The sequence below is a fragment of the Bufo bufo genome, chromosome 9 (genome assembly GCF_905171765.1).
Source record: "Bufo bufo chromosome 9, aBufBuf1.1, whole genome shotgun sequence".
NCBI lineage: Eukaryota > Metazoa > Chordata > Amphibia > Anura > Bufonidae > Bufo > Bufo bufo.
The window spans coordinates 154,988,228-155,060,316 of record NC_053397.1 but is presented as its reverse complement, the minus strand read 5'-3'; the positions used below and the strand labels follow the sequence as shown (position 1 = coordinate 155,060,316).

The following is a 72,089-nucleotide window of genomic DNA, read 5'->3' as shown; positions in this document are numbered from 1 at the left end:
GGGGGTGATCAGGGAGTCTATATGGGGTGATCACCACAGTCATTGATCATGCCCCTGTAAGGCTCCATTCAGACGTCCTTGTGCGTTTTGCGGATCCGATCCATCTATCAGTGGATCCGTAAAAATCATGCGGACGTCTGAATGGAGCTTTACAGGGGGGTGATCAATGACAGGGGTGTAATCAATGACAGGGGGGTGATCAGGGAGTCTATATGGGGTGATCACCACAGTCATTGATCATGCCCCTGTAAGGCTCCATTCAGACGTCCGTGTGCGTTTTGCGGATCCGATCCATCTATCAGTGGATCTGTAAAAATCATTCGGACGTCTGAATGGAGCTTTACAGGGGGGTGATCAATGACAGGGGTGTAATCAATGACAGGGGGGTGATCAGGGAGTCTATATGGGGTGATCACCACAGTCATTGATCATGCCCCTGTAAGGCTCCATTCAGACGTCCGTGTGCGTTTTGCGGATCCGATCCATCTATCAGTGGATCCGTAAAAATCATGCGGACGTCTGAATGGAGCTTTACAGGGGGGTGATCAATGACAGGGGTGTAATCAATGACAGGGGGGTGATCAGGGAGTCTATATGGGGTGATCACCACAGTCATTGATCATGCCCCTGTAAGGCTCCATTTAGACGTCCGTGTGCGTTTTGCGGATCCGATCCATCTATCAGTGGATCCGTAAAAATCATGCGGACGTCTGAATGGAGCTTTACAGGGGTGTGATCAATGACAGGGGGGTAATCAATGACAGGGGGGTGATCAGGGAGTCTATATGGGGTGATCAAGGGTGAATAAGGGGTTAATAAGTGACGGGGGGGGTGTAGTGTAGTGTGGTGCTTGGTGCAACATATTACTGAGCTACCTGTGTCCTCTGGTGGTCGATCCAAACAAAGGGGACCACCAGAGGACCAGGTAGCAGGTATATTAGACGCTGTTATCATAACAGCGTCTAATATACCTGTTAGGGGTTAAAAAAATCACATCTCCAGCCTACCAGCGAACGATCGCCGCTGGCAGGCTTGAGATCCACTTTCTTACCTTCCGTTCCTGTGAGCGCACGCGCCTGTGTGCGCGCGTTCACAGGAAATCTCGGCCATCGCGAGAGGACGCGCCGGCGCGTCCACTCGGAATGAATCAACCACCTCCAGGACGCGTCTGTGCGCACAGCGGTCCGGAGGTGGCTAAAGGGCTTCTGTCACCCCACTAAAGTCATTTTTTTTTTTTTTGGGCTAGTTAAATTACTTATCCTGCGAGATATGAAAATATAATGGTGTTACTTACTTTGATTCAGCAGTTTCTTCTAAAAACGAACTTTTATAATATGTAAATTAGGTCTCTACCAGCAAGTAGGGCGGCTACTTGCTGGTAGCAGCTGCAGAAAACCGCCCCCTCGTCGCGTTGATTGACAGGGCCAGCCGGGATCTCCTCCTCCGGCCAGCCCTGTCGGCATTTTAAAAATCGCGCGCCTCTGTTCATTCTGCGCAGGCGCTCTGAGATGAGGAGGCTCGCCTCCTCAGAACTCCCTCAGTGCGCCTGCGCCGATGACATCTTCTATTTCGGTGATGTCATCGGCCCAGGCGCACTGAGGGAGTTCTGAGGAGGCGAGCCTCCTCATCTAAGAGCCCCTGCGCAGAATGAACACAGGCGCGCGATTTTTAAAATGCTGACAGGGCTGGCTGGAGGAGGAGATCCCGGCTGGCCCTGTCAATCAACACAACGAGGGGGCGGTTTTCTGCAGCTGCTACTTATAAAAGTTCATTTTTAGAAGAAACTTCTGAATCAAAGTAAGTAACACCATTATATTTTCATATATATCGCAGGATAAGTAATTTAGCCCCAAAAAAAAAAAAAAAGACTTTAGTGGGGTGACAGAAGCCCTTTAAAAGGATAGCTGGATGCACCTTAGACTCATATTATATACACTATACATTAGACAACCACACAAAGGCTATATGCCAAAAGCAAGATATGTGATCAATCTATCCATGAGACAAATAACAACAAACATACCTTACATTGACAGGCTTGTACACTATAAGATATTCAAAACTATCTCTCATCTGACCCACAAGCCATAATCCTCAAAGTTATTTTGCATCTGTTGGATGGCTTGGGTGGACCTGCACACCTAGATCAATATCATTAGGGCGACAAAAAGTTTTCTGATTGTCCTAACATAATATTTAATAACCTTTCTATACAGTTTTGGCATGTAAAAACTCATTTGCATAAACATGGACATATGGGAAAGACATGCAAATGAGTAGAATCTCTCATGAACAGCGCCCTCTATTAGTTGCATAGTGTTATGACAAGACTATTCACTCACAACAGCGAATAGTCTTGTCATAACACTATGCAACTAATAGAGGGCGCTGTTCATGAGTCATGAATCATGACTCATGAACAACGCCCTCTATTAGTTGCATAGTGCTATGACAAGACTATTCGCTGAGATCATATTCGCTATATTGCTCTGTATTCATTTTTTTAGAATATTCGTAATATTCTTAAAAACGAATATATAGCAATATAGCGAATATTATGTAATAATTATGTAGTAAGTCAGTGATAATATCTGACACTGAAAAATCTGGGTAATAACTCAGTGTAGATTGCGAGTCATTACCCAGCTTTCCCAGTGTCAGATTTTATCACTGAGTTATTAACCAGCTTTCCGAGTGTCAGATATCATCCTAGTGTAGATTGTGGAAACCCAGCCTTAGGCCTCATTCACACAGGTGTAATGTGTGAAGTGAACGCATTGCACCTTAACTGAATCCTGACCCATTCATTTCTATGGGTCTACGTACATGAGCATTGTTTTTAACGCATCATCTCTGCGTTACGCAAAAATCAGAACATGTTCTATATTCTGCGTTTTTCACGTAGCCCTGGTCCCATAGAAGTGAATGGGGCTTCCGTGAAAAACGCATTGCATCCGGATACAAAGCGTTTTTTACTGATGGTTGCTAGGAGATGCTGTTTGTGATTTTATTTATTTTTTTCACACGCATGAAAAACGCATCAAAACTGATTGCATCTGCGAGAAGAAAAAAAAACACAACGCAATCGCAGACAAAACTGAATGAACTTTCATGCAAAACTATAATTTTTTTTCCTGAACAGATCCGGACACAATCAGTATCGTTCGTGTGAAAGGGGCCTTATTCACACGTCTATGTCCATGATGACATCCGTGATAATATAGTCATTGGCTCATCCATGAAGATGTCCGTGAAGAATCTGTATTTGGTGCTTGTGTCCATTTTTTGTCATCTGTATTCCATGAACAAGGCCCCTTGAAAATTTATTTCCAGAGCTTCTCCTAGCTACAGTCTGTGAAACACGGATGCGATCCATGTCATCTCCGTGTTTTTCACAGACCCATAGACTATAAAGAGCATGATGGATCCATAAACATGGACAAAAATGGGGCTTGCTTCTGTGGTGTAACCTCACACTGTAGTAAATTACGGATGTGTAAATGGGGCGTGCTTCCGTTGTGTAACATCACACCATAGTAAGTCACGGATGTGTGAATACACACACTAAAATCATTGGGTATGTGTGCTGTCCATGGAGAACACAGGCAGCTGACGTCTGTGATTCACTGACATCTGAATAAGGCTGGATTCACACGGGCGAGATTTCCGCATTGCACCCGCACTGACTCCGGACCCATTCACTTCTATGGGGATGTGCACATGAGTGGTGATTTTCATGCATCACTTGTGCGTTGCGTGAAAATCGCAGTATGCTCTATATTGTGCGTTTATCACGCAACGCAGGCCCCATAGAAGTGAATGGGGCTGCGTGAAAATCGCAAGCATCAGCAAGCAAGTGCAGATGCGGTGCGATTTTCACGCATGGTTGCTAGGTGACAGTCTATTCACTGTATTATTTTCCCTTATAACATGGTTATAAGGGAAAATAATAGCATTCTTTAATACAGAATGCTTAGTAGAAGGTCAATTGAGGGTTGAAAAAAAAAAAATAAATTAACTCACCTCCTCCTCTTGATCGCGTAGTTGCCGATCTCTTTTTACTTCTTTAATCATGAGCTGCCGGCTAAAGGACCTGTGGTGACATCACATCACATGGTCCAATCACATCGTGCATCACCGTGGTGATGGACCATGTGATTGGACCATGTGATGAGCTCAGTGACGTCACCACAGGTCCTGAAGAAAGAACAGGAGACCGGCATCTACGCGATCAATTGGAGGAGATGAGTTAATTTATTTTTTTAACCCTCAATTGACCTTGTACTAAGCATTCTGTATTAAAGAATGCTATTATTTTCCCTTATAACCATGTTATAAGGGGAAATAATTACATGATTTTCCTAGTTTATGACGTAAAGTCATGATTTTATAAACGACACGGAGGCGAGTATTGCATTCTCATTCTTTACTGAAATCCACAGCAGCAAAGAAAAATCCATAAAAAATGAACCAACAGACCACCCCTACAAGGGGCAACCCCTCCCACAGTCCAGTCCATAAATAGAACCTCCCACCGGAACTCTTCCTCTTTCTTTGTAACGATGAATCTTCTCAATAACCGGGCTGGAACGACTCTCACCAACATGCTCCAACGGGAGAACACTTAAAGAACACACGAGAACGAAAATTCCCATCAGGAACTTCACCAAACCAATTAACAGCCGGAAGGACGGAACAGCAATCAGTGGCTCAGGGCCTCAGCCAAAAAGGAAGGGAAAAAACAGAGGTACATGGTAATCGACCAGATCCAAATCAAAAGGATAACGGAAGAAGGAATAATGGCAATAAATAACAAAAACATAGCATAAATGCAAGCAAGTTCCGCAATAACAGTGTCTTGGAGAGAAAAGGACATATCAGAGCAACAACCAGGGAGGGTAAAATATTCTTTATTAAATAAATAAACAATCGGGAGGGGCAATACTCGCCTCCGTGTCGTTTATAAAATCATGACTTTACGTCATAAACTAGGAAAATCGTTAATTTCTAACGATAATTTGTTTTCCCTTAGTCCCAACAGCAGCACAGATGGGGTTAACTGCCCCGTGGACTGGTAGGACCGGCGGAATTTTTAATGAGCCCAAAGAATAACCAATAGAAGAACTCCAGCTCCCTTAAAGGGAGGGGTTCGCCCCCCAGCCCAGCGTGTTTATACCAAGAAAAGGTACTTAGGGCGGGAAAATTTGTGTGCTGCTGTTGGGACTAAGGGAAAACAAATTATCGTTAGAAATTAACGATTCCCTTACGTCCCACCAGCAGCACAGATGGGGAGATAGCAAGAAGAATCCCCTAGGGAGGGTCCTCATGCCCGGCAGAAGTAAGAACTGTCTGCCCAAAAGCCGAAAACTCTGCTACCTTAGCATCTATTCTATAATGAGAGATAAAGGTTGATTCAGAGCTCCAGGAAGCCGCCTTACAGATCAACTCTAGGGGGAGAAGACTTCTCTCCGTGACAGAGGTAGCTACGGCCCTAGTAGAATTGGCCCTCACAAACTCCGGAGGATCTAAGGATTGGGAGGTGAAAGCTTCCCTAATGGCTTCCTTGATCCAGCGACTAATAGTAGTTTTAGACGCCTTGCGGCCTTTAGACTTACCGGCAAACAGGATGAAGAGGTTCTCATCTATCCTGAATTCTCTGGATCTATCCACATAGATCTGGAGGCATCTCGATATGTCCAGTGGATGTCGGACTGGAACATCAGAGGAGGAGGCGGAGAATAATACAGGTAGAGAAATTACCTGATTGATATTTTGAAAAGTTGGAACCTTAGGTCTAAAATAAGGTAGAAATTTTAAAAGGACTCTGTCCTGTAAGAAAATGATGTATGGGTGTAAAGCGGAGAAAGCTTGTAGCTCCGAAATTCTTTTGGCTGAGGTAATAGCCAGAAGAAAGACCACCTTGAGTGTTAGAAATTTAAAGCTTGCCTCCTCCAAAGGTTCAAAGGGGGGAGATGCTAACCCCTTGAGAACTACTGATAAGTCCCATTGGGGAACGGGTTTCAGTATCGTAGGCTTCAATCTTTCTGCTCCTGTCACAACCAGACAGCTGAGAAGCTCTGACAGGAGCCGTCCAGATCCTCCTCCTTGAGTTTCTTTGTTTTGGTTTCTGTTCCTCACCTCGTTAGTCTATCTCAGCTGTCATGCAGTCGGACTGATTACTTCCCTTTAAATTCCTACCCATAAGGCAGTAGTGTGCGGCTGATACAACTTCCTGGAGTGTGTGTGCATGCTGTCCCAGTTCCCAGTTCCCTGTCCACAGTCGTCTGCAAGATAAGTTCTGTTTATGTATTTATGATTTTCTGTTTTCTGGATTCAGGTGACCCTGACTCCCTCCGTGTCTGTGTAGGGAGCCGGTGGTCGTGTCCCCTCACTATTGTAGGGCCTTCAGGTCTAAGATAGCCGAGGTACGTGGATATGCGCCCATCCACCTTTGGGGTGGTCGCATAGGCTGAGCAATAAGGGAGAGCGGCAGGTCGATTGCAGGGGTCTCCCTTTTGTTCCTTAGTTGTGGGTCCAGTGAGTCATTGTTTGTATTGTATTATCTTGTTTCCTGTACACCATCCGTGACATTATCAGCCGCCAAAACCGTCTCAAGCATGGATCCGGTTACACTTTTGGCTGAACGCTTTCAGGGTCTTGCTTTGGAGGTAGCTGATCTCCGTAAGACTTTTTCTCAGTTTCAAGTGACCGGTTCAGCTTGCGTTCATGGAGTTTGTGCTGAGCCTAAGATTTCGCTCCCGGATACGTTTTCCGGGGGTAGTGAGAATTTTGTACGCTTTAGAGAGGCTTGCAAACTCCATTTTCGCCTTCTTCCCCATTCTTCTGGTGATGAAGAACGAAGAGTGGGTATCATTATATCGCTGCTCAGGGGTAACGCTCAGTCCTGGGCCTTTTCGCTGCCGGAGGGGGCACGGCCCCTCCGTTCAGTGGATGAATTCTTTTTAGCCCTGGGTCAGATATATGATGATCCGGATCGTATTGCTCTGGCTGAGTCTAAACTACGTCTGTTATGCCAGGGTAAACAATCCGCAGAGATTTACTGCTCAGAATTTCGGAGATGGGCAGCAGATACGGGTTGGAATGATGCTGCACTCCGAAGTCAATTTTGCTATGGTCTTTCAGAGGGATTGAGAGATGCATTTGCCTTTCATGAAAGACCTACCTCCTTGAATTCTGCTATGTCTCAGGCTGTTCGTATTGACAGGCGTCTTAGAGAGAGAGGAGAGATCTCTCCTTCCTGTCATACTCAGTCCCGGGACAGTGCAGCGGTCTCATTCTGTGCACAGGGGTCTCAGTCGCTGTCAGCCCCTTCTGAGCAGGAGCCCATGCAGCTGGGGTTGATTGCCTCTGACAATAGAAGATTCAGCCCGCAGGGGAGGGTTTGCTTTTGTTGTGGAGGTATAAATCATCTGGCAAATGTTTGTCCCTCTAGGAGATTCAGGCAGTTTTCTGGGAGTAATAAAGAGACAAAAAGGAAGAAATCTTTTAAGAATGTTCCGTCTGTTACTATTGGCAGGGTTAAGGCGGAAATTGAAGGTTTTCCTTTTGCTTGTAGTTCCCGTTTTGTCCTGCCTGCTAGGGTGGCGCTAGAGAGCAAGAGCATTTTTTGTGAGATTTTTGTGGATAGTGGAGCAGCTGTCAACCTCATTGATAATCAATTTGCAATAACTCATGGTTTCCAGGTATGCACTTTGGGAAGAGATATTCCTGTTTTTGCTATTGATTCAGCTCCACTTTCTCAGAAATCATTAAAGGGCATAGTTCACAATATCCGTTTAATTGTGAATGATGCTCATGTTGAGGATGTGTCATGTTTCGTCCTTAACGGTTTGCCTACTCCTCTAGTGTTGGGGCTACCCTGGCTCACTAAACATAACCCCACCATTGATTGGCAAGCGAGGCAAATAAATGGTTGGAGTAACTTTTGCAGAGAGAATTGCCTCATAACATCTATTTCTGAGGTTTCTACTAAAACTGTACCACCTTTCCTCTCTGAATTTTTGGATGTCTTCTCTGAGAGTGGAGTTCAGGGTTTACCTCCGCACAGGGAGTATGATTGCCCTATTGATCTCATCCCAGGCGCCAAGCTGCTTAAATCTCGTTTATACAATCTTTCCCAACCTGAGAGGGTCGCTATGCGTGCTTATATCTCTGAGAGTCTGAGAAAAGGACACATACGACCCTCGAAGTCACCTGTTGCCACTGTTTTTTTCTTTGTTAAGAAAAAAGATGGTTCTTTAAGACCTTGTCTGGATTTCAGGGAGCTGAACAGTATCACTATTCGTGATCCTTATCCGCTTCCTCTGATCCCGGACTTGTTTAACCAGGTTGTTGGGGCGAAAGTCTTTTCCAAATTAGACCTAAGAGGGGCATACAACCTGGTTAGGGTCAGAGAAGGAGACGAATGGAAGACGGCTTTCAATACCCCTGAGGGCCATTTTGAGAATTTAGTTATGCCTTTTGGTTTGATGAATGCCCCAGCCGTTTTTCAGCATTTCGTCAACAGCATTTTTTATCATTTAATGGGAAAATTTGTATTAGTGTATTTGGATGACATTTTGATTTTTTCTCCTGATTTCAAGACTCATAAGGAACACTTATGTCAGGTCTTACTCATCCTGCGGGAGAATAAATTATACGCGAAACTGGAAAAATGTGTGTTTGCGGTTCCAGAGATCCAATTTCTGGGGTTTCTTGTCTCCGCTTCTGGTTTTCGCATGGACCCCGAGAAGGTTCGCGCTGTGCTTGAGTGGGAGCTTCCTGAGAATCAGAAGGCGCTGATGCGTTTTTTGGGCTTTGCTAATTATTACAGGAAATTTATTTTGAATTATTCCTCTGTTGTTAAACCACTCACTGATATGACCAGAAAGGGGGCAGATTTTTCTTCCTGGTCGGTAGAGGCGCGTAAGGCCTTTTCTAATATCAAGGAGAGTTTTGCTTCCGCTCCCATCCTAGTACAACCTGATGTTTCGTTACCCTTCATAGTTGAGGTTGATGCTTCTGAGGTAGGGGTGGGTGCGGTCTTGTCTCAGGGTTCCTCTCCTGCCAAATGGCAACCGTGTGCCTTTTTCTCAAAGAAGCTCTCCTCCGCAGAGAGAAATTATGATGTGGGAGATAGGGAATTGTTGGCCATCAAGTTGGCTTTTGAGGAATGGCGCCATTGGCTAGAGGGAGCCAGACACCCTATTACCGTGTTTACTGACCATAAAAATCTGGCCTACTTGGAGTCAGCCAAGCGTCTGAACCCGAGACAGGCCAGATGGTCTTTGTTCTTTTCAAGGTTTAATTTTGTTGTTACGTTCCGCCCTGGGGTTAAGAATGTGAAGGCAGATGCCCTATCACGTTGTTTCCCGGGAGGTGGGAATTTTGAAGACCCGGGTCCCATTTTGGCTGAAGGTGTGGTGGTCTCTGCTCTTTTTCCTGAATTGGAGGCAGAGGTGCAGGCAGCTCAGTCAGAAGCTCCTGATCTTTGTCCTCCTGGGAGGTTGTTTGTGCCTCTCGCTTTGAGACACAAGATTTTTAAAGAACACCACGATACGGTCCTTGCTGGTGATTCTGGTGGCCTGCGCTTCGTAAGTCGGTTGAGGGTTTTGTGGCAGCTTGCGAGACTTGCGCTCGTGCCAAGGTCCCTCATTCACGGCCATCAGGTCCTCTCCTTCCTTTGCCCATTCCTTCCCGTCCTTGGACACATCTGTCCATGGACTTCATAACGGACTTGCCTCGTTCCTCGGGGAAGTCTGTGATTCTGGTGGTGGTGGACCGTTTTAGCAAAATGGTGCATTTTATCCCTTTTCTTGGTTTGCCCAATGCTAAGACGCTGGCGCAGGCATTTGTTGACCACATTGTCAAATTGCATGGGATTCCTTCAGACATAGTCTCTGATAGGGGCACGCAGTTTGTTTCCAGATTCTGGAAGGCCTTCTGTTCTCGCTTGGGGGTTCGCTTGTCATTCTCTTCTGCTTTCCATCCGCAGTCGAATGGCCAGACAGAGCGTGTCAATCAGAATCTGGAGACATATCTGCGCTGTTTTGTGGCGGAGAATCAGGAGGATTGGTGTTCTTTTTTGTCCCTTGCTGAGTTTGCTTTAAATAACCGTCGTCAGGAGTCCTCACCATTTTTTGGTGCATATGGGTTTCATCCGCAGTTTGGGACTTTCTCTGGAGAGGGCTCTTCTGGTTTGCCTGATGAGGACAGATTCTCCTCGTCTTTGTCATCTATTTGGCAAAAGATTCAGGATAATCTAAAGAACATGAGTGAGAGATATAAGCGTGTGGCGGATAGGAGACGTGTGCCTGGTCCGGACCTGAATGTTGGTGATTTGGTGTGGCTGTCTACCAAGAATATCAAATTGAAGGTTCCCTCCTGGAAGTTGGGTCCTAGGTTTATTGGGCCTTACAAGATCCTGTCTGTCATCAATCCTGTTGCCTACCGTCTTGATCTTCCTCAGACTTGGAAGATCCATAATGTTTTCCATAAGTCCTTATTGAAACCTTATGTTCAACCTATTGTACCCTCGCCTTTGCCTCCTCCTCCGATTATTGTTGATGGAAATCTTGAATTTCAGGTCTCTAGGATTGTGGATTCTCGTCTTGTCCGCGGTTCCCTCCAGTACCTCGTTCATTGGGAGGGTTATGGTCCTGAGGAGAGGATGTGGGTCCCAGTGACGGACATTAAGGCCTCTCGTCTCATCAGGGCTTTCCATAGGTCCCATCCTGAGAAGGTGGGCCCTGAGTGTCCGGAGTCCACTCCTAGAGGGAGGGGTACTGTCACAACCAGACAGCTGAGAAGCTCTGACAGGAGCCGTCCAGATCCTCCTCCTTGAGTTTCTTTGTTTTGGTTTCTGTTCCTCACCTCGTTAGTCTATCTCAGCTGTCATGCAGTCGGACTGATTACTTCCCTTAAAATTCCTACCCATAAGGCAGTAGTGTGCGGCTGATACAACTTCCTGGAGTGTGTGTGCATGCTGTCCCAGTTCCCAGTTCCCTGTCCACAGTCGTCTGCAAGATAAGTTCTGTTTATGTATTTATGATTTTCTGTTTTCTGGATCCAGGTGACCCTGACTCCCTCCGTGTCTGTGTAGGGAGCCGGTGGTCGTGTCCCCTCACTATTGTAGGGCCTTCAGGTCTAAGATAGCCGAGGTACGTGGATATGCGCCCATCCACCTTTGGGGTGGTCGCATAGGCTGAGCAATAAGGGAGAGCGGCAGGTCGATTGCAGGGGTCTCCCTTTTGTTCCTTAGTTGTGGGTCCAGTGAGTCATTGTTTGTATTGTATTATCTTGTTTCCTGTACACCATCCGTGACAGCTCCCTTAAGGAAGCGTTTGATGAGCGGGTCCCGAGAATATGGCCTGTTGAGACAGGCCGAGATGGCAAAAACTTGGACCTTCAGGGTAGAAGGGGAGAGACCTCTTTCCAACCCATCCTGGAGGAATTGTAAGATCGCAGAGAGGGGCGGATCTGCAGACGCCACCTGGTTGGAACTACACCATGAGGTGAAGATCCTCATGATCCGGGAGTAGGCCTTTTTGGTAGACTCTGCTCTAGAATGCAACAAAGTTCTCAGGACCGACTCAGAGAGCCCATCCACTCTGGGAAGGGACTGATCAACCTCCAGGCTGTCAGGTTGAATCTGTGCAGATCTGGGCAGAGATGCGTGTCCCACGACACCAGGGTCTGCTCCGGGGGGAGTTTCCAATATTGTCCCCGACTCATCTGAATGAGCTGGGTAAACCAGGATCTCCTGGGCCAAAATGGTATGATGGCTATTACCGAGGCCTGATCCTGACGGATTTTCATCAATACCCTCGGAATCATGGAAAAGGGAGGGAAGATGTAAGCCAGCCTGAACCTCCACGGTATTGTCAGAGCATCTATCGCCAGGGGGTTGTCCTCCCTGTATAGGGAACAGAACCTCTGTACCTTGGCATTGAACCTAGTTGCCATAAGATCCACTTCTGGCATACCCCATTTGAGGACTAGCTGCTTGAAGATCTCCGAGTGCAGTGACCACTCCATGGTCGGTAAGCTGCGACTTAGGCGATCCGCAAAGAAGTTGAGGGAGCCTCGAATATGAGTGGCAGATAGATGGGATAGGTTCAGCTCTGCCCACCGTAGAATTACCCCAATTTCTGAAAGAAGGGGTAAGGATCTTGTGCCTCCCTGCTTGTTTATGTAAAGCACGGCAGTCATGTTGTCTGACTGGACTTTCACAGCTTTGCCCCGAATCTGAGGGGCGAAGTGAAGGAGGGCTAGCCAGATAGCACGCATCTCGCAGAGATTTGCGGAAAGATGCCGCTCCTGAGGAGACCAAGATCCCTGAACTGGGGATCCGTCTAAATGGGCGCCCCAGCCTACAAGAGACGCGTCCGTAGTCAATATGAGCCAAACTGGTTGGGTCATAGACTTCCCTGCTGGTAGATGGAACCACCATCTGAGGGAATTCCGGGTTTGGTTGGATAGGGAGCACAGGGAATCGAGCCCCGCCGGGCTGCCGTTCCATTTGTTTAAGACCTCCGACTGAAGAGGTCGGAGGTGCCATAAAGCCCAAGGGACTAGCCCGTAGCTACTATGCTTTGGACCCAGGGATCTGAGACTTCCTGGGCCCATACGTGTTTTAAAAAGGAAAGACGACCCCCTACAGGGAGGTGAGGGAGGGGTACAGGAAAATCTAGAGGCGTAACAACAGGGGTAGCAGGGTTTATCCAAGAGCCTCTGAGAGGCCCATAGTCAGGAGGGCTTTGCCTCCCTGGTGGGTTTACGGGAGCGTCTAGAGAACTTTCTAGACGGCCCCCCCAGTCTCTACGTCCAACCTGCTGTCCTGGTCGGCCCCCGCGAGCTTGTCTACCCCTGCCCCGAAAGGGCTGTTGGGGAAGACTTTTTCCCTTTTTATCCGAGAGACCCTCCATAATGGAGTCTAATTCTGAACCGAATAAGCGGTTTGGTTCGAAAGGAAGCCCACAGAGGTTATATTTGGAAGCATTGTCGGCATTCCAGGGCTTTAGCCACAGAGGTCTCCTAGCAGCAGACACTAGAACCATTGTTTTGGCTGCCAATTTCAGCTGTAGCTGGGACGTGTCGCACAGGAAATCCATGGCCAGATTGACAGATTTGAAAGCGGCCAGGATGTCGTCTCGGGAGACACTCTGGTCAACATCCATTTGGATTTGGTTCAGCCTGGCTCTAAGGAAAGAAGAGACCTCTGTGGCCGCAATGGAGGTTGAGGCCGAAGCTGCGGCCGCCGAGTAACCCCTTCTTAGGGTGCACTCTGCCCTCCTATCTAGAGGGTCCTGCAGACTAGACCCATCGTCTGCAGGAACCAGAGTGCGCCTGGACAGTTTGGCTATCGCCATGTCCACCTTAGGTATGGAACCCCATGATTCCACTAAGGGTTTAGCCATCGGAAACATTAACTTAAATTTCCGGGTGAGGACTGGGCCTTTTTCTGGCTTTTTCCATTCTGTGCGCATCACAGAAAGAAGGGTCTCATCTGCCTTAAAGACCTGCTGAGTCCGGCAGGCGGGATCGGAAGACTCCCCTATGTCGACATCTTGGTCCCCCGACCTGATGGACTTTAGTAGCTTCTGTGTCTTTTCGGGTGGAAAGAAACATGAAGTTGATTCCTCCTCATCCGAGGAAGATGACCCCACAGAAAGGGGCATAGGTCTGTCAGTGGGGGCAACAACTTCCATTGGAGTCTGAGAGGGAACCGGTAACCTCTCATTTAGAAGGCGTACGACACCCTTGATGGAGTCGTCCACGTACGTCTTAGCCCACTGGTACATATCCTGCATAGACGGTTCTGTAGCGGTGCCAGAACGGCAGCTTTCGCACCTGGAATAGGGGCAACTCTCGTCAAGAGGCGTGTTGCAATCATAACAGGCCAGGTGTTTCCTCTTGGCCGCAGACTTCCGTTGCTGGTCTGACTCTCTAGGAGAAGCCATAGCTGAAACGAAAGAAGAAAATTAAAACATCCCTGAATTAAATAACTAAGGGAGTAAAAGACATTGATTAGCGGCACGAACCAGAGGAGAAAAGTCAAGCACTTTGAAAAATAGAGGCTGAATGGAATTCAGATATTAGACAACTCTCACTGAACACAGGAGACTCTGGAGCTAGCTTGTTAAAGCAGCGCAGCCAGAGACAGACTGAAGCTGTCAGGGAGCTTAAGAAGGGAACAGCTCCACCCAGGGGAGGGGCCCAGCCACTAGCACTCCCCCAGGAGTCAGAGTAACAGCTGTACGTCTTTAAACATTAGTGTGGTAAAGGAATACATCTTAACTGCCTTTACAACACCCATCCCTCCTGAAAAACAACCCCCCGGCTGGCAGGAATTAGTTTGCTTTAAGCAGAAAGAAAAAACGACATCAGCCGAAAGACAGGAAGTGACGCCGCAGCAGGCAGCGCGTCACTTCCGGTCATGGCGGCGCCCATGCCACGCCGAAGTCTGAGCGAGCTGAGGCATCCAGGAGGGGAAAACTCAGTAACACATCGCCCCCAAAAATCGCTAAGTTCAGCAGCTGAATGGGGGAATGAAAGAATAAGCGCAGGTTAGAAAGAGCGCTAGATGTAATGGACAAAAAAAGGAGACCAATCTGGAACATTGGAATAATGGTCTCCAAACTCCCAGAGAGGGAGAGCTTCGCCAGTCCACCTGTCCAAAGGACAGAAAAAAACACGCTGGGCTGGGGGGCGAACCCCTCCCTTTAAGGGAGCTGGAGTTCTTCTATTGGTTATTCTTTGGGCTCATTTAAAATTCCGCCGGTCCTACCAGTCCACGGGGGGCAGTTAACCCCATCTGTGCTGCTGGTGGGACGTAAGGGAATCATGTAATTTTATGTCACGTCACGGAGGCTCATATTGCAAGTTTAAAGCGTAGAAATCACTGAAGCAAAGGCATGCGGAGGAGGCCTAAAATAAAATTCTCTGAATGTAGACGCCCTGGACCAATCCGCCAACCTCAGAATATCCTCCAGGCGAGCACCCGCGACAGCCATGGAAGTCGCAGAGGCTCCTCTGACCGAATGGGCTGTGAACACAAAAGTGTCAATACCCTACAAGGAAAGGATCCATTTCACCCAACGGGACAAGGTGACACTAGTGACCGGACGAAACGGCCTGCGAAAGGAAATAAATAACTGAGGTGAAGAAGTAGAACGTAGAGTGGATGTACGAGACAAGTATTCCCTCAGACACCCCACCGGGCAAAGAGCCGGAGAGTTGGGAAACGCCGGATAAGAAACGGATTTAATGCCGGTCTTGGTGCGGCTGGAGATATTGAAGGAAACCCCCTCCGGGGAAAAAGAAAGAGCATCAAAGTCCAGAGCCCTAACATCCGAAACTCTTTTACAAGAGACAAGACAGAGCAAGGACACCAATTTAGCTGATTATTGGCGAAGAGAAAGATCCGAATTGGGAGACCACCGTGAAAAGAAGTCCAGGACCAAACGAACGTCCCAAGAAGTGGAGAAACGAGGTCAAGGAGGGCGAGAAAGGCGAGAGCCCTTGAGGAGACGGCAAACCAAAGGATGCTGACCAGCCAGGCAACCAGCGAAACCCTGGTGGCGAGAGGATATTGCTGACCTGAAAACATTCAACGTCCTATACGCCTTACCTTCGTCAAATAGAGAGGATAAAAACTGTAGTACATCCGTCACAGGGGCCGAAAGGGGATCCAGACTCCGGCCCACGCACCAGCGAGACCAAATGCCCCAAGCTGATCGATACGCCCGTCTAGTACCGGGGGCCCAAGCGTTCTCCAAGAGGAATCTAGTCGTCCCCGATATTCCAGCGACGTCCCAGCGTTCCCCGACACTCTGCATGCCAGGAGGCGGAGAGATCCGTCCACTAGGAGAGGATGATGCTGGCCTACCGGGCCGAGGAGGAGATCCAGGGAAAACGGGAGGAGACGAGGATCCTCTATCAGGAGCCCCAGGAGCTGAGGAAGCCAAACCTGGGCCTGCCAGAAAGGAACCATCAGGACCAATTCTGCCGACTGGCAGCGAATCTGTGATAGAACGCGAGGAATCAACACGAACGGAGGAAAGGCATACGAGAGCGGTCCCGACCAGTCCTGCAGAAGCGCGTCCACTGCCTCCGAAAGTGGGTCCGGTCTCCAGCTGTAGAACCTGGGCAGTTGGGAATTCCATCGCGAAGCGAAGAGGTCTACAGCAAAAGGGCCCCAAATCGATTCGACGGAGGAGAATATCTCCAGATCCAATCTCCAATCATTGAAGTCCGACGTGTAACGCGAACTCCAATCCGCGAAGGTATTGTGAAGGCCCGGGATGTATTCTGCGATCACCGTGAAACCCTTGTCCAGACAAAACGACCAGAACTCCTTCGCCAGATGAGTCAACATCGCGGAGTGAGTACCTCCTATGGCGTTGACGTACCGAACAGCCGACACGTTGTCCATCCTGAGTCTGATGCACGCCGAGACCGTGCCGCTGGTGAAACTGCGGATGGCGAAGGATCCCGCCAAGAGCTCCAGCGCATTTATGTGGAGCCGGGACTCGTCCGCTGACCAAGGACCTCCGGTGGAAATCCTGTTGCAGTGGGCGCCCCAGCCATGCAGACTGGCGTCCGCCTCTACGATAAGGTCTGGTTGAGGACCCACGATAGCTCTGCCGTTCCACGCTTCGAGATTGAAGATCCACCACGTCAGCTCGTCCCTCGTCTCCTGATCCAGGACTACCATGTCCGCATACGATGCACCTGCCTGTAGGTGGGCAATCTTGAGCCGCTGTAGCGTCTGATAATGGAGCGGAGCTGGGAAGATCACCTGGATGGAAGAGGACAACAGGCCGATAATCCGTGCCAAATGACGTAAGGAGATCCGGGGAAGCCTCAGCGTATGCCGCAATTCCTTACGGATGGCTCTGACTTTCGGTCCTGGAAGACAAAGAGTCTGTGCGGTGGAATCCACCACGAAGCCCAAGAACTCCATGGATCTGGAAGGTCGAAGAGATGACTTCTCGGTGTTGATGATAAAACCTAGGTCGGTGAGCAGGGAAATTGACATCCGCAGATGAGACAGAAGGATGGAGGGGCACTGGGCCAAGATAAGAATATTGTCCAGGTAAATTACCAGGCGAACACCCTGGAGGCGGAGCCACGCCACCACCGGTTTCATCAGTTTGGTGAAACACCAAGGAGCTGAGGAAAGGCCAAACAGGAGGCAAGTGAATCTCCAAACCTGTCCGTTCCACAGGAATTGAAGTAGATCCCTGGAAGGCGGAGCAATCGGGACCGTCAGGTAAGCATCCTTCAGGTCCAACTTCACCATCCAATCGCCCAGGATAAGGAGGTCCCTGAGCAGGTGGATGCCCTCCATTTTGAAATGGCGGTACCGAACAAAACGGTTGAGGTTCTTCAGATTTATCACAGGTCGAAACTGACCCCCTTTCTTCTCTACTAAGATGTCACTGATGACTCCCCCATCGGGGGTTGGGCCACGTTCCACCGCCCCCTTTACTCGGAGAGACTGAAGCTCTGCGTCTAAGCAATGTTGGGCCTGACCCGAAAGAAACCTCGGGTGCGGATTTGGGAGGAACAAAGGAGTGTCTGCAGGGGCAGGGGTAGGCACCAAAGCAGAGGAGACCTGCAAGGGGGGAGGCACAGAGGGGGAGATCTGCACAGGCAAAGACATGGCGAGGAGTTAGTCACTCCAGGAGCTAGAACACTACCGGAATGACCGCAGCGATACTCGGCAACAGGCAGGTAAGATGGCGCCGATGAGGAGACTCCACCCCCAGCGCTCGCGTCGCGGCAAACTCTATGAAGCCGGCGCAGAAGAGAGGACCAAGATGGCACTCGAGAATCCTGGAGCCGCCGAGAGGACAGGAACGGCCGCCGAAATCTCGCAACTCGCGAGATTACGGAAGAGGAGCGCACGCAAGAGATATTAAAAATGGGGTAGAATAAATGATAGGTCTGAGCCATAACGTTATACTTATCTGCCATGGACAGCAGCAAAGAAAGAGGAAGAGTTCCGGTGGGAGGTTCTATTTATGGACTGGACTGTGGGAGGGGTTGCCCCTTGTAGAGGTGGTCTGTTAGTTCATTTTTTATGGATTTTTCTTTGCTGCTGTGGATTTCAGTAAAGAATGAGAATGCAATATGAGCCTACATGTCGTGACATAAAATTACAACTACACAACACCAAACCCAAACTTCAATGAAGAAGTTCGGGTCTGGGTACCAGATTCAGTTTTTTATCACGCGCATGCAAAACGCATTGCACCCACGCGATAGAAACTCAATGGAACGCAATCGCAGTCAAAATTGACTGCTATTAGGTACCTACTCACGCAGGTTTTCCACAATACACCCAGGCCGCATCCTAAGCCAAAATATGACGCCCATGTGAACCCAACCTAAGACCTTATCATGCACCTCTGCAGTTAAGGGGGAAGAGCGATCATCGGACGTCACTGGGCTCGGCGCATGCCCAGTGACGACGATGAAGCTCCTGCCCTCAGTCTCCAGCAAATCGCACTGGCGCAGCCCTCAGTGGGTACTGCATCTGCGCGAGGCTTCGCTCGGCCATCAGGGAGGGGGAGGAGAGGGATGAGACGCTGTGGGCGGTTAGGGATTCTGGAGGAAGGCGTTTTGGGCACTGTAAGAGGGGCGTTACTGGGCACACAAAGGGGAACATAACGCCCCTCTGGGCACCTTCAGGGTTAATTTGCATAATTATAAAAGTCGTTTTTCTGCAAAACTACTGGACGGATTACAATATAGAACAGCACAGCCGATTCAAGGTAAGCTGTGGAGCATGACTGGTTTAAAATCTGAATTTGTGTTATGAGAGGTGACAGAATCCCTTTAAGAGCTGAACATTGACTTATAGGATAGCTGCCTTACATCTGGTGGCATAAGAGGCAGAGCTTATTAAGAGCTCATTTGCATCCCTTCCCTCCCAGAATTCCAGAGGAGCGATGTATGGCCTATAAGTCTCCTCACACTGATTATGGTGCTCTCTCCCTAAGGAAAGTTAGTTCCCCCATTGCTCGGACACAGGCCTCTCACCCAGTTTAGCCAATACTATTTGCTTTGTAGTGTTGAGGGGTAATTGCCTCCTAAAACAGCTGTCTGCAGATGAGGTGCTGGCTTATTTAATATCTAAGTTATGTCTTAAAAAGGACCTTTCACCTTGAAAAACATTGTGAACTAAGTAGGCTGCCATGGAGAGTGGTGCCTAGGGACCTTACTGCACTTACTATTACCCCTGGGTGCTACTCCATTCTCCTGTTATGCTCTCTAGTATCTTTGCTCACTAAGTTATAGTAGGCAGTGTCTGCCCTTGTTCTGTAGGTGTCTCCTTCTCCTAGGCTGTACTGCTGGCCAATTGCAGCTCACAGCTTGGGAGAACAAAAACCTCCCAGGCTGTGAGCTGTGTGCTGCGATTGGCCAGTGCTACAGCCTAGGAGAAGGAGATGCCCACAGAACAAGGGCAGACACCACCCAATATAACTTAGTGAGCGAAGATACTGGAGGGCATAATGGGAGAATGGAGCGGTGCCCAGGGGTAATAGTAAGTGCAGTGAGATCCCTGGGCGCCGCTGTATATGTCAGGATATTTAGTTCACAATGTTTTTCAAGGTGAAAGGTCCTCTTTAACCACTTAAGGACCACAGGTTTATACCCCCCTAAAGACCAGGCCCTTTTTTACAAATCGGCACTACACTACTTTCACCGTTTATTGCTCGGTCATGCAACTTACCACCCAAATGAATTTTACCTCCTTTTCTTCTCACTAATAGAGCTTTCATTTGGTGGTATTTCATTGCTGCTGACATTTTAACTTTTTTTGGTATTAATCGAAATTTAACGATTTTTTTGCATAAAAATGACATTTTTCACTTTCAGTTGTAAAATTTTGCAAAAAAAACAGATCCATATAGAAATTTTGCTCTAAATTTATAGTTCTACATGTCTTTGATAAAAAAAAAATGTTTGGGTAAAAAAAAAATGGTTTGGGTAAAAGTTATAGCGTTTACAAACTATGGTACAAAAATGTGAATTTCCGCTTTTTGAAGCAGCTCTGACTTTCTGAGCACCTGTCATGTTTCCTGAGGTTCTACAATGGCCAGACAGTACAAACACCCCACAAATGACCCCATTTCGGAAAGTACACACCCTAAGGTATTCGCTGATGGGCATAGTGAGTTCATAGAACTTTTTATTTTTTGTCACAAGTTAGCGGAAAATGATGATTTTTTTTTTTTTCTTACAAAGTCTCATATTCCACTAACTTGTGACAAAAAATAAAAACTTCTATGAACTCACTATGCCCATCACGAAATACCTTGGGGTCTCTTCTTTCCAAAATGGGGTCACTTGTGGGGTAGTTATACTGCCCTGGCATTCTAGGGGCCCAAATGTGTGGTAAGGAGTTTGAAATCAAATTCTGTAAAAAATGACCTGTGAAATCCGAAAGGTGCTCTTTGGAATATGGGCCCCTTTGCCCACCTAGGCTGCAAAAAAGTGTCACACATCTGGTATCTCTGTATTCAGGAGAAGTTGAGGAATGTGTTTTGGGGTGTCTTTTTACATATACCCATGCTGGTTGAGATAAATATCTTGGCCAAATGCCAACTTTGTATAAAAAAATGGGAAAAGTTGTCTTTTGCCAAGATATTTCTCTCACCCAGCATGGGTATATGTAAAATGACACCCCAAAACACATTCCCCACCTTCTCCTGAGTACGGCAATACCAGATGTGTGACACTTTTTTGCAGCCTAGGTGGGCAAAGGGGCCCATATTCCAAAGAGCACCTTTCGGATTTCACAGGTCATTTTTTACAGAATTTGATTTCAAACTCCTTACCACACATTCGGGCCCCTAGAATGCCAGGGCAGTATAACTACCCCACAAGTGACCCCATTTTGGAAAGAAGACACCCCAAGGTATTCCGTGAGGGGCATGGCAAGTTCCTAGAATTTTTTATTTTTTGTCACAAGTTAGTGGAAAATGATGATTTATTTTTTTTTTTTTTCATACAAAGTCTCATATTCCACTAACTTGTGACAAAAAATAAAAACTTCCATGAACTCACTATGTCCATCAGCGAATACCTTGGGGTCTCTTCTTTCCAAAATGGGGTCACTTGTGGGGTAGTTATACTGCCCTGGCATTCTAGGGGCCCGAATGTGTGGTAAGGAGTTTGAAATCAAATTCTGTAAAAAATGACCTGTGAAATCCGAAAGGTGCTCTTTGGAATATGGGCCCCTTTGCCCACCTAGGCTGCAAAAAAGTGTCACACATCTGGTATCTCTGTATTCAGGAGAAGTTGAGGAATATGTTTTGGGGTGTCTTTTTACATATACCCATGCTGGGTGAGATAAATATCTTGGTCAAATGCCAACTTTGTATAAAAAAATGGGAAAAGTTGTCTTTTGCCAAGATATTTCTCTCACCCAGCAGGGGTATATGTAAAATGACACCCCAAAACACATTCCCCACCTTCTCCTGAGTACGGGGATACCAGATGTGTGACACTTTTTTGCCGCCTAGGTGGGCAAAGGGGCCCATATTCCAAAGAGCACCTTTCTGATTTCACTCGTCATTTTTTACAGAATTTGATTTCAAACTCCTTACCACACATTTGGGCCCCTAGAATGCCAGGGCAGTATAACTACCCCACAAGTGACCCCATTTTGGAAAGAAGAGACCCCAAGGTATTCGCTGATGGGCATAGTGAGTTCATGGAAGTTTTTATTTTTTGTCACAAGTTAGTGGAATATGAGACTTTGTATGAAAAAAAAATAAAAATCAGCATTTTCCACTAACTTGTAACAAAAAATAAATTCTAGGAACTCGCCATGCCCCTCACGGAATACCTTGGGGTGTCTTCTTTCCAAAATGGGGTCACTTGTGGGGTAGTTATACTGCCCTGGCATTTTCCAGGGGCCCTAATGTGTGGTAAGTAGGTAAATGACCTGTGAAATCCTAAAGGTGCTCTTTGGAATATGGGCCCCTTTGCCCACCTAGGCTGCAAAAAAGTGTCACACATGTGGTATCGCCGTATTCAGGAGAAGTTGGGGAATGTGTTTTGGGGTGTCATTTTACATATACCCTTGCTGGGTGAGAGAAATATCTTGGCAAAAGACAACTTTTCCCATTTTTTTATACAAAGTTGGCATTTGACCAAGATATTTCTCTCACCCAGCATGGGTATATGTAAAATGACACCCCAAAACACATTCCCCAACTTCTCCTGAGTACGGCGATACCAGATGTGTGACACTTTTTTGCAGCCTAGATGCGCAAAGGTGCCCAAATTCCTTTTAGGAGGGCATTTTTAGACATTTGGATACCAGACTTCTTCTCACGCTTTGGGGCCCCTAGAATGCCAGGGCAGTATAAATACCCCACATGTGACCCCATTTTGGAAAGAAGACACCCCAAGGTATTCAATGAGGGGCATGGCGAGTTCATAGAAATTTTTTTTTTTTGGCACAAGTTAGCGGAAATTGATATTTTTAATTTTTTTCTCACAAAGTCTCCCGTTCCGCTAACTTGGGACAAAAATTTCAATCTTTCATGGACTCAATATGCCCCTCACGGAATACCTGGGGGTGTCTTCTTTCCGAAATGGGGTCACATGGGGGGTATTTATACTGCCCTGGCATTCTAGGGGCCCTAAAGCGTGAGAAGAAGTCTGGAATATAAATGTCTAAAAAATTTTACGCTTTTGGTTTCCGTGAGGGGTATGGTGAGTTCATGTGAGATTTTATTTTTTGACACAAGTTAGTGGAATATGAGACTTTGTAAGAAAAAAAAAATAATAATTCCGCTAACTTGGGCCAAAAAAATGTCTGAATGGAGCCTTACAAAGGGGTGATCAATGACAGGGGGGTGATCAATGACAGGGGGGTTGATCAATGACAGGGGGGTGATCAATGACAGGGGGGTGATCAATGACAGGGGGGTTGATCAATGACAGGGGGGTTGATCAATGACAGGGGGGTTGATCAATGACAGGGGGGTGATCAATGACAGGGGGGTGATCAATGACAGGGGGGTGATCAGGGAGTCTATATGGGGTGATAACCACAGTCATTGATCACGCCCCTGTAAGGCTTCATTCAGACGTCCGTATGCGTTTTGCGGATCCGATCCATCTATCAGTGCATCCGTAAAAATCATGCGGACATCTGAATGGGGCTTTAAAGGGGGGTAATCAATGACAGGGGGGTGATCAGGGAGTCTATATGGGGTGATCACCACAGTCATTGATCATGCCCCTGTAAGGCTTCATTCAGACGTCCGGATGCGTTTTGCGGATCCGATCCATCTATCAGTGCATCCGTAAAAATCATGCGGACATCTGAATGGAGCTTTACAGGGGGGTAATCAATGACAGGGGGCTGATCAGGGAGTCTATATGGGGTGATCACCACAGTCATTGATCATGCCCCTGTAAGGCTTCATTCAGACGTCCGGATGCGTTTTGCGGATCCGATCCATCTATCAGTGGATCCGTAAAAATCATGCGGACGTCTGAAAGGAGCTTTACAGGGGGGTAATCAATGACAGGGGGGTAATCAATGACAGGGGGGTGATCAGGGAGTCTATATGGGGTGATCACCACAGTCATTGATCACGCCCCTGTAAGGCTTCATTCAGACGTCCGGATGCGTTTTGCGGATCCGATCCATCTATCAGTGGATCCGTAAAAATCATGCGGACGTCTGAATGGAGCTTTACATGGGGGTAATCAATGACAGGGGGGTGATCAGGGAGTCTATATGGGGTGATCACCACAGTCATTGATCACGCCCCTGTAAGGCTTCATTCAGACGTCCGGATGCGTTTTGCGGATCCGATCCATCTATCAGTGGATCCGTAAAAATCATGCGGACGTCTGAATGGAGCTTTACAGGGGGGTAATCAATGACAGGGGGGTAATCAAGGACAGGGGGGTGATCAGGGAGTCTATATGGGGTGATCACCACAGTCATTGATCACGCCCCTGTAAGGCTTCATTCAGACGTCCGGATGCGTTTTGCGGATCCGATCCATCTATCAGTGCATCCGTAAAAATCATGCGGACATCTGAATGGAGCTTTACAGGGGGGTAATCAATGACAGGGGGGTGATCACCACAGTCATTGATCATGCCCCTGTAAGGCTTCATTCAGACGTCCGGATGCGTTTTGCGGATCCGATCCATCTATCAGTGCATCCGTAAAAATCATGCGGACATCTGAATGGAGCTTTACAGGGGGGTGATCAGGGAGTCTATATGGGGTGATCACCACAGTCATTGATCATGCCCCTGTAAGGCTTCATTCAGACGTCCGGATGCGTTTTGCGGATCCGATCCATCTATCAGTGCATCCGTAAAAATCATGCGGACATCTGAATGGAGCTTTACAGGGGGGTGATCAGGGAGTCTATATGGGGTGATCACCACAGTCATTGATCATGCCCCTGTAAGGCTTCATTCAGACGTCCGGATGCGTTTTGCGGATCCGATCCATCTATCAGTGCATCCGTAAAAATCATGCGGACGTCTGAATGGAGCTTTACAGGGGGGTAATCAATGACAGGGGGGTGATCAGGGAGTCTATATGGGGTGATCAGGGGTGATCAGGGGCTAATAAGGGGTTAATAAGTGACGGGGGGGGGGGGGGGGTGTAGTGTAGTGTAGTGGTGCTTGGTGCTACTTTACTGAGCTACCTGTGTCCTCTGGTGGTCGATCCAAACAAAGGGGACCACCAGAGGACCAGGTAGCAGGTATATTAGACGCTGTTATCAAAACAGCGTCTAATATACCTGTTAGGGGTTAAAAACATCACATCTCCAGCCTGCCATCGAACGATCGCCGCTGACAGGCTGGAGATCAACTCTCTTACCTTCCGTTCCTGTGAGCGCGCGCGCGCCTGTGTGCGCGCGTTCACAGGAAATCTCGGCTCACGCGAGATGACGCCTATTGGCGTTAGCGTAGCCTGGGGGAGCCGCCGCAATGACGCCTTTCGGCGTTAGCGTGGCGGCAAGCGGTTAAAGGGCTTCTGTCAGCCCACTAAACCGTTTTTTGTTTTTTTTGTTTACTAATAATCCCTATACTGCGAGCTCTGCATACATAAGTTAAATAATCATTTTGGTTCAGTAGAATTTGATAAAAAGCTATTTTTAAAATATGCAAATTACCTTGCTACCAGCAAGTAGGGCGGCTACTTGCTGGTAGCAGCCGCATCCTCCGATCCTAATGTCGCCCCATCCGCATTGTGATTGACAGGGCCAGCGGACAGAATCGTTCTCTGCTGGCCCTGCCTGTTAGCATTCAAAATCTGGCGCCTGCGCCGCGGCCGTACCTATCTTCAATCTGCGCAGGCGCACTGAGAGGTGGCCACTCGCTCGGCCGCTCCATCCTCAATGCGCCTGCGCCGATGACGTCACATCTACACCCGGCGCAGGCGCATTGAGGAGCAAGCGGCCGCCTCTCAGTGCGCCTGCACAGATTGAAGATAGGTACGGCCGCGGCGCAGGCACCAGATTTTGAATGCTAACAGGCAGGGCCAGCAGAGAACGATTCCGTCCGCTGGCCCTGTCAATCACAATGCGGAGGGGGCATCTTTAGGATCGGAGGATGCGGCTGCTACCAGCAAGTAGCCGCCCTACTTGCTGGTAGCAAGGTCATTTGCATTTTTAAAAAATAGCTTTTTATCAAATTCTACTGAACCAAAATGATTATTTAACTTATGTATGCAGAGCTCGCAGTATAGGGATTATTAGTAAACAAAAAAAAAAAAAAACGGTTTAGTGGGCTGACAGAAGCCCTTTAAGTCTTATTTTAAGAGCTGAACATTGACTTATAGGATAGCTGCCTTACATCTGGTGGCATTAGAGGCAGAGCTTATTAAGAGCTCATTTGCATTTCTTCCCTCCCAGAATTCCAGAGGAGCCTGTATGGCCTATAAGACTCCTCATACTGATTATGGTGCTCTCTCCCTATGGAGAGTTAGTTCCCCCATTGCTCGGACACAGGCCTCTTACCCAATTAAACCAATGCTTTTTGCTCTGCACTGATGAGGGGCAATCATCCCAAAACAGCTGTCTGCAGATTAGGTGCTGGCTTATTTAATATCTAAATCATGTCTCAAGGCTTATTTTAAGAGCTGAACATTGACTTATAGGATAGCTGCCTTACATCTGGTGGCATCAGAGGCAGAGCTTATTAAGAACTCATTTGCATCCCTTCCCTCTGCAGTTATAAACACATATCAGGGCAGGGGGCACCTCAGATGTGTTATGCCCTTTTGTGCTTAGGCATCTACCTATTAGATTGGAGGGGTCCTTCTGCTGGACCCCCACTAATCATGAGAACAGTGGCCCTGTACCCTCTGCAGCCCACCTGAAATGAATGGAGTGGGTGTTTGCACATGTGCATGGCCACTCCATTCATATCTATGGGAGTTCTGAGTATAGTGTTCAACTATCTCTGGAATTCCCATAGAAATGAATAAAGCAGCCATTCCATTCATTTCAGAGGGTACGGGGCCCCTGTTCTCTTGATTGGTGGGGGTCCCAGCGTAGGATTAATAGTTATCTCCTCTCATGGATAGGAGATAACTTATAATATTAGTTTGTGATGGCTCACCTAAATGGGTGCCCCAACTGGTATAGACACACCCAGTCTATAGGATAAAAAGTAACTATAAAATGCACAACCACTCTGTATTTTATAAGGAGATAACTTAATGGAACCAGTATACCCCTTTAGGCTACATGCACACGACCGTGCTGTGCTTTGCGGTCCGCAAATTGCGCATCAACAAAACAGGGATGCCAGTTGTGTGCCCATTATAGAAATGCCTATTCTTGTCCGCAAAATGGACAAGAATAGGACATATTCTATTTTTTGAGGGGCCACGGAACGGAGCAATGGATGTGGACAGAACATGGAGTGCTATCCGCATCTTTTCCGGCCCCGTTGAAGTGAATGGGTACGAATCTAATGCGGACCCAAACAACGGTCGTGTGCATGAGCCCTTAAAGGGGTTGCCCCATCTCAGACAATGGGGGCATATCACTAGGATATGCCCCCATTGTCTGATAGGTGTGGGTCCCACCGCTGAGACCCGCACCTATATTGAGAACGGGGCCCCGCAAGTGAAGGAGGGCTCACTGTGCATGCGCAGCCACCCTTCAATCATTTCTATGGGGCCGCCGAAAATAGCCGAGCGCTGGCTCGGCTATTTCCGTTGGCCCCATAGAAATGAATGGGAGCCCGAGGGAGCACTTCTATGGAAGCAGCATTTGGTGGTGGACGGACCCCGGGAAATCTGGGGTCCTCCAGCCACAGCGCTCCCCGCTCCGTTCTCGATATAGGTGCGGGTCCTAGCGATATGCCCCCATTGTCTGAGATTGGAATACCCCTTTAAGGAGAGGCCATAAATAGCCTGCGCCCAGAGAACCCTTTTAACCTTTGATACAGTAATGCAATCATTTAATGCATCTTCTTGTACTTGTCTAATGGTTAAAATTTTCAAATAAAATGTAATTTAAAAAAATCATACGGTGAACAATTCTAAATATAAAACTGAAAAATCTATTGCAGAATTGCTGTTTTTCTGATCCTCCATAGACTATATTGTGGACCCGGTGACCTCCCTGTCACACAAGGACACACGTGGTCACTACGCGACTAGCCTTGCGGGCCCTCGTGTGGACAGTAGTCACTCTCTTTATTATAAATAGACTTTCGGGTAGTGCCTAAACTCCAGGCAGGCTCCCATTACTAGTTACTACCGATCTGACAGGACCTTCCCAGTCCCCGCCCACGCCCCGCCCACTTCATTGTCCATAAAAGCCTCTGACGTGACGTCACGTTCAGGTGACCTCATCTTTGTCAGTGAACAAAATGGCGTCCTACTGCCTCCTAGCTGGCCGGTTACAGGTGAGCGGACGTATGGTTTGGGGTGACTGAGCTGCGCTGCTGGGAGTTGTAGTTTGCGAGCGGGGGCATGATGAGCGTTATCTGTGCCGTGCTGCAGCGGCGTTGACGTGGCGGCCATGAGGCGCCGGTGTTCTGCTTGTAGGTGACCCTGGCCTGTCTCCATGGTAACGGGCAGCCGTCCCGCTGACGCGGCTGTGTGGTGCGGTAATTTGCTCCCTGAAATGCGTTTAGTGGGAGCGGTTTTCCAGTTACTGCGGCCTTCAAGGTGACCCCAAGGTGACCGCAGCGGTACTGCTGGGGCTGCTGTGTGGAGGCCCTGCAGGGGGAAGTCCTAGGGAAGAGGCTTGTTCACACCTGTCCTGCCGCAGGCAGCCCTTTCTTCTATATACATGGCTGTGTTCGTACAGTCACATGTCCAGAACAGTGAGAGTTTTTCTTTTTTAATCCATGTGTGTGAACCCTTCCCAGAGCGAAGTGTGGCACCTCACCTTGTATTGCCGGGCAGCAGGGTGGCTCAGTGGTTGGCACTGGAGAATCTCGCCCATGTATCTTCTCCCCGTGTCTGGTGGTTTTTTCTGTGTTGTTCGCTTTTCTCCCACACCCCAAAAATATACATATAGGCAAAATGGCTTCCTACAAAACTGGTGTTGGTTGAGCGCCTATATGGCAGCCATTGACCTCCCGTTGCCTCGGCCACACAACTATTCCTGTGAGAAAAAGGCATTACAAATGGTTGTCACTGACCTGGAAAACCCTGCGGAGCTTCTGTAACTGCAGGCTCTGCGCCTCGCCGTGGTTCTGTGGGCTATCGGTGGGCTTTTCACGTTACATTTTTATTTTTCTATTTTTTCCCCCACAGCGTGTCAATGAACATCCTTTAACCTCGGTGGTGTCTCCTAATCTTCTATAATCTCTTGGGGAATTCCCATCAGAAAATTGTCAATTGTTTCAACAATTTGTTAAATGTATTTTTGTCTTAAAAAAAAACACATTTTTAATCAGCAGTCATCTCATTATCCTAGCACACAGATATATATATAGATATATATATCTCTCTCTATCCCAGGAGCTACCATTCACAGTAGGTGACGGACTAAGTGACTTCTCCAGAGGTCAGAGCATGTCTCCTCCTGGAGTAAAGGAGTCCTCTCCTGACACTAGTTTCCAATGTGGCTTCTGTAAAGCAAATCTCTCACTGCTGTTATCAGAGCAGGGCAAGATGGCAGCCCCCATAATCATGTGCCATAACAAAATTTAAAGGGGTTTTCCGTGACCCAGCATTTCCACAAAGCCACTTTACATGACTGTTCCGGGTGTGACAAGTTATCCACTGCATCAGTGGGGGATTCTACCGCTGGTACAATCACAAGAATGGAGACTCCGTACCCTTCAGGGACCACCTACAGTCAGGTCCATAAATTTTGGGACAATTCTAACATTTTTGGTTCTATATACACCACCACAATGGATTTGAAATGAAACAAACAAGATGTGCTTTACCTGCAGACTGTCAGCTTTAATTTGAGGGTATTTACATCCAAATCAGGTAAATGGTGCAGGAATTACATCAGTTTGTATATGTGCCTCCCACTTGTTAAGGGACCAAAAGTAATGGGACAGAATAATAATTGAAGTTTTTACTAGTTTTCAACGAAGGAAAATATAGATTTTAATTCAAGACAGGAGACTCCATTATGCATATATCTTTTCTTTTTTACTCCCAGCAGCAAAATAGTTAACAATGTAAACATAGAACCATTTTTTATAAAATATGTAAATGAGCCTCTAGGAATATCCAATGAACAGCCAACAAAGGTTATATAAGGTTTAGCCCCACATAAAAACGTCCTTCTTGATGATGTGATGAAGGATAACTGGAACTTGGTACGATTAAACTATCCATTATAAATAGTCGTTGGAAATTAAATCTGGGTTTGATCCACCAAGAATCGCACCATCTTGAATATAATCTGTGTATTAAACTGAAAGGAAAGAGAAATGTAGATAATAAGGGTTGGCTCAATAGGGTGGGATAATGTTCGTCTCCTGTCTTTCATAAAATCTATATTTTCCTTCATTGAAAACTAGGAAAATCTTCAATTTTAATTCAAGACAGGAGACTCCATTATGCAAGTTCAAAGCTTAATTTTAGATATGAATGTAAAACAAAATATCACAACATTGTAACTGGTTATTAAATAATACCATGGAAACATGTGCTTTAGGTCTAAAATAAAAGTTTTTAAAAGTTCATTCGGAAGACCAATTAGCTGCTTTTAAGATGTCTGATAGGGATCCTCCAGCTTGTCTAACTTTAGTAGACATAGCTCCTCTAGAGGAGTGTGCTCCAAAGAGTGAGGTATCCACTCCAGCTAAAGACATAGTTTGAGATACCCATCTAGCCAGGGTTGCTGATGACACTGGTAAGTGAGGTTTGCAATAAGAAATAAGGAGTTGAGATACCGATGGATTCCTGAGTGGTAAGGTTTTTAGTTCATAGGATTGTAAACACCTAACTACAGTTTTTCTTGTAAAGGGAACGCAGGGTAGAAAACCTATGAGATATTGTTTTTTGTACAACGTACAATAGAGAATTGGACGCCTTGTGGTAGGAACTGTCTACGGGCTATATCCAAAGATCTGACATTTGATACTCGTTTAAATGAAATAAGGCATAATAACATAGCTAGTTTAAATGACAACAATTTCAACGGAAGATGATCATTATCCTCCCAATTTAGGAACAAATTGAAAACAAAATTTACGTCCCAAGTAGAATTATATTTGGGCATAGGAGGTCTTCGAAATCTAATACCCTTCATGAGTTTGCAAACTAAAGGGTGTTTGCCTACTGGTAGAGTTTAGATAGGGGAATGATAAAAGGAAATGGCCGATCGGTAAACGTTAATCGTTCTATATGTGTTCTAAGATTCAGACAGGAAATTTATAATCTGATTTAAAGGTGCACATACAGGATCAAATGACCGTTGACTGCACCAATTAGACCAAATCTTCCAGGCTGATCTGTAAGAAGATCGGGTGTCTGGAGCCCAGGCGTCAGAAAGAATGTCGTTAGCTGATTGTGAAATTTCACAATCAATTCCTGACGACCGGAAATTAACCAGGCTACTAGGGATAGATGGTTCGATAGAATTAACGGATGTTGTTGTCCTGCTGGATTTAGGGCTCTTTCACACTTGCGTTGTGTTCCGGCATAGAGTTCCGTCATCGGGGCTCTATGCCGGAAGAATCCTGATCAGGATTATTCCCATGCATTCTGAATGGAGAGAAATCCGTTCATGATGTCTTCAGTTCCGGAACGGAAAGTTTTTTGGCCGGAGAAATTACCGCAGCATGCTGCGCTTTTTGCTCCGGTCAAAAATCCTGAACACTTGCCGCAAGGCCGGATCCGGAATTAATGCCCATTGAAAGGCATTAATCCGGATCCGGCCTTAAGCTAAACGTCGTTTTGGCGCATTACCGGATCCGACGTTTAGCTTTTTCTGAATGGTTACAATGGCTGCCAGGACGCTAAAGTCCTGTTTGCCATGGTAAAGTGTAGTGGGGAGCAGTATACTTGCCGTCCGTGCGGCTCCCGGGGCGCTTCAGAGTGACGTCAGGGCGCCCCACGCGCATGGATGACGTGATCGCATGGATCACGTCATCCATGCGCATGGTGCGCTCTGACGTCATTCTGGAGCGCCCCGGGAGCCGCACGGACTGTAAGTATACTGCTCCCCCGCTCCCCACTACTACTATGGCAACCAGGACTTTAATAGCGTCCTGGGTGCCATAGTAACACTGAACGCATTTTGAAGACTGATCCGTCTTCAAATGCTTTCAGTTCACTTGCGGTGTTATGGATCCGGCGGGCACTTCCGGCAAATGGAGTACACGACGAGGAATGAATGGGAAGGATGCGTGGGTAATCTATCGTCATTGCGAGTATCTGGGGAAACCATGTTTGAGTTGTCCAGAGTGGGGTTATCAGAACCAGAGTTGACTGTTGTGACATGGTTAGAAGAAGAATCCTCGGGATGAGATTGAAAGGAGGGAAGGCATATAACCTCTTCTTGGGCCATATTTGAGATAGAGCGTCGGTACCTAACGATTCCGGATTGGGACGCCAACTGAAAAAAAACGAGGAAGTTGACGATTGAGTCGAGAGGCAAAAAGATCCAGGTACATTGGACCCCAAAGTGAATCGATCTGATAAAAGTTGTTGGGATCTAATCTCCAATCGCTGGAATCTGTGAGAAATCGGGAATTCCAATCTGCAATGGTATTTGATAAGCCCGGAAGGTATTCTGCCTTCAGAGTGATATGTTTGTCTAGGCAGAAATGCCAAAATTTTTGGGCAATGTTGGCTAACGTCTCTGATCTGGTTCCTCCCAAGCGGTTGATGTATTGTACAGCCGCTATATTGTCCATCCGAAGAAGGACACAACAATGGGATATTTGTTTCGTAAAACTCTTGAGGGCAAAAGCCTGCCAAAAGTTCTAAACAGTTGATATGAAGGGAAGACTCTTTCGGACCATTTCCTTCCTGTGGAAAGGGAGCCACATGGAGCACCCCAACCCAGTAGACTGGTGTCCGACTCGATAATTATATCTGGGACAGAATTGAATATAGTTTTCCCATTCCAGTCTTGGATATGTTGTAGCCACCAAATTAACTCCTCCCTGGTGTCCGGGGTTAGGATTACTTCGTCCGAGTAACCTAATCCTTCCCTTAAATGTTATGTTTTTAAACGTCGGAGGGCCCTGTAATGTAAGGGAGCAGGAAAAATTGCTTGGATTGAGGCTGAGAGTAGGCCTACGATCCGTGCTGATGTCCTCAGAGATACTAAATTCTTGTTGAGGACAGATCGGATTTCTTTCCTGATAGTCTTCAATTTCCTGGATGGAAGACTCAGAGTAGCAGATTGAGTATCTACCAGGAAGCCCAAAAATTCCACCTGTTTTGATGGAATTAATTTAGATTTTTCGTAGTTGACTAGAAATCCCAAATTGGTCAAAAGAGTTAGTGCCCAATGGATATGAAGGTGAATTAGTGAAAGAGATTGAGCCATGATAAGAATATCGTCTAAATAAATGCCTCGTACACCTCTTGTCCGAAGGATTGCTACCATTGGTTTTAATAGTTTTGTGAAACACCAAGGAGCGGAAGACAGTCCGAATGGTAGGCTGGTGAATTGATATTTCTGACCCTTCCAATGAAATTGGAGGTAAGGTTGAGACATCGGATGCATAGGCACTGTGAGATAGGCGTCTTTCAGATCTATTTTTGCAAGCCAATCTTCTTGTAGGAGTAGGTCTCTCAGTAAATGGATACCCTCCATTTTGAAATGTCTGTAGACGACATAATTGTTGAGGGTTTTCAGATTGATTACAGGTCTGTGACCTCCATCCCTCTTTTTCACTAAGAAGAGATTGCTCAAAAAACCCGGAGATTGTTCGGGTATTTTTATTAAAGTGCCTTTGGAACATAGTTCCTTGATTTCTAAATGTATCCGATTTTGATCTGTCTGGGAAAATGTGATCGGATGTGGTAACTGAGTTTGAATTGGTTTGTAGCCAAAGTCTATTTGGTAGCCTCTTACGGTGTTTGATATCCATGCGTCTGTTGAAATCATAGCCCAGACGTGGATAAAATGTTTTATCCGACCTCCTAAGGGAATGTGGGAAGAAAATGGAAAGAGATTTCTTACCTGCAGAGGGTCTTGATCTCGGGAATCCTCTATTTCCTCTCGCACGCCATGGTCTTCCTCTTGTAGGGAAGAATGGAGTGGTAGTGTAGGAAGTGGATGGGTAAGTAGTATATTCTTGTTGTGGGGAGGGGCCTTTAAAGAATTGTCTGTCATGGGATCTTCGGCTGGGAAACCGGCCCTTTTCGTCTCCCAGCCCTTCCAAAAACACGCCCTTGGAAAACTCTTTTTAAAGAAGTCTGGGCCTTATCAAGTGATGAAAATAGCCCCACATACTTACCTATTATTAATATCTTTAACAAAATAATCTCTGAAGAGTAACCCATCAGAGGATGGATTATTATCCGGGTCATTATGCACCGTGGCAAGGTGCGTCAATTGTGGCTCTAACCTCATAAGAATAGACCTCTTTCTTTCAGTGCATATGGTCGCATTTGTATTACCTAATAGACATATTGCCCTTTGTGACCTTCCTTTTAGGACTGATCAGAAATTTTATGTGGGAGAGTGGGTCTAGGGCATTCAGCTCGTAGTTTGTTTCTTGCAGAATTTTCTAGTGGCTTTTTGAGCCAAGAAGACACAAATTTAGACACCTGGGGTAATGCAGGTATAGAGATATTATAAGAATTATCTTCTTCATTAGAGGATTCAGGAGGGGAAGAGTTAAATGAGTCCGGCTTAACTCCTAAAGCCTTAGATGCCCGCTTCGTGACTTCAACCTCAGGGGCAGAGGGTGCAATATTAACTGCTTTAGCAGTGGTAACTGTGCTTTTTGAAAAGGCTTTAGATTTTTCCTGATCCCATTTATCCTGTGTTTTTTGTAACTTTTTAGGAGTGGGATCGGTAGAAAATCGCCTTTTAAAGGCTGATTTACCCCTCTTAAAACCATCCGCAAGGCGGGAAGAGGATTCCTCCGTAGACCAGAATTGGTTGGACGGGGTAACAGGGTCATTTGGTTTTTGCAAGGCCTGCGCATTAGTCATAGCCATGGTCACAGATTGTGTAATGATACTTTGCAATGACGACATGGTTGTGTCGACTGCACATTGTACAGATCTAGAAACTGTTTCATTGACCATGGATTGGAGGAGGTCTTCCTCCACAATAAGTGAACCTGGGGTTCCAGGAATATTTTTATGATTCTCAGCGGACATGTTGGCTGATAAAATCTATATATAACCAATTAAGGAAAAATTTTGAAATTGTAAGGGATTGTAAAATATCACCATATACACCAATATGAAGAACAGTATATGTAAATGATATTATGAAAAACTATCACTAGGTGGCAGCAGAGGATAAGGAATGAAATTGGCTAGCAATTTTCTTCTGAGACGAAACGAGCAACAGACAATATCTCTGAATGAGGAGAAAAGGGCGCGCAGGCTGATGACCAGCTGCACATGCACACTGGGGGTCGGGTGCTGAGGTAAAGTGAAAGTAAACAGTGACAGTGCTACTACAGGTAAGTCAGCATGGAGGAAAATAGTGGTGCAAATCAGGCAATAACTCTAATCAGCGGAACTGAATGCAGGAGAAACACATTAATATGTGGGTGTACCCGAATTTTTATGAGCAATAATCACATGCAGCATAGCGTTTTGGTAAAACCACAAAACAAGTGGCAACATACGTTGTCCACAACCAGATAGAAGAATAAATTATCAATATAAGAAATATTTATAATAAGTATATAAAATAATCTATAGAATTATATTTATATGACAAAAGAACTTCAATACATATCTTTCTGGGAGCAGCAAGAAAGGACGTTTTTATGTGGGGCTAAACCTCATATAACCTTTGTTGGCTGTTCATTGGATATTCCTAGAGGCTCATTTACATATTCTATAAAAAATGTTTCTATGTTTACATTGTTAACTATTTTGCTGCTGGGAGTAAAAAAGAAAGATCTATGCATAATGGAGTCTCCTGTCTTGAATTAAAATCCTAAATCAAACTTTCACTTTTTAATACTTGGTTGCAAATCCTTTGCAGTCAATTACAGCCTGAAGTCTGGAACGCATAGACATCACCAGACGCTGGGTTTCATCCCTGGTGATGCTCTGCCAGGCCTCTACTGCAACTGTCTTCAGTTCCTGCTTGTTCTTGGGGCATTTTCCCTTCAGTTTTGTCTTCAGCAAGTGAAATTCATGCTCAATCGGATTCAGGTCAGGGGATTGACTTGGCCATTGCATAACATTCCACTTTCCCTTAAAAAAACGCTTTGGTTGCTTTTGCAGTATGCTTTGGGTCATTGTCCATCTGCACTGTGAAGCGCTGTCCAATGAGTTCTGAAGCATTTGGCTGAATAGGAGCAGATAATATTGCCCGAAACACTTCAGAATTCATCCTGCTGCTTTTGTCAGCAGTCACATCATCAATAAATACAAGAGAACCAGTTCCATTGGCAGCCATACATGCCCACGCCATGACACTAACACCACCATGCTTCACTGATGAGGTGGTATGCTTAGGATCATGAGCAGTTCCTTTCCTTCTCCATACTCTTCTCTTCCCATCACTCTGGTACAAGTTGATCTTGGTCTCATCTGTCCATAGGATGTTGTTCCAGAACTGTGAAGGCTTTTTTTGATGTCGTTTGGCAAACTCTAATCTGGCCTTCCTGTTTTTGAGGTTCACCAATGGTTTACATCTTGAGGTGAACCCTCTGTATTTACTCTGGTGATGTCTTCTCTTGATTGTTGACTTTGACACACATACACCTACCTCCTGGAGAGTGTTCTTGATCTGGCCAACTGTTGTGAAGGGTGTTTTCTTCACCAGGGAAAGAATTCTTCAGTCATCCACCACAGTTGTTTTTGGTGGTCTTACGGGTCTTTTGGTGTTGCTGAGCTCACCGGTGCGTTCCTTCCTTCTTTTTAAAGAGGACCTTTCACCGATTATTACACTATGAACTAACTATACAGACATGGAGAGCGGCGCCCAGGGATCTCACTGCACTTATTATCCCCGGGCGCCGCTCCATTCTGCCGTTATGCCCTCCGGTATCTCCGCTCACTAAGTTATAGTAGGCGGAGATTCCAGTCACTAAGTTATGGTAGGCGGAGTCTGCCCTTGTTCTGCTGTAGTGCTGGCCAATCGCAGCGCAGAGCTCACAGCCTGGGAGGTTCTTTTCTCCCAGGCTGTGAGCTCTGCGCTGCAATTGGCCAGCACTACAGAAGAACAAGGGCAGACTCCGCCTACCATAACTCAGTGAACGGAGATACCGGAGGACATAGCAGGAGAACGGAGCGGCGCCCGGGGATAATAAGTGCAGTGAGATCCCTGGGCGCCGCTCTCCATGTCTGTATAGTTAGTTCATAGTGTAATAATCGGTGAAAGGTCCTCTTTAAGAATGTTCCAAACAGTTGTTTTGGCCACGCCTAATGTTTTTGCTTTCTCTCTGATGGGTTTGTTTTTTCAGCCTAATGATGGCTTGCTTCACTGATAGTGACAGCTCTTTGGGTCTCATCTTGAGAGTTGACGGCAACAGATTCCAAATGCAATTAGCACACTTGAAATGAACTCTGGACCTTTTATCTGAGAGGCCAATTGTCCCATTACTTTTGGTCCCTTAACAAGTGGGAGGCACATATGCAAACTGTTGTAATTCCTACACCGTTCACCTGATTTTGATGTAAATACCCTCAAATTAAAGCTGACAGTCTGCAGTTAAAGCACATCTTGTTCGTTTTATTTCAAATCCATTGTGGTGGTGTATAGAGCCAAAAATGTTAGAATTGTGTCGATGTCCCAATATTTATGGACCTAACTGTAAATGAACAGAGTGGCAGACCGTGAACGCATACTGCTGCTCCATTCATCTCTATTCCTCCGTATGTGCATGCTCAAACTGCTGCTCCTTTTTATTTTGGGGGTCTCGGCACTGATAGTTGTCCCCCTGCAGATAGGAGGTAACTTGTCACAACTGGAATACTCCTTTTAATCCCTTAATGGGGTAGTGGCAACCAACCCCCTCCTCCCTTGGCCGGACCTGTAAAGGGACGCTTACTTCCCTGCTCTTTCAGGCGTTGAGAAGTTGACGCGTGACACAAGGGAAGCAGGTCACTGCGGCGCCAGTGATTGGCTACTGCTGGCTGCGTCAAACTGGATGCTTCCAGCGAGGGAGCCCAGTGGAGCAGACCAGGTCTGGAAGAAAAGGAGCAGGGAGCATGTACGGAAGCTTCCCTTCACAGGTCTAGCTAAGGGGAGGGGTTTCCAATCGTCTGAATGACTACCTGTGCAAAATCACAAATAAGTAGTCATTAACCCCTTAAGGACACATGACGTATCGGTACGGCATGTTTCCAGAGTCCTTAAAGGGGTTATCCGAGTTATGAAAAAAATAATATAGCACTGAATATCTGATATATAACTGAGCTAAGCAAGTTTTATGCAAAAAATATATATATATTTCCTAATTTCCCTGGTTCTCTTCTGGCCCTTGTTTACATGCAATAAAAACAACCTCTGCCCCTCCCCCTGCACTGCTGTGGGAGTGGCTACAAGAGCTGCCCTGAGTGACATGTCTGCCTGCTGGGAGACTCAGCAGCATGTTGTATGTGTAGGACTACAAGTCCCAGCTGCATAATGACACTGCTAAGGGAGTGGATACAAGAGCTGCCCTGAGTGCTGGGAGAATCAACAGCAACTTGTATGTGTAGAACTACAAGTTCCACTTATATAATGACACTGCTAATACACACAGGATCTTCCCCCTAACTGTAATGCTTTGCAGAACTTCTCTGTCTCCTCATGCCTGCAGCTACACAGTAAACACTTCAGCCCTGAGTCTGTGCAGCTGAAGGGGTTAACAATCCTAGCAGAGAGCAGAGTGAAGGGGCGTGGCCAGCACAGTGGGTCTCCTACAGGCTTGTAAACGACCTTTATCAAAGCAGGGAGAGAAGCTGACATCGCAGGTCATGTGACCCTCAGTGAAATCTGAGAAACCAGCCACTGGAGATAAAGTGAGTGAATTGGAAAGCTGTTATATTTGCCCAGTTAGGAACATAGAAAGAACAAAAAATAACTCTGATAACCCCTTTAAGGACACATGACGTACCGGTACGTCATGTGTTCCGATCACTGCCGCCCGGCCGGCGGTGATCGGAACAAGGTGCCTGCTCAAATCATTGAGCAGGCACCTAGGCTAAATGCGTGGGGGGGAGGGGTCCCGTGACCCCCCCCCCCCCATGTCGGCGATCGCAACAAACCGCAGGTCAATTCAGACCTGCGGCTTGATGCGCTTTTTGCAGTTTCTGATCCCCGTGGTCCCTGACCGTGGGGATCAGAAACTTTATAATGCCCAAAATATATATATTTCACCTCCCCCTGCACCCCTGAATGATTTTAGCCCGATGGGAGGTGCAGGGGGAGGGTTGCGGGCGGTGCGGCGCGGCAGGCGGGATCGCGATCCCCCGCCCGCCTCCCCTTGAATAATCGTTGGTGACTAGTGGGTATACCAGGGTGCTAGCACATTGCTGGCACCCTGGTATAAACGGCTGACATCTGTGCTGCGATGTCAGCTGTTTAACCCTTTCCATACCGCGGTCCGTACGGACCGCTGTATGGAAAGGGTTAACAGCGCAGGGAGCTCCCTCCCTCTCCCATCGGGGGGCTGCTGTGCCTTTGCAGCCCCCTGATGGAGAGGGAGAGAGCCCCCAGACAGCCTACCCGACAGACCCGTCCTTACCCTTCCCCGTCTGCGAAGTTGTGGCAGACGGGGAAGGTTCCCATGGCAACAGGATGCTTTCTCAGGCATCCTGCTGTCCATGGTGCTGAACAGATCTGTGCTAAAGGCAGAGATCTGTTCAGACAAAGTATAAGTAAAATACAGTGCAGTACCCTATATAGTGTAGTGTACTGTATTATACAGACATCAGACCCACTGGATCTTCAAGAACCAAGTGGGTCTGGGTGAAAAAAAAGTAAAAATAAAAAAAACACATTTATCACTGATTAAAAATGGAAAAAACAAAATTTTCTACACATGTTTGGTATCGCCGCGTCCGTAACGACCTGATCTATAAAACAGTCATGTTACTTTACCCGAATGGTGAACGCCAGTTGAATACCTTGAGGGGTGTAGTTTCTTAGATGGGGTCACTTTTATGGAGTTTCTACTCTAGGGGTGCATCAGGGGGCTTCAAATGGGACATGGTGTAAATAAACCAGTCCAGCAAAATCTGCCTTCCAAAAACAAAACGGCGCACCTTTCACTCTACGCCCCGCTGTGTGGCCGACAGTATATTCTAACACAGAGGCGTTCCCATGGTGATGGGGACGCTTCAGGTTAGAATATACTAAAAGAACTGTGTACATGACTGCCCCTGCTGCCTGGCAGGTGCTGCCAGGCAGTAGGGGGCAGACCCCACCCTGTTTTTAACTCATTGGTGGCCAGCGCGCCCCCCCCCCCCCTCCCTCCCCTGTATTTAACTCATTGGTGGCCAGTGCGGGCGGCCCCCCCCTCCCTCCCTTGTATTTAACTCATTGGTGGCCAGTGCGGCCGCGCTCCCTCCCTCCCTCCCTTGTATTTAACACATTGGTGGCCAGTGCGGCCAGCCCCCCCCCCCCCCCTCCCTCCCCTGTAGTTAACTCGTTGGTGGCCAGTGGGCCCTCCCCCCCTATCATTGGTGGCAGCGGAGAGTACCGATCGGAGTCCCAGTTTAATCGCTGGGGCTCCGATCGGTAACCATGGCAACCAGGATGCTACTGCAGTCCCGGTTGCCATGGTTACTTAGCAATTTGTAGAAGCATTATACTTACCTGCGAGCTGTGATGTCTGTGTCCGGCCGGGAGCTCCTCCTACATGATAAGTGAAAGGTCTGTGCGACGCATTGCTTAATGACCTGTCACTTACCAGTAGGAGGAGCTCCCGGCCGGACACAGACATCGCAGGTAAGTATAATGCTTCTACAAATTGCTAAGTAACCATGGCAACCGGGACTGCAGTAGCGTCCTGGTTGCCATGGTTACCGATCGGAGCCCCAGCGATTAAACTGGGACTCCGATCGGTACTCTCCGCTGCCACCAATGATAGGGGGGGAGATTTTAATTAGGAGGGGAGAGGGCCCACTGGCCACCAACGAGTTAACTACAGGGGAGGGAGGGGGGGGCGGCCGCACTGGACAACAAAGAGTTAACTACAGGGGAGGGGGGCCCACTGGCCACCAATGTGTTAACTACAGGGGGGGGGGCTGCTGCCTGGCAGCACCTGCCAGGCAGCAGGGGGCAGTCATGTACACAGTTCTTTTAGTATATTCTAACCTGAAGCGTCCCCATCACCATGGGAACGCCTCTGTTAGAATACACTGTCGGATCTGAGTTTTCACGAAGTGAAAACTCAGCTCTGAAAAAGCTTTTATGCAGACGGATCTTCGGATCCGTCTGTATGAAAGTAACCTACGGCCACGGATGCCAATCTTGTGTGCATCCGTGTTCTTTCACGGACCCATTGACTTGAATGGATCCGTGAACCGTTGTCCGTCAAAAAAATAGGACAGGTCATACACGGATCACGGTCTCTGCTGCAAAACGGTGCATTTTCAGATTTTTCCACGGACCCATTGAAAGTCAATGGGTCCGCGAAAAAAAAAACGGAAGACAGCACAACGGCCACGGATGCACACAACGGTCGTGTGCATGAGGCCTAAAAATGGAAAATTAGGCAAAAAAATGAAATTCACAAATTTCAGCCCCATTTGCCAATAACTCTTGTGCAACACCTAAAGGGTTAACGAAGTTTGTAAAATCAGTTTTGAATACCTTGAGGGGTGTAGTTTATAGAATGGGGTCGTTTTTGGGTGGTTTCTATTATGTAAGCCTCGCAAAGTGACTTCAGACCTGTAGTGGTCCCTAAAAATTGGATTTCTGAAAAATTTCAAGATTTGCTTCTAAGCCTTGTAACATCCCCAAAAAATTAAATATCATTCCCAAAATAATTCAAACATGAAGTAGACATATGGGGAATGTAAAGTCATCACAATTTTTGGGGGTATTACTATATATTACAGAAGTAGAGAAACTAAAACTTTGAAAAATGCTAATTTTTTAAAAATTTTTGGTAAATGAGGTATTTTTTTATGCAAAAAATTTTTTTTTTACTTCATTTTACCAGTGTCATGAAGTACAATATGTGACGAAAAAACAGTGTTTTAAAGTTATTAGCACTTAAAGTGACACTGGTCAGATTTGCAAAAAATGGCCTGGTCCTTAAGGTGAAATAAGGCTGTGTCCTTAAGGGGTTAAAGGGTTAATCGATGGGCACTTTCCCTACTAGTAATGAAAGTGCTTACTGGTTATTGCAGGGCACAGGTCACACAGATATAACCTATAACTGGGGGGGGGGGGGGCAGGAGGCGGTAATAACCTGTGAGCGCGAACATTTAGGAGTAGGAGGCAGGATGGAAGGAAGTGTCCCCCGTGTCACACTGCACTATTTTCAGGCCAATTACTGGGAGCAGTCATTCATTAGAGCGTTCATTCCTGATGGTCTGTATAATCGCACTGCCGATAAGTGCGCTATAGCTTGTATGTCGGCTGATTTGCATTGGTCATTAGAATTCAAGTTGTAGAATTATCCTCAGCTCCTCTCCCTGTGTAATCAATAAAACTGAGGGAAGAACAGGTAGTGATCATTCCTCCCCATCCACTTTGCATCGGCAAATTTTTTGTTCACACGTGTGAAGCCCGTGCTGTGGACTGCAAATTGCGGTCCACAATGCACGGGCACAGACCGTGGCCCAGCCGCATGGGGATTGTGGACCCATTCACTTGAATGGGTCCGCGATCCTTCCGTTCCACAAAAAGATGGAGCAAGTTCTATCTTTTTATGGTGCGGAGGCACAGAACCCCAGGAAGCACTCCATAGTGCTTCCGTTCCGCATCTCTGGATTTGCGGACCCATTGAAGTGAATGGGTCCGCATCCGTGATGCGGAATGCACACTGAACGGTGCCCGTGTATTGCGGGTCCGCCAATGCAGTACGGCAATGGGCAGTGCACGTTCGTGTGAATGAGCTACATTTAGCTACTGATATAACTCTGGTATATTCCTTGTAAATCCCTTCCTTCTCAGTGAAAGAAATTGGATAAGTCTGGTAAAGTGCTTCAGGAGTTTGATGAAATACAAGAATTATAAGAAATTGTCCTATATTTATTTATTGCATTTTAACTTTTTTTTTTTCTCTCTCTTACAGCAAGCCTTGGGCCATGGAGCACGCAAATATCACATTTCATCCGTCCTGTGCCAGAGGGCCAAAGTGGCGATGAGCCACTTTGAGACCAATGAATATATTAACTATGAAAAAATTGAAAAAAATATTGACATTGTTCACAAGCGGTAAGTGCATAGGATAATGGTGGATTAATCTCAACGTCTTGTGTAGACTACTTTTTTCTTTATTTTACAACTTTGAGTAGTGTCTGATTTCTCTTTTTAAAGGGAACCTGTCACCGGGATTGTGTGCATAGAGCTGAGGATATGGGTTGCTAGATGGCCGCTAGCACATCCGCAATACCCAGTCCCCATAGCTCTGTGTGCTTTGTTTGTGTAAAAAAAAATATGATTTGATACATATGCAAATTAACCTGAGATGAGTCCTGTCCCTGAAGTCAGGGACCGGACTCGTCTCAGGTTAATTTGCATATGTATGAAATCGGGTTTTTTACACAATAAAAGCACAGAGCTATGAGGACTGGGTATTGCGGATGTGCTAGCGGCCATCTAGCAACCCATGTCCTCAGCTCTATACACACAATCCCGGTGACAGGTTCCCTTTAAGCGTTCACGGTTTCTTCTATTATTCTTTAAGTTTGGACCGACCCCTTACCTTATCTGAGAAGATTGTATATGGCCATCTTGATGACCCAGTGAAGCAGGACATAGTGCGTGGAAAGACTTACCTTCGACTCAGACCAGACAGGGTGGCTATGCAGGATGCCACAGCCCAGATGGCCATGCTTCAGTTTATTAGTAGTGGGTTGCCCCGAGTGGCTGTGCCTTCAACCATCCACTGTGACCACTTGATTGAAGCCCAGCTTGGTGGCGATAAGGATCTTAAAAGGGCAAAGGTATATGCATTGGAGTACAAATCGCCTTAAACTTTCCATACTTTGTACCTTGCTGTATTTGTATTAAAGAAGTATTCCCACCTCAGACATTGGTGGCGTATCACTAGGGAATGTCACCATTCAAGTGTGGGCCCCACCTCTGGGATCTACTCCTGTCTCCAGAATGTGCCCCCCAAAGTGCTGGAGAGCACACTGCACAAGCGTGGCCACCCTCCATTCATGGCTATGGGAGTTCTGAAAATAGCAGAGTACTGGCTTGGCTATTTCCAGCAGTCCTGTAATGGTGAATGGAGAGGTGGCTGTGCATGTGCGGTCACTTTGGGGGGGGGGGGGGGGAAGCATTCTGGAGATGGGAGTGGGTCTCGGATGTGGGAAGCCCTCTTGTCATTGGTGGCATATGACAGTGATATATGCTGCTAATACCCTTTGCACTCTTATCTTTATTGTTTTCCCACCTTTAGGATATCAACCAGGAAGTGTATAATTTTCTAGCAACTGCTGCAGCAAAATACGGTGTTGGTTTCTGGAAACCAGGGTCAGGCATCATCCATCAGGTGAGACCTAGTGCACACTGGTGCAGATTTATGAAACTGTTATGCACATTTTTTTAAAAACCAGAGAAGGGCAGAAGGAGTTTTGAGCAGGAAGCAGTGAAAAAATTAAGGCCTCTTTACATTGGCCGACTCCAAGTAATTGGAGCAAACTGTTTGTTCCTGATTGCCTGCTCTTCAGAGGTGGTGAGAGTTGCAATTGCATGCAGCAGTCATCTCTGTATAGGGATGAGCAATCACTGTTTACACAGGACTGTCTACTGCCCATATAATGACTGCTTGTTCATTAGGTGATGGGTGGCACCTTTTACACAGGGCAATTATCAGGAATGAGTGTTCCTAGGAATGTACCATCCCGATTAATGCCCCAGTCATTGACCTCTGTAAAGGGGTATTTAGAAGGTACAAAGGAGCTGTTGAGCGTGCTATGAGCAGCCAGTGATGAAGCCGCTGAGGTGGGGCTTGTAGTTAACAGCCTCTGTTGCCTTCATGTGTGCTGCATACTTATTTCTCCCACAATCTCCACACAAAGCGGGAAGAATGAATCCTCTGCTAAATTGAAGTGCTAAACCTTTCCTGCGATTGTTCCATCGTTGTAGGGGATTGTAGGAGAAAAATGTGTAGGGGGACAACCCCTTTAAGGAATCTTAGTCATGTAGTAATAGGACATGACTCGCTGAGCTTTTTGAAGTATAAGGCTATTGCCACACAGTCAAGTTTTATTTTTTTTATGCAGTTTTTGAAGACAAAATTAGGTTTGGGTCAAAAGGAGTTAAAGTAATAAGGGTAGCTAATTCCCCCACCCCCCCTGATTTAGGCCCCTTTCACACGAGCGAGTTTTCCGTGCGGGTGCAATTCGTGACGTGAACGCATAGCAGCCGCACTGAATCCTGACCCTTTCATTTCAATGGGTCTGTGTACATGAGCTTTTTTTTTTTTTTTCACGCAGCATGTTCTATATTCTGCATTTTTCATTGCGCCCTGGCCCCATAGAAGTGATTGGGGCTTCAGTGAAAAATGCATTGCATCCAGAAGCAAGTCCGGATACAATGTGTTTTTTCACTGATGGTTGCTAGATGTTTGTAGACCTTCAGTTTTTTTATCGCCCGCGTAAAAAATATCAAAACGCATTGCACCCGTGCGGAAAAAAACGTAATGCAATTGCAGACAAAACTGACTGAACTTGCTTGCAAATGTTGTGTATTTACAGCTGTGTAGAGAATGGTAGACACAGTTCCCTCATTCAGATCTTCAGCTACATCAGTGGAATATATATATATAATATAATTTTTTTCTTCTACTAATTTAGATTATCCTAGAAAACTACGCATATCCTGGAGTGCTCCTTATCGGTACAGACTCGCACACCCCTAATGGTGGTGGTTTAGGTGGGATCTGCATCGGTGTAGGTGGTGCTGATGCTGTAGATGTTATGGCTGGGATTCCTTGGGAGCTCAAATGTCCAAAGGTGAGTGACTTGCTCTTCAGTGTTGTAAAATGATTTTCATACTAACAAATAAGTTTTGCGTAGCCACAGGATAATTGATAGTTGGCTTTCCAAGACTTTCACATTTGAAAACTAATCCGTAGGATGGGCCATCACTCAGGTTGGTCTCACTACGGCACCTCTGTTGATTGGCTGTCTGAATGGGAGATGGAGCTGCAAACGTGTAAACCATGCTTCAATGAGATACAGATGGCCGTCCTAAGGATAGGCTATCAGTTTTACAGTCCTGGAAAGGATAGTACCATTGACTATAAACGTCCTTGCAGAGATTGTGAAGCTGCGGGAGCAGAGAGCCCGCTGATTGACATCTAGACCCCCTTCCAAAAAAAAGAAGAACTTAAAGAAAACTACACAACAGCACCTTTATCGTGGTTTTTCTTGCGGATTTTGGTGCACATTTTCTGTTTAAGAACCCCATTGAAGTCTGAGGAAATCCCCCTATATATAGTATAGAGTGCAGAATTACAGAGTTGACATCCTGCAGATTTTAAAATCTGCATTGCGGGTCAGTTTCCGCAGGTACACAATGTTTACATGAGATATGGCAGATTTCATTCAGCTTGCTGGTACTATAGTGTTTTTTGTTTTTAATCATTTCCATCACTGTAGGGGAAAAAGCTAGAAAAAATGCCATAAAAGCAGGTGAGCCACATGGCAAAAACTAGACTTTTTTGTGCTTTCAAGATGTACCCTTAAAGGGGTTGTCTGGTGAAATAACCCCTGTTTAAAGAGGACGTGTCACCACTCCTGACATGGCTGTTTTAATAGCTACATGCATTTTCCTTGTAAATAACAATGCTGGAGCATCTATTTTCATGGCTCTGTTTTGCAATTCCTCCTATTTCAACTAGAAGTTAGGAATTAATTGCTAGCGGTCTGCAGAAAGGGTACAGAGGGTGGTAACCAGTTGGGGGTGTACCTGCACAGTCTGAAAATGGCAGCACTGATTGGATAGTGAGTCTGTGCAGGTACACCCCCCCCAACTTGTTACCTCCCCTCTGTACCCTTACTGCAGACTGCTAGCAATTCATTTATAACTTCTAATAAAAAGAATAAAGGAATGGCACAACAAACATACATAAGAATAGATGCTCCAGAATTGTTACATGGGGAATGCATGAAGCCATTAAAACAGGCGTGTCAGGAGTGGTGACAGGTCCTCTGTAAATGGAAGCCATACAGGCGAGGGTATTCCGAGGGATGTGAACTTCAGCGGTTTCCAGACTTGCTGACTTCACTGTTTCACAATGTTTATTGGCAGACTTTACTAATTATTCGACTGCTTTATACACTTTGTATCAACTTGTCTTTAACCCATTAGGTTTAGAATAGTCAGAGCCCAGCTGTTGGTTGTGTGGAGGTTCTAGATGGAACATTAGCCTTTCATGCAGCCTTTTTCTCTCAATTTTTCTTTTTTCTTTTTTAAATTAGGTTATCGGTGTAAAACTGACCGGTAGGCTGTCTGGCTGGACTTCCCCAAAAGATGTCATCCTAAAAGTAGCTGGTATCTTGACTGTGAAGGGTGGTACTGGAGCCATTGTAGAATATCATGGACCTGGGGTGGACTCCATTTCATGTACTGGAATGGCCACAATCTGTAATATGGGAGCTGAAATTGGAGCGACAACATCTGTATTTCCATATAATCATCGCATGAAAAAGTACTTGGAAAAAACTGGGCGTTCAGGTGTGTTTTTTTTTTCTTTTCTTTAAATTTCTTTTATAATGTATCACTGTACAGCATGGCATATTAAGTATTGTAGGAGCAGAAATCAGTGGTGTAGCTGTACTTACTTAATACAGTAAAGCATAAATGACTTGATGGCTACTCCAGTCTACCTGTTGTGCTCCTCTGAGGTTGAACATAGATGTGAGTACTTCAGAGGCAAAATAGAAGGTAGGGTATCATTCCATCACAAACCAGCCCAGAGGCAGAGTTGTAGTGATGGGTAGTGTCTGCCGGAGTAGGATGGGCTTGGACAGCCGTATATATATGGCTTGGTAGTAGTGCTAGTTCAACATAAGCCAGGACAGCCGGGAACATGCTACAATCATCTGGAAACAGGGAACCCTCTAGCTGTTACAAAATTACAACTCCCAGCATGTGGGCTGTAGTTTTGCAACAGCTGGAGGGCCACAGGTTGAGCATTCCTGATCTAGAAGACCACCAATATCTGGCAACAAGCAGTCTTTTGTAATGACCAAAGCAGTGAGGGATATATACCCTACACTGGTATGCTGGTGGTACTTGTCCTAGTAGGTAACAGCAGGGAAAATGGCACTGGGAGGAGCGCACCTCCAGGCGGGAATGAATTGTAAGCCAGCGTGAAGGCTAGTTAGAAGCAGTTTATGTAGTAGTTCAAGCAGGGCTTTCCTACCCTTTTTGGTGCTTCTGGCTACACCCATGTCCTTTTAATTGATTAGCAGTAATTGAAGTTTGGGTGGTGGCGGTTGTTTCAAACATCTTGGAAATGAAAGCTCAACTGCATTATCATATTAAAGGGAACCTGTCACCTCCGAAAACCATCCCAAGCCGCCAGCAGCGTTTCCGACGATAATTTTCTTCCTGAAGGCCGATGAGGCTAAATCTCAGAAAACGTTGTGTTATCCCCTGCCTGCGCGCTTCTCTAGTCTTGCTTGAAGTCAAGGGGACAGCGGCCTCCGTGCTTCAAGTCACTGTAACCACGCCCCCTTCCCTGCCCCTTCCCTGTGACTGACAGCGCTTATGCTGAGAGTTCGGCAAAGCTAGCCGAACTGCCGGCTGTCAGTCACAGGGAAGGGGACGTGGTTACCGTGACTTGAAGAAAGGAGGCCGCTGTCCCCTTGACTTCAAGCATGTGTGGAGAAGCGCGCCGGGCAGGGGATAAGAGTTTTCTTCGCTTTAGCCGCATCTGCCTTCAGGAACAAAATGATAGTCGGAAACGCTGCTGGCTACACGCAGGAACTGCTGGCGGCTTGGGATGGTTTTTGGAGGTGACAGGGTTCCCTTTAATGAAGGTTGCATAAAATGCTTAACTGATCTGCAGTAGTGAACTCTCCAGTGTAGAAGTTAATAGATGCATATGGTGTCAGCCTGAATATCTAGTATGACATAAAGTTGTGCCTCACCTTTGAAGGTTAATTCAGAATAAAAGGTCAAAGTACACTGCAAATATTGGGAGGTTTCCAACCCTCTGCCTGTCACCCTGCCAGCATCCTTTGTGTCATATGGGTGGATGCAGCTGTGGAAGAGGCAGTGATATGGTATGTGATTCCGGTCAATAGTCATAGTACAGCGGTATTGCTACAGTATAGTGGTTATTTCTATTGAATGTGTTGTGATTGCGACATTTTTAAGATGTGCTCAGCAAGGTATAATTTTGTCCATGTTTAAATTTTTGTGTTTAAGATATCGCATCTCTGGCAGAAGAGTTCAAGTCCAGTTTGGTACCAGATACCGGTGCTGAATATGATCAACTGATTGAAATTAATTTGGATGAGGTGGGCACTTTCTGAAAAAAAATTAAATTTTGAACACAGTGTGTTAAAGAAACACTAGAAAAATGCATTATACTTATTTTAAGGCCTGATGCACACGGCATGTTTTGTTCGGTATCCGAGCCGCAGTATTTGCGGCTTGGAAGCGGACCCGTTCACTTCAATGGGGCCGCAAAAGATGCAGACAGCACTGCTGTCCCCATCTGTTGCTCCGTTCCGTGGTCGGCAAAAAAATAACCTGTCCTATTCTTGTCCGTTTTGCAGACAAGAATAGGCAGTTATAATAATGGCTGTCTGGGCTGTTCAGCAAATTGCGGAACGCACACGGACGCCGTCTGTGTTTTGCGGATCCGCAATTTGCGGACCGCGAAACACATCGGTCGTGTGCATGTAGCCTATAAGGGGTTCGCCAGGCTTTTTTATAAAAAATATTTTTGCTAACCTATGGAAGAAGGGTCATTAGGTTAGTACTTACCTGCTCCACTTATGCCGCCGTCCCCCTGCTCCCTACGCAGGCTGCAGACTCCTCCACCCGGGTCCTGACTGGATGTGTGCAGTTATTTTTCTGTTCAGGTGTGTTTACTATTATGCAGTTGAGCAGGAAGAGAAACTTGCACAGCCAGTTGGGACCTAGTTGGAAGAGCTTGCAGCCTATGTGCGTGCAGCAGAGATGGTGGCATCGTCAGAGCGAGGGATGGGTAAGTACTAACCTAACCATATTTCTTCCAAAATTTAGAAGAGAGAACTTTTTAGAAAGTCCGGAGTACCCCTTTAAATGTGTTCCAGGAGATTAACTATAGCCCTCCTTCCCCTGTGAGCACTGATCAGCTGCATTGTCTGCTATGTGAGGCAAGGACATTAAGTCCTGCCTAATCGGGTATCTGACAAAAAGAAAGACACCAGGAGAAAGTTAAAGGTCGCATCTCTAGGATAAGCCATCAATATCAGACTGGTGCGGATCCCACCCCTGGGACCCACTTCTGCATGCTTTGTATGGGAGTTCTGATGATCACCAGGCAAGCAAGCTCGCTTTTATCTGAATTCCCATAGAAGTGAACGGAGGGTGGCCCTGCTTGTTTGGTGCGCTCGCCTTGATTTTGGGGGTCACGTTCTAGAGATACAAGCAGGTTCCACCTCTGGGACCTGCTTCTATCTCAAATTAGTGGCATATCCTAGCGATATGCCACCAATGTCTAAGATAAGACAACCCCTTTGACTCCTTGGCACACATTGATTTACGTCATGGAATATTACTATGTCTTGGCTGTAAGGGTCCTACTAGAAGGGCAGATATATTTACAGAATGAGTAGCGAGTTATGCTTTGAGTTGTTTGCCTTCAATTACACAGGTCCCTATTTCTGGCGTTTGCTTGTTATTACTATTGTAGTATTGAGTATTTCCACTTGCAGATTCCTGATTAGACGAGGGGATGTGGTGGTGACTGGTCTTTCAGTCAGGCAGGTTTGTCTGAGCCACTAAAAATGAACAATTTATCGCTCATTTGATTGCTGCACACTATTACACAACTATAATTTCTCAAATTTGAACGATTTATAGGAAGATTCATACAATGACTCCTAATAGGCTCTTAATGTTTGAATAAATAACTAGCCAACAGTGCTTTCAGGAATCTGACTTTTATCTGAGTTATTAGTGGGCGCTTTTTGCAGCTTTGTTTTGTACAATTTCTTAAATTTATTATTTTTTTTTTAAACCATGTTGCTTTTTAGGCCTGTATGTAGTAAATGGTCTTTTTGTGTCTGTAGCTAAAACCATACATCAATGGACCTTTTACCCCTGACTTGGCAAACCCTGTATCTGAGGTGGGAGCTATTGCAGAACAGAAGGGATGGCCTTTGGATATCAGAGTTGGTAGGTTGTTTGGGAGAAGATTGAGAGAAATTCATTATATTGCTTGCTCATGTGTAACTTAAACTTCTGTTCTTGCCAGGTCTCATTGGCAGCTGTACAAATTCCAGCTATGAGGATATGGGCCGTTCAGCTGCTGTAGCAAAACAAGCTTTAGCGCACGGCCTGAAATGCAAATCTCTTTTTACGATAACTCCAGGTTCAGAACAAATCCGAGCCACTATTGAGCGAGACGGTTATGTAAGTACTGGGTCGTCTTTTGCTGACTGCAGAATATTTGATGTTATTGCTGTAATAAATGTATTTATCTCTTGGCTTTCAATCCGTTGTTGCTCTTACTGTGTATGTGGTTATACTGGAATTCAATGCAGTTCTTCTATTTTCCTATTGATAAAAAAAATAAAATAAAGTTGCTGCAGCAAAAATCATCTAAAAAGTGGTACGTTTTTGCACGTCTAGGGATTCTAGTTGTGCTATACAATCTATATGGCCGCCATAATATATATTTATATTTCTGGGGCCATTATAGACACTGGAGGCACTACGGGGGGCCCCATTATAGATACTGGGGGAGGGGGGGGGGCGGCAATATGGTGGTCATAACCTATACAGGATGCACTGTGGTGGGGCCCATAATATATACTGATGGAACTGCAAAAAAAAAGCCAATGAAATTCATCAGTCGTGTAAATCTACCCTTAGTTTAAAACATTAGGATTAGTAAATCTGAGCCATTGTATTAGGAAAAGCGACTGAGATAAATCAGTTATTGTCATTATGCTACATCCAAATGTAATAAACAAACTAAATCCCTTTAAATAGGTGTAGTGCATGATGTTTCTCTGTTGCCAATAGGCTGCCATTCTTCGTGATGTTGGTGGTGTAGTACTTGCAAATGCCTGTGGACCTTGTATTGGACAGTGGGACAGGTAGGTTTATTAAATTATTATTTTTATTTTTTAAAGGATGTACATTTGGAAATTTTGGCATCTTTCGATATACAGTCTAATAATTGATTTGGTAAACTCATTACCTACAGGAAGGATATTAAGAAGGGAGAGAAGAACACAATTGTCACCTCATACAACAGAAACTTTACTGGAAGGAATGATGCAAATCCTGAGACGCATGCATTTGTTACATCTCCAGAGGTATTTAGTTTATTTAGAGCAACATGCATACTGATCTGAGGGACGACAGGCTGCGCTCAGCTCTGCAGGATCTAGTGGTAGAAGGAACAGTGGTAGAAGGAACAGTGGATAAGTTGGCCCTAAGTATTTATTTAAAGCTTCATTTTATTGAACGGCTTTGGGTAGATTGTCTGTGACATTTCAACTCCTTTCTGGAAACAGGTTTGTATATATACGCACACATCACTGGCCATCCCCTTTTTTAAATGGCATTGCAATATAATCTTATTTTAGAGCTGCTTTAGATATATCAAAGTTGCATAAATAACTCATGTTCTATTCTATTAGCCTAATAAAAGGGTTATGCCATGATTGATGGAACGGAGCATGTGCGACCATGCTCTTCCAGGTTAGTAGGTGGACGTGCACTTTACTGTACAAATGACACCAGAGGTCACCATAATAAAGAAGTAAAGAGTATCTCACAGCTGGAGCATTTTTGTAACAAAGTAAATGACAAAAGTAACTAGTTTTTAACATTAATGTTGTATATTAAAATATTGGCAATACCTCTTTACTGCTTTATGTTCTGAAGGGTTGCTGTTTTCTAGTATGTCTCGCAAATGCTGATCTGGTATTTTGTTGGCATAACATTGAGTTATTTTACCGTATTTTTCACCCTATAAGACGCACCTAGGTTTTTGGGGAGGAAAATAAGAAAAAAAAATTTTTTAACCAAAAGGTGTGCTTTTGGTGGGTTTGGAACTAATGGTGGTCTGTGGATGGCACTATTACTGGGGATCTGTGAAGGACACTGTTATGGGGGGGGGGAAATCTGTGGATGACGCACTGTTATGGGGGGGGGATCTGTGGATGACTCACTGTTATGGGGGGGGAGATCTGTGGATGACGAAAAGTTACGGGGGGGGGGGGGGGGGGGATCTGTGGATGGCACTGTTACGGGCGGGGGGGATAGGGATCTGTGGATGGCACTGTTACGGGGGGAGGGAAGATCTGTGGATGGCACTGTTATATATGTGCCATCCACAGACCCCCCCCCCCCCCACCCCATAACAGTGCCATCCACAGACCCCCCAGCCCATAACAGTGCCATCCACAGATGTTCCCCATAAAACTGTCATCCACAGATTCCCCCCCCCCCCCCCCCCACCGCTCTAGTGCTGCAGTATACAAATATATAAAATGTCTTTCAATTAAGTGATTAAATATGCCCCCTCACTCCTAATATTACCGTACAGCCTAACAGCTTCTGTACAATGCAGGCCGGACGGCCGACGCGTCACTCACTGATGTCACTTACCTGCGCCGCCTGCTTCATTCATAAAGTAGGCGGCGCAGGCACATGACATCAGGGAGTTACACTGCCGCCCGGCTTGCCCGCCTGCATTCTACATAAGCTGTTAGGATGTACGGTAATATTAAAAGTGGGGGGGCATGTTTAATCACTTTTAATTGAATGAGACATTTTTATATTTGTATAGTGCAGCACTGGAGCGGCGGGGCCGGAGTACAGTGACTGCCCTGCCGCAATTGCCGGCCCCCAGCTCCTCCTCCCAGTCCCTCCCTGCTCGCATATACATCACAGCTTGCGATGTAAAAATGTCAGCATTCGCCCCATAAGACACAGGGGCATTTTTCCCCCATTTTGGGGGGCGAAAAATATGGTAGTTCTTTTCAATTGTATTTTTCTTTCAGATAGTTACAGCTTTGTCAATTGCCGGAACCTTAAAGTTTGACCCAGAAAAAGACTTTCTCACTGGTGCTGATGGAAAGAAATTTAAACTGGAGGCTCCAGATGCAGATGAGCTGCCAAAATCTGTGAGTTTCTTTTTCGATAACTGCACTGTACTTTCCAAATGGAGAAAAAAAAATCGAACTTGATATATGCATTTATGGTTCAATCATTTTTTATTAGACAGAAAAAATGAATAGAATAGTCAGCAAGTTCACATTAATCCAAATATAGGTGAAATAATCATAAGCCAAAAGAACAAGCATAATGCATGAGAAATAGTTATTCGATTTACCAACTGTATGAAACCGGGGGTACAAATACACAAAGACAGAGGGGAGGGGGGGACAGACTAGGGCAGTGATGGCGAACCTTTTAGAGACCGAGTGCCCAAACTGCAACCCAAAACCCATTATTTATCGCAAAGTGCCAACACGGCAATTTAACCTGAATACTACAGTCCAATATAGTATATCTTCCATGTACTTTATCATTTAGCTATAATAGCTTAATAGCCTACATTCAGTGTGCTGCCTGTGCTGTTCATAGAGCGCCCTGCGCTGATGAATGGCAGGAAAAGTCTAAGGCATATTGGTACACCATAGACTTTTTCCAGGGTGCGAGTGCCCACAGAGAGGGCTCTGAGTGCCGCCTTTGGCACCCGTGCCATAGGTTCGCCACCACTGGACTAGGGGGTGGGGAGATGGGTGCAGGTAACACGTATATTGTATGAGTAATGTAATGCTGTTCAATTTACCCGCTGTAGGGAATCGGGTCTAGTAGGCACACAAGATCAGGGGGGGGGGGGGGGGGGGGAGAAGGCCATAGAATAGCCGGTAAGGAAGCTGAGTGTTCTTTATTACCTAGTGTCCCAGGAACCACATCAGGAACAGTGAGTCTCAATAGTACCAGTAGCCAACCAGATTGCGGAACGGGATGAGTTTCGAAATTGGAACCATGGGTCCCAAGAGCGAGAAAAAAAATCTGTACTCGGTTATGGGCCTCTGACCCAAGTTCCTCCATATGAACTAGGGTGTCTAGGGCTGAGGTCCAGGATATTCTCTGCAATTGATATATGCATTTAAAGGGTTTTCTGAGATTTGCATATTGATGCCTTATCCTAAGGATGGGTCATAAATGTGATATCAGTGGGGGAACCCTGCCAATCGGCTGTACAAAGAGGCCGTGGTGCTTATTCCTCTTTCTAGGCTATGTGATATGAAGTTTATTGGTCACATGGCCTAGGCGCAGTTTCGCTCCCATTCAAGTGAGTGGGGGATGAGCTGCGATATCAAGCAGAGCCGCTATCAAATGGACGGCGCAGTACTTGGTAAGCTGCAAGGAGGCTGGAGCTCTGGTGAGCATCATGGCTTCCTGAAACAGCTGATTGGCGGGGCTCCGACTCCTGGCACCTCAGCCTATCTCCTATTGATTTATCCTGAGGATAGGTCATCCATATGTAAGTCTCGGATAACCCCGTTAAGATGTGTAAATTGCATAATTTTCTACAAAACCCAGTTATCTTATGTACAGAGAATGGGCTGTTCCTATTCTTGCATACTTAACTTTACATTAGTTCTTTTCTTTTGTTATACCAGAATTTTGATCCAGGTCAAGACACCTACCAGTACCCACCTAAAGATGGAAGTACTGAGCGTGTAGATGTGAGCCCCTCAAGCCAGCGCCTGCAACTTCTGGAGCCTTTTGAGAAGTGGGATGGAAAAGATCTTGAAAACATGCAGATTCTCATAAAGGTAAACCATGGCAACCCTTCTGCACTCTAGCGACTAGTCCTTGTTAAAGGGGTTTTCCGATTAAGACAAATTATTTCCTGCCCACAGGATAGGGCAGGCATCAGCAACCTCTGGCGCTCCATGTGTTCTGAAACTACAACTCCAGAATTCTCAATTCACTTTTATAGGAGTTGTAAGAAAAGCAGAGCATGTTTGTATTCTGGCAGTTGTAGTTTCACAGCAGTTTGAGTGCTGAAGGTTACTGATCCCTGGGATAAGGGCATAAGTATCTGATTGGTGGGGGACAACATCCATGCTTCTCCCAGAGGTGAATAGGAGTTTCAGAAATGGCACAGCTTGTTGTGTGCTATGTAATTTCTGTACCTTGCATTCACGTCTAAGTTGTAGAAGTAGCATAGCACAGTGAGCTCAGTTGTTTCCGTAAATCTGCTGACCTCTTGCAGCCTAAATGTGGTAGCCAGCAGGATGGGATCATTATTCTCTAGATAGGTGCTGGTCCCAGTGCCAGGACCCACACCAATCAGATCTTTTATGTTTTAGATGGGTGCTCTTTTAACATGTGTGAATAAATGTTCAGTTATGTATGTACCCAAAGTTGCTGTTATTTAAATTGTGTTGCAAAAAGCAAGTGTGCTTGTGGCAGTGGGAAAAAAAGCTGCATTCAGAAGGCAAAACATTCCCGCTAGAGGGAACGATTTTAATTAGAAAAAAATGTCCAGACAACCCCTTTAAGTGGTGAAGAACATGATCAGTGTTAAATTGTAACTTATAGTTTACTAGTTAATGTTGTAAGTAGTAGGCGACCACAAAAATAACATTTATTGAAATGTTGTCACTAAAATATAACTTTTATTGTGATAGTTAAAAATGGAAAAAAGTGGGTATTTTCAACTTAACGTATAAGTAAAACCACATACACAGTCCAAGGTAAGGTACTCGCTGAGTACAGGTATATTATTAACCCCTAAGATCAAAACCCAGGACTGTGTACATACAAAGGGAGCAGACTAGTAGCTGGAAATCAGGGGGGTGGGAACCTAGCAATGAGCGCTTCCCCAGTAAATAACCAGTTACTAAACTGCAACATATTAGTATGGGTCTACTGCCCTTTGACTGTAAATCACACTAGGCTACCTATGTGTCGCTATTTACATTGAAGCTGTTTATCTCTTCAGGATGGACAGCCTGGCTCAACGTGTTTCTTAGGCTGTTGATTATACAGCCAAGTCATCAGGAGCTATTACAGTTAGACAAACACACAAACAGCAAGTGCTGCATGCTCTGGTACATAGCGTGCAGACACGTAGCCTGCGGCACTGGTATTAAATTGTAACTTGTCTTTTTATTTCCTTGTGGTGCTTTAATGACAGGTAAAGGGCAAGTGTACAACAGATCACATTTCTGCAGCTGGACCCTGGTTGAAATTTAGAGGTCACTTGGACAACATTTCTAATAACTTACTGATCGGTGCCATCAACATAGAGAACAACAAGGCCAATAGCGTGAAAAATGCTTTAACTCAGGAATACGGACCAGTCCCTGACACAGGTCGCTACTACAAGGTAACGTTTTTGTAAATGCAAAAACTGAGTCCTCAGGGTGTTACAGGTTTTAAAGTCCCTTTACTAGTGTACTTAGATAAGTGCATTGACATGAACAGCAAAAAGTCTTGTGATTGCTTGCAGTGTACAATGCTACAGAAGAAGCCCCATTTTCTCCCCCACTGGGACTTCAGTGAACAACTTTGGAATTAGAGTGCTGAAGCCAACTTCGGATACCCGTTTTAAAATGTTTGTTTAATAGTCAAATGGCGAAGATATTCACTGAAGTCTTGCTAGACTTTGGTGGTAACTCATTTCGCCTCGCCAGAGCCCATACATTTTAATGCTGTATGGAGACTGATCTCCGTACAGCATTAAAATGAAGTTTTGAGCGAAGTGACTTCGGAACAAGATCTGAGGCTTGCTTTGCTCATCCCTACACGGGCATAGTCATGCAGTTTTGCATCATAATGTCATTTTTCATTAAGAAAATGCATAAAATTTGTTAGTGGGCAAGTTTGACCTGAGCAGAGTTTTTTTTTTTTTTTTTCCCCCCCACCTCCTAAGGCCTCATGCACATGGCTGTTGTGCGGCTGTTCCGTGCATTCCCCAATGCACAGGCAACATCCGTGGGATGGATCGAGACCCATTCAACTTGAATGGGTCCGTGATCTGTCCGCACCGTAAACAAATAGTACATATTCTATTTTTTTTTTTTTTGTGGTGGGGAGGCACAGACAAACACCATTGAAGCACTACGTAGGGCTTCCAATCTGTGCTTCCGTTCCGCATCTCCTGCATTCAAGTGAATGGGTCCGCATCCGTGATGCGGGGTGTACACGGCCGGTGTCTGTGTATTGGGGACCCGCTGTATGCATGCATAGATTAAAAAAATGTAAAAATAAAATATTGAGGTTACCACCAGTGTATACAGAAACAGAGGCCACACAGAATCTGGCTATTATCTACAAATGTGTTAAATATATACTGTACACAACAAACTGCTGCCATGTTAGCAAAATCTCCCCCCTTTCCCTTCTTGAAAGACCTCAAGTCAGTCTTGAACTGCTGCTTGGAATGTGTAATGTGGAGCTTGTGTAACTTGCTTTCAAATCTGTTACTGAATTTAAATGGGGCAGTGTTGTAAGCTGCTCCCTTCACTACTGAATGGTGTCAGGTTGCCCTCACTGTGCTGCTCAGATGAGAAATTCAGGTTCTGTTGTCTGGCAGTAGGAACGTCTTTTAGGTATGTCGGCATCTAAGAAGTACACTGGTCATGTTAGTGGCATCTATTTTCTAAATAGTCTTTTGCCTGTTGTAGGCACATGGAATTAGATGGGTTGTAATCGGTGATGAGAACTATGGAGAAGGATCTAGTAGAGAGCATGCAGCCCTGGAACCAAGGCATTTGGGAGGCAGAGCCATCATTACCAAGAGCTTTGCAAGAATTCATGGTGAGTTTCAGTGTGGAGCCCATTTAGTATGTGGTTTTTTGGGGGTTTTTTTTGTGCACTAATACTCGACCTATATTTCAGAAACCAACCTAAAGAAGCAGGGACTCCTGCCTCTCACTTTCTCTGACCCAGCTGATTATGATAAGATTCATCCTGAGGACAAGATCACACTTGCAGGGCTTAAGGACTTGGCACCTGGAAAGGTAATGAATTCAGGCATCAATGCCAAGCTCGTCATGCCCCTTCATGTAAATTTTAATAAACTTTCATTTACTGTTGCATGAATTCTAAATGTTTTTAAGTGAGAATATTAAGACTGCTTCTCACCTGTTACAGCCCGTCAAATGTATCATCACACATCAGAATGGTAGCCAAGAGACAATCGTGCTGAACCACACTTTCAATGAAACACAGCTTGAATGGTTCCAGGCTGGCAGCGCTCTCAACCGCATGAAAGAACTCATGAAGTAGAAGCACTTTGGCCCATCTTTGCCACTAACAGACTGTTCCCAGGATGGTTAACCATGACAACCTGTCACTCAGAAAGATAGCACTTAAACCGCTTCTTCATCCCATCTGTGTTAAATAAAAATCTGTTCAAGGTCCTCTTATTGCAGGAGCTGCCAGTCTTACAGTCCTTACATGGTTCCGTCATAATCTTTTTGTATTTATTGGCAGTTTCCGGTTTGATTGTCATGCTGATGTAATGCTGTCCAGCCTGTGAAAAGATTAAAATGAATCATGCTGCATTATTAATATATAGATTTTATTTCAGAGCAGACTTAATTCATTAAACTCTATGATGGGACTTATTGCATTCAATGGTCAATTTCTTTGTGGCACTGGTATGTGTGGATCATTCTGATGCCACAGTTTAGTTAAATGGCTTTTTCAGTATTGTACCCGCTTAAACCAGTGATGTGCTTCGCAGCTTATGATGCCAAGATGCCGATTTCTTTTCTGCACTTGTACAAAGTGTTCCATGTTTTATACAGTGTTCTAAGATACTGTACCTATTGGGTTAATTTACATCTAATCAGTGCCTGCTGTAACCAACTTTCATTTAGGGCTCATGCCCACGACCGTTGGATGTTTTGCGGTCCATAAATTGCAGATATGCAAAACCTGGATACTGGCCGCGTGCATTCCATATTTGGCAGAATGGAACAGCTGGCCCCTAATAGAACAGTCTTATCCTTGTCCGTAATGCTGGCAATAATAGGACATGTTCTATTTTTTTTGGGAACAGACATAAACCTGGAATGCACACAGAGTAATTTCCGTTTTTCTGCAGCCCAATTGAAGTGAATGGTTCTGCATACAGGCTGCAATAAAATAGAACTAACAGAAAAATACGTTTGTTTGCATGAGCCCTATAATGGACTAATGCCTCCTCGTAAACCTGTTAGGTGACCACTTAATTGAATGTATCTGAAGAAGCACAATAAAATTCTGAGGTACAGATCTGTCACTGAATTTGTACAGTATGGAGGTACTGAATGGATCAACTATGTAAGAATCACCAGAGAATATATTCTACGTAGTTATTTTGGTTCATCAACAATACATCAAACTTTCTTGGGCTCTGTTCACATCTGTGTCATGGCTTTAATTTATCAACCCTTCCGGACCTTGTGATTTTCCATTTTTGCGTTGTCATCTTTCACTCCCTGCCTTCCCGGGACATAGTTGTTGTTTTTTTTTGTTTTTGTTTTTTTTAAATATTGCTCCCTTCACAGAAGTTGTACTTTGTAATGGCATTTACTATTGCATACAATGCACTGTGTAGTGGGAAGCCAGAAAAAAAATTTCCAAATGGGATGGAAAAGTAATTCCGCCACAGTGGGTACATATTTATTTTTTTTGCTATGCAAAGAATGTCTTCGATTGTAAGGGGGCACTGATGGCAGCACGGTGGCTAACATTAGTGGTTAACATTGGTACATTGCAGCACTGGGGTTTTAGGTTAAAATCCAATCGGGACAACATCTGCATGGAGTTTATGTACTCCAACACTCTAAAGACTTACTGATGGGCAACTTAGATTGTGAGCATCAGGGACAGCAAGCAGTGAGGTCTGTAAAGTGGAATGTCTGTGGAATATGTCGGCGAATGGACACTAAGGCCCTTTTCACAGGGGCGAGATTTCCGTGCGGGTGCAATGCGTGAGGTGAACGCATTGCCCCCGCACTGAATCTGAACCCATTCATTTCTATGGGGCTGTGGCCATGAGCGGTGATTTTCACGCATCACTTGTGCGTTGCGTGAAAATCGCAGCAAGCTCTATTTTGTGCGTTTTTCACGAAACGCAGGCCCCATAGAAGTGAATGGGGCTGCATGAAAATCACAAGCAAGTGCGGATGCGGTGCGATTTTTCACGCATGGTTGCTAGGAGACTATCTGGATGGGGACCCGATCATTATTATATTCCCTTATAACATGGTTATAAGGGAAAATAATAGCATTCTTAATACAGAATGCATAGTACAATAGGGCTGGAAGGGTTAAAATTATATATATTTTTTTAACTCTCCTTAATCTACTTGTTTGCGCAGCTCGGCTTCTCTTCTTTCTTCATCTTTGCTGTGCAGTAGGAAAAGGACCTGTGGTGACGTCACTGCGCTCATCACATGGTCCGTCACATGATCCATCACCATGGAACTATTTCTTGCATCTTATCAGGCCCAAAAACATGATGCCCGTGTGAAAGAGGCCTAAGAGGGCAATAACTACTGTCAGGGCACCTATAAGGCATTCTTACAGTATTAGGCACTAAAGGGACATAACTGCTGTGTGGGAGCACTAAGGGGGAATAACTATTTCTTGCTCGTATTATTAAAGGACACAGAAGACAATGGTTATAGTTGCTGCCACTAGGAGCGACACAAAGCAAAAAAGTGTTGGCTCCTCCTCTCAGCTATACTCCTGCAAACACTGAGCTAATCAGTTTTAGCTTTGTGTCTGTAGGAGGCAGACATGTTTTCCTGCAGGTCTGCCAAAGCTTTTTTTTTTTTATAATTTGTATATTTATTAAAGAGTGAAGAAATGACAAAGCATATCCACAACAGATCTATGCACATTAGTACAAAGTATGAGGTATAACATGTAAAGCATCGTATTCACAGTAACTAGGCATTAATAACATTCAGTAATATTCTATAACTGTCATATTAATGCTTGACATTCCTCTTACTAAGTGCACAGAAGAAAGATAAACTATATGTCTGTCTTTAATCAGTCCATTATAGGACCATTGAATAACAACGAGAAAAGACAGACCCAATAGGGAGAGGGAGGAGGGGGGGAGGAGATACACCATTCTCGCCAGCTCTCTAAGGATGTCTCGTAGCCCAGTAATCCCATATGGCATTGAAGAGAGCAATTTTGTCCTGAAACATGGCTGTGGAGTATTCCAGGGTTCGGACTTCCGTCACCCTAGCATACAAATCAGAGACCCTTGGTGGTTCAGGGCTTTTCCAACATTGAGGTATTAGACAACGGGCTGCTGTAAGTATCATTAGTAGTAACTTAAAGGGGTTGTCTGGGTTCAGAGCTGAACCCGGACATATCCTTTTTTTTTTTCACCCAGACAGCCCCCTTTAGGCTAGCATCGGAGCATCTCATGCTCTGATGCGCTCCCGTGCCCTGCGCTAAATCGCGCAGGGCACGGGCTTTTTTGTTTTCAATAACACACTGCCGGGTGGTAACTTCCGCCCGGCAGTGTGTTCAGTGATGTCACCGGCTCTGAGGGGTGGGCTTTAGCTCTGCCCTAGCCGTTTTACTGGCTAGGGCAGAGCTAAATCCCGCCCATCAGTGCCGGTGACGTCACCGGGGTTCCTGTCAGCCCCATGGAGAGCCCCGGTACGTCACCGGAACTCCTAAAAATGCCTTTGCCCTGCGCAGTTTAGCGCAGGGCAAAGGAGAGCATCGGAGCATGAACTGTTCCGATGCTCATGTCAGGGGGGCTGCCGGGGTGAAAATGGAGGGATGTCCGGGTTCAGCTCTGAACCCGGACAACCCCTTTTAAGTGAGTGTTTTTTTTTAACTTGACGAGGTACCACATTAAGCAGGAAGGACATAGGGTCAGGCTGGATTTCCACTGCAAAAATGTCACTTAGAAGGGTGCCTACTCCAGTCCAGTAGGGGCGTATCTTGGGACAGTCCCAATAGATATGAGGCAGCGTACCCCTATGTAACCTGCACCTCCAGCACACTTTCGGAACTACCGGATTCATTCTATGGAGGAGGTCAGGAGTGTGATACCAATGCTTTAAAATTTTATATTGGTTCTCCTGATGTACAGTCGTGGCCAAAAGTTTTGAGAATTACATAAATATTGGCAAAGTTGCTGCTTAAGTTTTTATAATAGCAATTTGCATATACTCCAGAATGTTATGAAGAGTGATCAGATGAATTGCATAGTCCTTCTTTGCCATGAAAATTCACTTAATCCCAAAAAAACCTTTCCACTGCATTTCATTGCTGTCATTAAAGGACCTGCTGAGATCATTTCAGTAATCGTCTTGTTAACTCAGGTGAGAATGTTGAGGAGCACAAGGCTGGAGATCATTATGTCAGGCTGATTGGGTTAAAATGGCAGACTTGACATGTTAAAAGGAGGGTGATGCTTGAAATCATTGTTCTTCCATTGTTCACCATGGTGACCTGCAAAGAAACGCGTGCAGCCATCATTGTGTTGCATAAAAATGGCTTCACAGGCAAGGATATTGTGGCTACTAAGATTGCACCTCAATCAACAATTTATAGAATCATCAAGAACTTCAAGTACAGAGATTCAATTCTTGTTAAGAAGGCTTCAGGGCGTCCAAGAAAGTCCAGCAAGCGCCAGGATCGTCTCCTAAAGAGGATTCAGCTGCGGGATCGGAGTGCCACCAGTGCAGAGCTTGCTCAGGAATGGCAGCAGGCAGGTGTGAGCGCATCTGCACGCACAGTGAGGCAAAGACTTTTGGAAGATGGCCTGGTGTCAAGAAGGGCAGCAAAGAAGCCACTTCTCTCCAAAAAAACATCAGGGACAGATTGATCTTCTGCAGAAAGTATGGTGAATGGACTGCTGAGGACTGGGGCAAAGTCATTCTCCGATGAAGCCTCTTTCCGATTGTTTTGGGCATCTGGAAAAAGGCTTGTCCGGAGAAGAAAAGGTGAGCGCTACCATCAGTCCTGTGTCATGCCAACAGTAAAGCATCCTGAGACCATTCATGTGTGGGGTTGCTTCTCATCCAAGGGAGTAGGCTCACTCACAATTTTGCACAAAAACACAGCCATGAATAAAGAATGGTACCAAAACACCCTCCAACAGCAACTTTTTCCAACAACAGTTTGGTGAAGAACAATGCACAATTTCCAGCACGATGGAGCACCGTGCCATAAGGAAAAAGTGATAGCTAAGTGGCTCGGGGACCAAAACGTTGACATTTTGGGTCCATGGCCTGGAAACTCCCCAGATCTTAATCCCATTGAGAACTTGTGGTCAATCCTCAAGAGGCGGGTGCACAAACAAAAACCCACTAATTCTGACAAACTCCAAGAAGTAATTATGAAAGAATGGGTTGCTATCAGTCAAATTGCAGAGGTCCTGAAAAAGAAGGGCCAACACTGCAAATACTGACTCTTTGCATAAATGTCATGTAATTGTCGATAAAAGCCTTTGAAACGTATGAAGTGCGTGTAATTATATTTCACTACATCACAGAAACAACTGAAACAAAGATCTAAAAGCAGTTTAGCAGCAAACTTTGTGAAAACTAATATTTGTGTCATTCTCAAAACTTTTGGCCACGACTGTAGTACCGCCATTGAGAATTTTGCTGCCCTCCTCCATATAAGGTGCCACAGTGTGTCCGGCAGAGTCTTCCCCAGGTATTCCTCCCACCGTACCATGTAGGAGTGCCGTTGGACCCAATCCGGAAAGGGGTTCAGTAATATGGAATAGATTTCAGAAATCAGACCCTTCGTGTTTACCCCTTCCCTACAAAGGCGTTCAAAGGCTGTCGGGAGGGAGACTGTAACCCCGAAGCCAAAGATTTTTTTTTTCTTATTTTTATATTATTTTCAGATCGGACTACAGGTGGCCTCCAACCACCTATTTTCCCCACACTTGAGGGGGGAGATCAGTGGGTCCTCAAGCCTGCTGCTCGTTCCCCACTTCTGGAATACAAGGAGGAAACTGTGGATTTCAAATTCTGTTACCCACCAGCTACAGTGTCACCTTGCTGCTACTTCTGGAAGTCCGCCCTGTTACCAGTGTAGCCGCCCTCCCCAAGGGGCAGCACACTGAGGAAAGTGACATTGCTGAAATCGGGCTGGGCAGAAACCGTCTAGCTAAGTATTACCTACTTTTCCCTGCTGGGCCCCCCTCCTTCTTGTACTGGGGTTCTAGGGGTTAACCTTCTGCTAAGTCCCGTTCTCTAAAGTGAACACAGTAAAATGTTTTTTTTTTTTTTCTTCTTCTCCCCCCCCCCCCCCCTCCCTCCTCACGACAACACCACAGAGAGAATCCGTCCCCAGAGACAGGAAACCTACAGAAATAAAAAGGTGGAGCCTCTCTACCCCTTCAGTGGTTTCCTGTCCCTGGAGTTGGAGACCTACTTTTATTTGCAGGTACCTACAGTTGTTTTGTTTTTTTATTATTCCTAGGGGGTCCCTAGAAGGCTGATGGTACACTGCTGGGGTCTATGGCATTGCAGAATGTCAGGACCCTAGGACCCGTGGGCATCTTTTGGAGAAAAGCTTGCCACACGGAGACTTGTTATAGCCTCAGGAGGAACACTGATAGCTGGCGGTTGGTGCATGGGCATTCTTCAGTTTAGGCTCTGCCACGCTGCTTTAAAAATACCTCACTTGCGGCGGGCGCAGAGGGTGCCACACTTCCAGAAGCACGTGAACGCACTTTGGTCCCACGAGATTCGAAAAGGATCATCTTCTAACCGGAACGCTGAGGTCTTACAGCCGCCTTACCGCGATCGAGGAATGGCTCATGGGGTGAAACAGCGCATACAGTCTTCCAGGTTACGGAAGCAGAGTACTTCCTCCTTTTTCTCTCTTGCTTTAACCAGTCTCCGGGCGGTGTAGACTGTGAATAACCTGTGTGATGGTCAAAAAGTGGCACCTTCTTTTCCAACCCTAATCAGGCTTCCTTTGCTACAACTAGCCATTATGGAAGAGGAAAAGACACAGGAATCTGCTGGGGACTCCTGTTCTGGTACTTGGACACACCTCCTTTCGCCCTAACATTGCGGCCACGGTTACAGCTAGAACTCTAGCCTTTTGGTTACAGCAGTTAGAAATTCAGTTGAAAGAGAAACGCCCTAGAGAGCAAATTTTATCCTAGTTACCCACTTTACAAAAAGCGGCTGATTTTTTTTGTCGGATGTGGTCAGGCTTACCACCCAGTCTGCATAACTTTCTAACTCCGCTTGTAGCGCCCTTTGGCTTAAGAACTGGAGTGGGGGTGATGTAGCTTCCAAGCAAAGATTATGTGGTATCCCCTGTTAGGGTGAGTTTCTATTTGGTCCAGATTTAGATGACTTATTAGAAAAGGCAGCAGATAAGAAGAATAGATTCCCTGTATTCAATACTTCAGGGTTCTCCTCCTTTCGGCCCAGGTGTTCCTTTCGATCCTCAAGAGGTAACTCCAGTAGGGGTCAGTTTAGAGATAAAAACCAGGGATTTAGGTCCAGAAATATATCAGGTAAAGGGTTCCTTTTTGGAAACTCGCCCTCTTTAAATTAAAAAAAAAAGTCCCAACAATGACTCCAGGCTAAAAGTGGGAGGAAAATTAAAATACCTCCTTTCTGCTTGGGAAAAGGTGGCGGGTTCATGGGTCTTGGATATTATTCATCTCGGGTTAAAAACAGAATTTCTCTTCTTGCCACCTCAAAGGTTCATTATTACAAAAAATTGTACTGTAAAAGGATCTTTTCCCATAATAAAGGAAGTTCAAGATCTATTAGACAAAGCTGTCTTAATTCCAGTTCCACAAGAAGAACAATTCAAAGGTTATTTCTCCCCGCTTTTTCTGGTTCCCAAACTGGATGGATCCTTCAGAACCATCATCAATCTGAAGGATTTAAACATTCCTCAAATGCAAAAAATTCAAGATGGAGACTATGAAATCTACGATACAGCTTCTATTTCCTCATTGCTTCATGGCCTATAATAGATATGAAGGATGCCTGTTTTCACATTCCTATTCACCCAGAATTCCCAAAATTTCTCAGAGTTGCAATTCTTATGAATGGGCAGTTACAACAGTACCAGTTCCAGGCACTATCTTTTGGCCTATCTATGGCTCCGAGAATATTTACCAAAATAGTAGCGGAGATGGTATCTTTCATAAGACTAAACAATGTGATACTAGTGCCATACCTTGGCGACTTTTTGTTAGTCGCAAATTCCTATCACAGTTGCAAGGAAACTGTTCAGATGGTGTTAAACACCTTTCAGGTCTTGGGCTGGATACATCAACGACAAAAAAATCCAGACTACATCCGGAAAAGTCCGGATCCGCACGAATACCGCACTCAAAACCGCATCGGTAGTTTTTGTTTCCGAATGATCCGGATTCCTGTTCTTGTTTTGTGGATCACCATAGAGACTATAAAAGGTGGAGAAAGATTGATGGCGCTTTGACCACTGAGGAAGGGGTGTAGACGCCCCGAAACGCGTCTGGTGTAAGAGAAGGAAAAGCGCCCACCTAACATACCGGACCCTCGTATGGATTGCATGGCCATGCATGGATGAATCGCCAGTAAAGCAAGTACGCACATAGCCTTCAGCGCATTTTGCTGTCTGGAATCCTACCTGTCGGATCCCGCGATACTGTGTCGTCATCCGCCTGAGATTTGCGGCGGAGAACGCTCGGACGGCCAGCACCGCTCGCCTCGAGGAGACGCCACATAGCGAGGTACATAACTAAGGAACCAGGTAGGAACTGAAAATCCTAAGTTTGGGACTTTGCCTTTACTCTTCTGGCAGGAGCGAACCTTTCTGCAGGAATTGATATACATGGTGTCCGCTCACATTGGAAACAAGCCGTGAAAAGTGCCCCACATGAGGATCTTTTAGGACACTTTCATCTATTCAATTTATAGACATTGACACTATTTCATAAGTGCCACGGAGTGCGGCCACGGATTCTTTACCCCGACCACAGTCGTATAATCAAATTGGTACCATTTTATGTTTATTGTATTTTAATGTGGATGTATTTTAGTAATGAATGTAATAGTATTATAACGTTTTTTGACCTATTAGGTCCAAGTAAAATCATTTCCATATGACACAGGTGTTGTGAGTGCTCGCTCTCCTCTTTCTATTTACATCCGGAAAAGTGTCAGAGGATTTTGGGCCTAATCTTAGACTCTAGCTCAGAAAGTATTCTTGCCAGAGGAGAAGATAGCGAGGATTTTCAGTCAAATAAAATCCCTGTCTTCTCCCTCTCTGACGATCAGGAAGGCAATGTCGGTCTTAGGTTCCCTAGTGTCCTGTATTCCAGCAGTAGAATGGGCTCAACTACATACCAGACAGTTACAGATGGAAATCTTGACAGCCTTCAAAAAGAGCAAAGGGGTCTTGAATGTCAGGATAAAAATTTCAAAGTCGACATTGAAAGATCTAATCTGGTGGGAGGACAGGGAAAACTTGACTCAGGGTATCCCTTGGACTTATCCAGATCTATTGGTTTTAAACACGGATGCGAGCCCCTGGGGATGGGGTGGGGTTCATATTCAGGGTCAATGATCTCTGAGTCAGAGATGCTTTTCCCTCAACAGGAAGGAGCTGGTAGCAGTGAGATTAGCTTTAGAATCCTCCCTGTCTCTAATAGGTTCAGGTCATCTGAGGATCTTATCCGACAATCAGATGACTGTTGCCTATATAAATCTGTAGTACAGAGGGGAGAGAGAAAAGCAGAGTGTGTCAATCAGACAGATTACGTCTTATCTAACCAAAATATATACATCCTCTGTAGAGAGACAACATGAATGTGCACACTTGAAAGAGTCCCCCTGACGAAGACTGTGCCAAAAGGCCGAAGAGTTCCCAACAAGATAGGCCGAACCATCCCAGGTCCAATGCAACCTGTAGGAGAGACGAAGAAAGAAAAGAAACAAAGACATGTTAAAAATAATAATCCAAATTAAAAACAATGGATCCACAGTAGGTGGTCCTGATGGTCAGAGAAACGCAGAGAAGCCCAAATTATCATTCAGACCTGCAGGACGAAGGGTCTTCAAGGTCCAGATCCATCGGCTCTCTTTTTGTGCCAATCTTTTAGATATATCGCCTGCTCGAAGATCCGTCCTAATACAATCTATTCCCCTCACCTTCAAAATTTTTTAAAATTTTTATATTTATTTAATCATTATTTTATATATACACACATATATATATTTTTTTCCATTCATTTAGTCATTTATATTAGATGCAATCATGTATTATAAAGTCTTTTTATAATCATGTACTGTGTGATTTTATATAATATGTTGATTGTATATATATATGTGAATATTAATTGTTGGACTGAATGAACATACACTGCGTGCAGAATTATTAGGCAAATGAGTATTTTGACCACATCATCCTCTTTATGCATGTTGTCTTACTCCAAGCTGTATAGGCTCGAAAGCCTACTACCAATTAAGCATATTAGGTGATGTGCATCTCTGTAATGAGAAGGGGTGTGGTCTAATGACATCAACACCCTATATTAGGTGTGCATAATTATTAGGTAACTTCCTTTCCTTTGGCAAAATGGGTCAAAAGAAGGACTTGACTGGCTCAGAAAAGTCAAAAATAGTGAGATATCTTGCAGAGGGATGCAGCACTCTTAAAATTGCAAAGCTTCTGAAGCGTGATCATCGAACAATCAAGCGTTTCATTCAAAATAGTCAACAGGGCCGCAAGAAGCATGTGGAAATACCAAGGCGCAAAATAACTGCCCATGAACTGAGAAAAGTCAATCGTGTAGCTGCCAAGACGCCACTTGCCACCAGTTTGGCCATATTTCAGAGCTGCAACATCACTGGAGTGCCCAAATGCACAAGGTGTGCAATACTCAGAGACATGGCCAAGGTAAGAAAGGCTGAAAGACGACCACCACTGAACAAGACACACAAGCTGAATCGTCAAGACTGAGCCAAGAAATATCTCAAGACTGATTTTTCTAAGGTTTTATGGACTGATGAAATGAGAGTGAGTCTTGATGGGCCAGATGGATGGGCCCGTGGCTGGATTGGTAAATGGCAGAGAGCTCCAGTCCGACTCAGACGCCAGCAAGGTGGAGGTGGAGTACTGGTTTGGGCTGGTATCATCAAAGATGAGCTTGTGGGGCCTTTTCGGGTTGAGGATGGAGTCAAGCTCAACTCCCAGTCCTACTGCCAGTTTCTGGAAGACACCTTCTTCAAGCAGTGGTACAGGAAGAAGTCTGCATCCTTCAAGAAAAACATGATTTTCATGCAGGACAATGCTCCATCACACGCGTCCAAGTACTCCACAGCGTGGCTGGCAAGAAAGGGTATAAAAGAAGAAAATCTAATGACATGGCCTCCTTGTTCACCTGATCTGAACCCCATTGAGAACCTGTGGTCCATCATCAAATGTGAGATTTACAAGGAGGGAAAACAGTACACCTCTCTGAACAGTGTCTGGGAGGCTGTGGTTGCTGCTGCACGCAATGTTGATGGTGAACAGATCAAAACACTGACAGAATCCATAGATGGCAGGCTTTTGAGTGTCCTTGCAAAGAAAGGTGGCTATATTGGTCACTGATTTGTTTTTGTTTTGTTTTTGAATGTCAGAAATGTATATTTGTGAATGTTGAGATGTTATATTGGTTTCACTGGTAAAAATAAATAATTGAAATGGGTATATATTTGTTTTTTGTTAAGTTGCCTAATAACTATGCACAGTAATAGTCACCTGCACACACAGATATCCCCCTAAAATAGCTAAAACTAAAAACAAACTAAAAACTACTTCCAAAAATATTCAGCTTTGATATTAATGAGTTTTTTGAGTTCATTGAGAACATGGTTGTTGTTCAATAATAAAAATAATCATCAAAAATTCAACTTGCCTAATTATTCTGCACTCCCTGTATATATGTATTCAACTGTGCATCATATTGCTTTATATGTTGCTGCTATGTACATATTGTATCATTTTTTACACTGTTGCTATCATGTATAGGAGATATTATGTGATTGATGTATATACAAAATTAATTCTGACATATTTTATGATATTGGTTACTGTGTCCTATGATCAATGTACATAGTGTTCTCATGTATAATTATGCAGTGATGGGAGACAGCGTATATGAGAGATATCCCTGTGCAAGCACGACGTAGCACTTGTCTGATTTGATTTTCTTCCCCTGTGATGTGTGCAGATGATGCACAAGACGGCATGTGACACCTCCCTCTTGACGTCGGACGGCCGCATGACGTGAGACGTCACGTGTCATGGGCGGTGCGAGGTGACGCCGATTGGGGGGAGGATCGCATGCCGGACTACGTTCATCAGGTCCTTGCCGCCGAACATCCAGGTGATCAAAATAATCAGTGATTGAATGCAATTTGATTGGAGGAGAGGCCTTTATAATCTTTGATCCACGGTGATGGCGCTACCCCCTGACGAAGGCACGCCGAAACGCGCGTTGGGGTAACGTCATCCCGGTTTGGATACACTACTTTGTTTGGTAAGTCTCCCCTATATACACTCACCTAAAGAATTATTAGGAACACCTGTTCTATTTCTCATTAATGCAATTATCTAGTCAACCAATCACATGGCAGTTGCTTCAATGCATTTAGGGGGGTGGTCCTGGTCAAGACAATCTCCTGAACTCCAAACTGAATGTCAGAATGGGAAAGAAAGGTGATTTAAGCAATTTTGAGCGTGGCATGGTTGTTGGTGCCAGACGGGCCGGTCTGAGTATTTCACAATCTGCTCAGTTACTGGGATTTTCACGAACAACCATTTCTAGGGTTTACAAAGAATGGTGTGAAAAGGGAAAAACATCCAGTATGCGGCAGTCCTGTGGGCGAAAATGCCTTGTGGATGCTAGAGGTCAGAGGAGAATGGGCCGACTGATTCAAGCTGATAGAAGAGCAACGTTGACTGAAATAACCACTCGTTACAACCGAGGTATGCAGAAAAGCATTTGTGAAGCCACAACACGCACAACCTTGAGGCGGATGGGCTACAACAGCAGAAGACCCCACCGGGTACCACTCATCTCCACTACAAATAGGAAAAAGAGGCTACAATTTGCACGAGCTCACCAAAATTGGACTGTTGAAGACTGGAAAAATGTTGCCT

At 45.5% G+C, this 72,089-nt stretch overlaps 1 protein-coding gene across 1 annotated transcript; it reads left to right on the top strand.

Moving 5' to 3' along the window:
• The first annotated feature begins 27,824 nt into the window (after positions 1-27,824).
• On the top strand, positions 27,825-59,556 carry ACO2 (aconitase 2). The gene is made up of 17 exons (XM_040406870.1): positions 27,825-27,930; positions 42,838-42,980; positions 43,453-43,711; positions 44,173-44,265; positions 45,572-45,730; positions 47,201-47,456; positions 49,158-49,249; positions 51,014-51,119; positions 51,199-51,356; positions 51,972-52,045; positions 52,156-52,267; positions 53,963-54,085; positions 55,598-55,753; positions 57,124-57,315; positions 58,616-58,748; positions 58,830-58,951; positions 59,085-59,556. The coding sequence occupies exons 1-17, from the start codon at positions 27,895-27,897 to the stop codon at positions 59,217-59,219; spliced, it is 2,349 nt and encodes a 782-aa protein (XP_040262804.1). The 5' UTR covers positions 27,825-27,894; the 3' UTR covers positions 59,220-59,556.
• Positions 59,557-72,089: the final 12,533 nt, after the last annotated feature.

Coding starts and splice junctions, on each gene's coding strand:
- ACO2 (XM_040406870.1), top strand. CDS start 27,895: ATGGCGTCCTACTGCCTCCTAGCTGGCCGGTTACAG. Junction 42,981..43,452: donor ATTGACATTGTTCACAAGCG/GTAAGTGCATAG, acceptor TTATTCTTTAAG/TTTGGACCGACCCCTTACCT. Junction 49,250..51,013: donor TTGAAATTAATTTGGATGAG/GTGGGCACTTTC, acceptor TTGTGTCTGTAG/CTAAAACCATACATCAATGG.